The sequence below is a fragment of the Microtus oregoni genome, unplaced genomic scaffold (assembly GCF_018167655.1).
Source record: "Microtus oregoni isolate MIOR12 unplaced genomic scaffold, Mior012 000012F_ref0000307, whole genome shotgun sequence".
Classification (NCBI taxonomy): domain Eukaryota; kingdom Metazoa; phylum Chordata; class Mammalia; order Rodentia; family Cricetidae; genus Microtus; species Microtus oregoni.
In genome coordinates, this window is record NW_024543071.1 from 22,117,983 (window position 1) to 22,190,071 (window position 72,089).

Consider the following 72,089-nt stretch of genomic DNA (forward strand, 5'->3'; position numbering starts at 1 on the left):
CAAGCAATATGGGTAGGATTAAAGGCGTGGCTTTGCCGGCTGGATCCAGCCCATTCCTTAGCTTTCCAGCCTCATGGCTGAGGTACTGGCTGTAGCCTGCAAGCGAGCTTCAGCAGCCTGTGTTTGCAAACCGCAGGGACCGCCTGCGTAAAAGAGTCAGTTTGTCCTGGCAGGACAGCCCAGATACCCGACATTTTTAAACGGCGCAGCTTTTTTCCTGCTATGGCTGAAAACTGAAAAGCATGCGTTCAGCTTTTCTTCAACACTGTTTAAGTGTTTCGTGGCAGGACCTCTTAATGAGCTGCAGGCTTTGCAGCTAAAGCTGAGTCAGGAAGCCTCTCTTAGATGAAAGCGCATGCTTGCCTCTAACAAGCAGAGCAGACCCGAGAACACAGCGAGTCTAGTTGCCATCAAACAAATCGTAGCACTTTACTCCAAATGCTCTATTCAAAAGCTCTGTCTCCCGCAGGAGCCAGACAGAGATCGCAATGGTGGCACAGCCCCAGGAAGTCGCGCTTTAAAATGACACAGCGTTTTTTTTCTGCTACTGTTGCCGAATCAGGAAATCTCTCTACAGCACACCACCAACAAACAGCAAAAATCTGTGTTAAACTCTCGCTCCCTTATTTTTAAGTCTTCTCAGGTTTTTTAAGTGGGTTTAGTTGTTCACACGTCTGGGCGCCAAATGTAGTAATATGGGGCGGCAGGGCTGCGTCCCCCACACCCGGCCGCCCACATGGCTAGCTTATGCTCCGAAATAACAACACACAAACTGTATTCTTTTAATCACTGCTTGGCCCATTCTCTTCTAGGCTAATTCTCACATATTAATTTAGCCCATTCCTAATCATCTGTGTGTAGCACCCCAAGGTGCGCTTACCGGGGAGATTCTAGCCTAGTCCATCCTGGGTCCGAGCTTCATCACGTGTGTCTGCCAGGGAGCAGGGCATGGCGTCTCTGCTGAGGCGTCTGCTCCTGAGAGGAAAGCTGTCGAGACTCTAAGCTCACTTCCTCTTCCTCCCAGCGTCCTGTTCTGTTTACTCCTCCCACCTATCCTCTAACCAATAAAATGGGCCAGGGCAGTGCCTTTATTAGCCAATGACCTTCCTCCATCACAAAGGGCATCTGCTAAGAGATGTGGGGTTGAAAGAGAGATTGATGAAATAAGCCAGTCTATATACTTTAGGGATGCCTTAACTTTAAAAGTCAAAAAAATGTATTTGTTAAATGGAAATCAAAAATGCTTTGGAGGGGAGGTTTTGCTTTTTGTTCCCACAAGAAGTGAGAGACTGTGGATTCCTTCAGGAATAATATGGATCTGACTTGATCAAGGGAGACTTCCTTCAGGTCCCTGATGAAACTTTGAGATAATTCCCGAGAAGACCAGCGATGACCTTGTTGATAGATATCACCTGTCAAGTTTCTGGAGGTCTCTCTTGTCAGGTTTCAAAGGCAGAAATAAAGGAACAGATGCCAATTAATGCTCATTGCCCTGTGGGCCTTAGCGGACATAGTCTATGGGTGTGGCTATCTGGCGTGAGGTCATCTCTTTTTATTTTCTTTCTTTCTGTTCTTTTGGTGTCTGTAAAAGATTTATTGAAGATACTACAAGAGGCAGTAGGCTGGGATACAGCGAGAGCACTAACCAGCTGTCATCTCTGATTAGGGATGCAGTCATCTCTAATTCAGGAATGAAGTTACACCCAAGGTAAATTCTAGACTAGGATGATGTCATCTCCAGTAGGGAACTCCTGCAGCAAGGTGAGATCATCTGGCATATGAACCTAGTGTATCCTGAGTGAACAAGCATGCTAAGATGTGGCTCTTAGCATCTGCCACGTGAGGCTGAAGTACTTCTTAAAAGGCTTGGACTTCACAATTGTAAAGCAGTGAAAGTACTTAGACCAGTGGCAATAAGACCAACAATGGCTATAATGGTGTGTATAGCTGCCCTTGCAGATTGTGTGTGTGTATGTTCGTGTGTATACAGTGTGCTAAACAACTTTCCATCACTGCACACAAACAACAAAAATAAAACCGCCTGAGAAAAATCAACTTAAGAGAAAGAAAAGTGGTTTAGAATGCTTGTGGCTCTTGCAAAGTACCAGAATTCTGCTCCCCAAATTACATCAAGTGGCTTAAAACTGCTTATAATTCCAGCTGAAGAGGGTTTGACATGCTCTTTAGGCCTCTGAGGCACACACAAGCATGCACGTGTGTGTGATAAATACATGCAGATATACACACATACACATAAATATGAGGAAACACGGCCACGAATAAAACTGTGAGATTTCTGAGACATTATGAGAAAATTTTGAGGAAACAAGTCTTGTAATTCCTGTTCCTCCATAACATGGTTGATCTTGGAATGTGCTTTCATGCCCCTCCCACGTGTAATAATAGGAGTGGGTTTTACTTTAGATTACCCATCACGTTACCCATTATTGCTCATAATGATGTTTCCACACACAGGTTGTCCTCCTGGTTGTATGCAACTTGAACTAATATGGGCTTGCAGTTGTTACTGCATTTTGCTCTTATGGCCTCGCTTGGCCCTCAATAATACCCTCAGAAAAAAAAAAAAGAATACCCTCAGAATATAATTGTCTGATGCTCTGAATAAAGATAGCTATTGCAAGAGACTTAAGTTCACTTCATTTCTATGCTCCACTCTCCCAGTTTCATGCCACCAACAAGAACATACACACACACACACACACACACACACACACACACACACACTAAATCTTTTGAAATAAAGAAAGAAGAAAATGTGGAGATTTTTAATTGGTGTAAATTAGGTCAGGTGGTAGTGTCATACACCTTTGATCCCAGCACTTGGGAGGCAAAGGCAGACAGACCTCGGACTTTGAGGCCATCCTGGTCTACTGAGCAAGTTCCAGGACACCCAGGGCTACACAGAGCAACACTGTCTCTGTGGGTGGGCAAGGATAAAAGTCAGTCACAAGGCAAGACTTTTAAGATTATTCGGGGCAAGATAAAGTTGTGGATCTATTGCTGGGCAGAAACTGATATCATTATGTTTTCCAGTTAAACTGGCCATCAGGGATCAGTGTATATATGAAAATTTTATTAAATTCCTTTTTCCCCAACAGTCCAGTGTTACATATTTTGAGTTACCCTTGATTTTGATTACTAGTATGTATGTGTCTTGGCAAGACAGAATACTGTAGAGACAAATGATTTTTATTTTTATTTTAGATATCTAGAAGGCAAGAGATGCCAGGCATGATGGTGCATGCCTTTAACCCCAGCACTTAGGAGGTAGAGTGAAATGAGATCTCTCAAGACTTCCAGTCAACACAGAGTTCCAGGCCAGTCAGGGCTGCACAATGAGAACATATCTCAAAAAAAGAGTCAGACAGCAAGAGATTCTTTAGCCTAAAGGGACAATCTTAGGTAGTGACAATGTGGTAATAAATGTGAACATGGGGAGATTTACCGGTTAAGGCATCCAGTGTTAATAGTAGGCAGCGATGTCACACTAACCTACATTGTTTTCACAGTGGTGACAACACCAGTTATAGTCTCTTATCATTGCTATTCAGACAATTAGTGCCAAGGGATTTTCTTAGCAACCTTGAATTATAGGCAGTGATCTCTGCTGGCACAGTGGCATCTTACAAGAGATTGAAGACAAGGGAGGACTTTTATTCAGCAGGTAGACTAAGCTGGAGAGCCAAAGCTTGCCGCATCTAATTATAAAAATGCCTTGGTAGTCATGGAAACATAAGGAGTTATTTCATGCCCCCAGAACATTACGGGCAGATAAATGTAGAGTTCTAAGTCTATGAGAGGAGACAAGTAAGAATCCAGCTATTTTTGTTATAATGGCGCATGAGAAAATAGAAACATTTTTTTAATGTTAAGAAATAGAAATGATGTGAAAAGTAGGAACATGCACACATATACACAAAATAAATGTAATAATTGTAATAAAAATATTTTTAATTAGAGAAATGTAAAAAGAATAAAAATAAAAACATGCAGTTCCCTTGGCATAGTGCTTGCGTAACACATACAAAACCCCAGTTTTAATCCCAAAGGAAACCACACCACCACAAAGAAACAAGCATGGTAATATATTCATATAATCCCAGCACTTAGGAAGTGCAGACAGGAGTACCAGAAGTATTGGCCTCAGTTACATGAGGGCTTGAGGCTACCTCAGTCTCGGGGCTACCAAACTACCCTAGCACCTCCTCCCCACAGCACTACTTACACAAGTCTCCTGCTACCTGAACTTTGCAACCTTTGGGCCTCATTCTCCCACTCACTGTCCCTAGGCTCACTTTCACTCTGGCCCTGTGCCAGGTTAAATTCATCCCATCCCTATTCTCAGGGCCCCAAGGCACCTCACTTTTAAATAATAGGTTATCTCCTCAAGATGGCATCAGTCAATACCCTCTAAGCATACAGAGTGAGATAATTAGATTCCTTTACCAAGTTTACAACTGGAATTGCAATCTGTCTTTGGCACAGGAAGGTACTTAGCACACTGCCAAAGGAGAAATGTAAACACCAACCCAGTAACAAACCTTCTGACCTACCATGGTGTCCAGCTTGCAAGGTACACTAGTGCAATGGTGGCATGAAGCTTGTGAGAGTAAACAACCAATCTGATTCGACTTAAGGCCCACTCCAAAAGATGTAACCCATTGCTGACACCAAGTACCTGAAGCTAGACAGTCCTGAGACCAAGGTAAAATCAAATACTAGGGTTCGGAAGGGAGGGAGGGAGGGAGGGAGGGAGGGAGGGAGGGAGGGAGGGAGGGAGGGAAGAAGTTAGGTGCCACTGCCAGGCACCTAACAATGTAATTCCTTTTTTTAAAAAAATTATCTTATGTATACAAGTACTCTATCTGCATATACACTTTTATGACAGAAGACGGCATCAGAACCCGCCATGTGGTTGCTGAGAATTAAACTTAGAACCTCTGGAAGAGTAGCCAGTGCTCTTAACCTCTGACCCATCTCTCCAGCACCCAAACAGCATAGTTCTACAGAAAACTGATTTAATTTAGAACTTTAAAATTTTTTTAAAGATGTGCTCTTATTTTAAGTGCATTGCTGTTTTGCCTACATGGATTTCTTTGTGAAGGCGCAACTACAGTTACAGTTGTGAGCTGCCATGTGGGTGCAGAGAATTGAACCTGTGTTCTCTAGAAGAACGGCCAGTGCTCTTAACTGCTCAACTATCTCTCCCACCCATAACTTAGGAAATAAGTTTACAAATTAAACAAGTATAGATTTATAGATATTTATTAAAGAAAATAATTTATAAAGCAACAATCAAAAAATGTATACTCCTTCCAAGTATAAATGAAGACATTCACAAACCAATTAATCCCATATTGGGCCACAAAGTATCTTCTAAAAACTGAAGATCATACACTTGTGTGATGGTGCAAACTTGCAATGCCTGCACTTGAAGGGTGGAGGCAGAAAGATCAGTAGGTCAAGGTCGTCCTTCGATACAAAATGGATCTGAAGCCAGACCAGGCTACAGGAGACCTGTCTCAGAAAAGCAAAAGAAACAAGCAAGCAAAAAAAAAAAAAAAACACCAAACATCATACAAATCATGTTTTCTGAAAATAATGCAATGTAGGCAAAAAGCAACAAGAGCTAACTTTATTTTTTTTTTATTTTATTTTTTTCCGAGACAGGGTTTCTCTGTGGTTTTAGAGCCTGTCCTGGAACTAGCTCTTGTAGACCAGGCTGGTCTCGAACTCACAGAGATCCGCCTGCCTCTGCCTCCCGAGTGCTGGGATTAAAGGCGTGCGCCACCACCGCCCGGCAAGAGTTAACTTTTAAAAGTAATATGCCAGTCGAGCAGTGGTGCATGCCTTTAATCCCAGCACTGGGAACTTGGGAGCCAGTTTGAGGCCAGCCTAGTATACAGAGTGAGTGCCAGGAGAAACCCTGTCTCAAAAAAAAAAAAAAAAAAAAAAAACACCTACAACATAAATATCTAAAATATCCTTGAGTTAACAAGGAAATCATAAAGATTTAGGAAACAGATAAATAACAGTGAAAATATAACCAAGAAAGTTATGAAATATATCTAAAGGAATAGAGAAATAACGTTTTTAAAATACTAAGATATTTCAATTACATAATACAGCTTAAACAAAAAAATGAATATATAAAACAATGAAATATGATTAAATAAACCTTGAAACTGATTCTTGCATATATTATACATGTAAAACTATAGCAAAACTGACAAAAATAAAAACTAAGAAGAAGCAAAATTTAAACAAGATGGTACTTTATAATAATCAGAATGGCCCAAATCAGAAAGGTTGTGAAACACTAACAAAGTGAAAATTCACAAAGAAATTATGAAAAGCAATACAGCAGTAGGTAAAATATGGACATACACTGAAGAACTAAGTGTATAGCAATATGGGCAGGTCTTAAAAGTGAAAAAATAAGTTATTGGAGGTAGCACACCCTACACATTAGCAGTTTTCAGACATTTGACCTCATAACCATTCTGAAATTAATGAAAGCCCCAAATAATGCCTGCCCTTTACATGTATAGACATTATGCCTACATGTTAAGTTTGTCTATGATGTGCATGCCTGATGTCTGCAGAGGCCAAGGGGGCATCAGATCACTTGTAATTGTGGGCTGTCAACTGGGTGCTGAGAATCTAGTCCCAGTCAATTTTTTTTTTTTTTTAATGATTGCATTAAACAAGATTTAATACTTTAGAAACCAGAGCTGAAAACTTTATCTACAATATTCACTAGTCATAAAATCATGCCATACGTGTATATTCTGTAAAACTGTACTGTTTATTGGTAATGAGAAAAAGATCATATCACAGTGCTCCAAGATCTTCATGAAGGACAATCTCAAACTCAGAGATCCACCTGCTTCTGCCTCTGGTCCATTTTATTTTTTCAAATTTATTTATATCAATGTTTTGCTTGCTTGTATATGTCTCTACATCAAATGCAAGCCCAAAGAGATCAGTAGAGAGCATCAGATCCCCTGGAACTGGAGTTAGGGATATTTGTGAGCCACCTACTTCTCCAGTCCTGTTTCTATTTTCTCAATGTAATAGGGAGTAGGGTGAGGTAGGGTGAGAGGAAGGAGGTACTAAATAAAACCTGTTAAGAATAGAAGTAAAGCTATAAAATATTCACATTTTTAAGATGCTACAGGTGCTGGCAAGACAGCTCAGTGGGATAAAAGCCTTGAGTACCAAGTTTGATTTCCAGATTCTACATAAAAGGTGGAGAAAGTTGACTCCTGAAAGTTGTTCATTGACCTCTGAACCAAAGAAAACATTTTTTTTTTTTGAAGAAATAACAGTACAAAGGTTTTTACAACTTTTAGGCAACTCACCAAGTTGTGATTAATTCCATGCAGGACAACTCTACCTACTTTTATGACTGTTGAAAATCACTACTATTAAGACAAAAACACCTGCAGGTCTTATTTAACCTAAAGGTCTCTTATTTGATCAAATGCTTTTTCAAAAAGTTTTTCTTCTTTTATTTCCATTATTCTAAAGTCCTTTCATTTGAATATAGATACATATAACGTTTTCCCAAAGGACAATCAATAAATATATGATCTGGGGCTTGAAAAGCAACTCTTCAGTTGGATGGTTATTGCTCTTCCAGAAAACCTGTTTATTTCTCAGTACAAATGCCAGAAGGTTCAAAGATCTAATAACAACCACACACACACACACACAAATTTTAAAAAAGAAAGTAAATACACAGCTTGTTGAACATGTCCTCCTAGGCAGGGTATACACAAGATTTCTTGTTCACTGTCTTATAAACTTCCACCCAGAGCCTAGATTGTTTTCTTTGAGGCTGGTATGACCCTTACTTTGGCTACGTTTCTTACACACTGAGGTCTTTTCTTCACTCTAGTTGTATCTGCACTCTATTTCTATAAATTCTCTTGGTTTTTCCTTTTGATTCCTATTCTTGCTTTGAACAATGTTATCTTTCCCAAAATCTGGATTTTTATCAAGACCTTAGAATGCCTTTGAGCTTTGCTGAAATTGTTTTATGACGGTCCTTATAAAAGAATTAAGTCAGTTCAGCCAATACCATTGAATCCCAGTATCAGTTAAGCCTTGTTATTATTTTAACTAAATTACTAGTTTCCTGGCAAAATAATGTGATAAGATCATATTATAATAAACTTTTATTTGGTAAGTCATCTTACGGACTCAAAATCAACAATTTACTTCAGCAACAGAAAGTACAATTTCAATCAATCTCCCCCATCAAAACCCTGCTCCATAACTGAAGTCCAAATACCATGAATTACATAACTAAAGGGGTTGGGGGAGACACTAAACTTCCACAGGAAGACTGTATAAACTTGTCAACAGTTAAGTATATATTAGACAATATTCAAAGACCATACTCAAAAGTACAACCCAGTCCCAAAAACTACCTAAAAAATCTAAATTTAATAAGAAATTTGTACTTAATAAATCTCAGAAAATTAGCACTTCAAGTATGTAACAATACTAGTTACATTATATAAACTTATAAAATCCAAAGCCAGTAGGCAAGTTACCAGGATGGATGCAAAAGTTTTTAAAAACCATTTAGCGCTGCTTTAAAACAAACATTCTGCACTGGAATCTTCAGAATTTTCTAGTATCTTGAATATCCCTGTTTTCTCTTTAATGGGTCTTGAGGCCTTCATTTGATCTAAGAGAGAAATATTAGGATGCATACATTTTTAAAGACTTAATAAAATTTTTTAAAAATCATTTAAGAACTTTCTAATATGATGCTGAAACACAAGTCCTCTCTCCAAAATATAAAAAATCCATAGAAATGTGGGATATTCTTGCTTTTACCCATAGAACTCCCTGTAACACTGTCTTTATGACAGCTTCAAACAGCACAGAGGAAATAATATGAAGCCTCATTTTGCTGGTCCAAATCTATATATACAAGGTTATATAAACAAAACTTATTTGGTTATTTTCTCAATTTTTTAAATTTTATTTTTACTTTTCTTTCAGTGGTGTTTTGCCTGCATGTGTGTCTGTATAAGGGTGTCAAATCTTGGAGTTACAGATAGGTGTTAGCTGCCATGTGGGTGCTGGGAACTGAACTTGCTTCCTCTAAGCGCTCTGCCATCTCTCCAGCTCCATTGCTAATAATGGAGCTGGAGACAATCATGCTTAGTTTGAAAGCTGACAAAGAGGGCTAGAGAAATGCTTAGCTCTTGCAGAGTTTTAACACATACATGTCATTTCACAATCATCCATAACTCCAATTCCAAGATATGACACCCTTTTCTGACCTCTACAGGAACCAGGGATGTACCTGCCATAGACATACAAGCAGGCAAAACACTCATAAAAATAAAATTAAAAAAACAAAACTTTTTTTTAAATCAGAGAAGGAAAATACCATGAAAAACTACTTCCATCTTAGAACCAGAACAAATTTGTATCATGTTTCACAGAATTGTTTAGCATTAATATAACAAAAATATTTTTCAAAGTGAGCTCTATATGTGTGCTACACACACACAAACATCCCTCAATGTATATATATCTCTGTGTGTACAAACCTAAGAACAAAGTCAGGAGGATGCCAGGTGTCCTCTCTATCATTCTTCCCTTTATTCCCGAGACAAGGTCTATCATTGAATCTGGAACTAGTGGGAATCCAACAAGCCTGAACAATTCTCCATCCTTGCCCCTGACCTCTCATAATGAAGGTTACAGGCGCATGTATGCTGTGGGAAATGCTCTTGTATACTGTAAACTGTAAAGATTTGTCGCTCATATTGGTTTAATAAAATGCTGATTGGCCAGTAGCCAGGCGGGAAGTATGAGCAAGGCAAGCAGACTAGGAGAATTCTGGGAAGAGGAAAGGCTCGGACAGTCACCAGCCAGATGCAAAGGAAGCAAAATGAGAATCCTGCACTGAGGGGAGGTACAAGCCACATGGCTAAACACAGTCAAGAACTATGGGTTAATTTAAGTTTTAAAAGCTAGTCAATAATTCACAAGAATTGTTTTTTAAAAAAAAAAAAAAGAAAAACTATGGTGGTATATTATTTGTGTTTTAGTAAATAAAGCTTGTCTGAAGATCAGAATGCAAAGTAGCCACACTAGTCAGGCATACAGACCACACAGTGGTGGCACACCCCTTTAATCCCAGCAGCCACACTAGTTAGTCACAGAGGCTGGGTGGTGGTGGTGGACACCCTTAATCCCAGCACTAGAGAGGTATATAAAATGGAGGTGGCAGAGCTCACGGTCAGTCACAGTCTCAGTCTGAGTATTCATGTAGGCAGAATCACCCATTTCAATCTGTGGCTGAGATAAGAGCCACTTTGCTTTTCTGATCTTTAGCTTGAACTCCAGTATCTGTCTCTGGGCTTTTATTACTCAAGCTACAAAAGCCTTTCAGGCTAGAGAGATGGCTCAGTGATTAAGTATGTTCTTCCAGGACCCTGGCTCAATTCCCAACACTCACATGGTGGCTCACAACTGCCTGTAAATCCAGTTCCAGGGAATCCAAAACCCTTTTCTGCCCTTTGTGGATACCAAGCATGCAAGTAGTGCACAGAAACACATAGGAAAAATATATATACAAGTAAAATAAAGTATTTAAAGATCTTTATTGTGAGAGGGGACAGATCAGTTTAATATGTAGAAGTACTCATGGTTATAATTTCAAGACAGATGTTTGATTTTTAAGTCTTTAACAAAAGAGAAACAGCAAGGAACAGGACTTACTAAATGTTAATGTGGGAAATCTGAACAGAGACACAGAGAGAATACACAGAGTTGAAGGAGACTGAACATGTGTTGCTTTTATTGGTTAATGAATAAACTGCTTTGGACCTATAGGAGGGCAGAATAGAGGTAGGTAGGGGAAAACTAAACTGAATGCTGGGAGAAAGAAGGTGGGGTCAAGAGATGTCATGTAGCTGCCACTGGGAGCAGGCAAGCCTGAACCTTGCTGGTAAGTCACAGCCACATGGCAATACACAGATTAATAGAAATGGGTTAAATTAAGATGTAAGAGCTAATAGAACAAGAAGCTAGAGCTAATAGGCCCAGCAGTGATTTAATTAATACAATTTCTGTGTGGTTACTTTGGGAGTCTGGGCAGCTAGGAACAAACAAGTGGCCTCCCTACAACAGAAGAGGTCATGTAGTTGCCCAAGGAGTAAAATGCTGTACTGGTAAACCACAGCCTCATGGCAATACACAGATTAATAGAAAAGGGTTAATTTAAGATGTAAGAGCTAGCTAGGAATACGCCTGAGCCATTGGCCAAACAGTATTGTAAATAATGTAGTTTCTGTGTGATTTTTTTGGGTCTGGGAAGCTGGGAAATGAAAGCACAGTCTCTGTCTATAAAATGTTGTGAACAATTATGGCTGAACGTACTACACAAAGGCTTCATTACACTATTTTCTGTATGTTTTAAAGTTTTCATTACGAAAAAGACCAATACTCACCTATGAGATCACTTCGATCTAATAACAATTCTAGGTCTTCATCACTAATGACCTTCTCTCTTGATCCTTTTACTTCCCTATAAAAACAAGATCCAAATATTATCAGACTATACTCAGAACTATGCATTACATTTTTCTAAATTAAGAAATGCTGGAGGAGCTGGAGAAATGGGTCAGAGGTTAAGAGAACTGACTGATCTTCCAGAGGTCCTAAGTTCAATTCCCAACAACCACATGGTAGCTCACATCATACATGCAAGTAGAACACTTATCTACATGATATATAAATAAATCTTTAAAAGGGTAGGGGTGGAACAAGAAATGTTACAGATTAGACAGGTAACTCAGAGGTTAAGAGTACTGAATGATCTTCCAGAGGACCTGTGTACCATTCACAGCACCCACCATGTAGCTAATAACTGTCAACATTTAACTCTAGTTCCAGGGGATCCAATGCCCTCTTCTTGCTTCTGTGTATACACATACTGTAGATATACATTCAAGAAAAACATCTGTACAGATTAAATAAAAAGTTAAAAAATTTTGGCCCAACACAATGACTTAGTGGGTGAAGGTGCTTGCCACCAAACCTGATGACCTAAGCTTAACCCCCAAGACCCAAATTGCGAAAGAAGAGAACCAAGTTGTGCTTTGACCTCCACACAGGCCCACTGGCAAAAGAATTCTCTTTCTCTCCTTCCCTATATACCTAGCTATATATATTATAAAATTTAGAGAAAACTTACCTTTCATAATCTCTAGATTTTAATAATTCCATTAATTCCTTAGGATCTAAGAAATTCTTAGATTGACTTAACCCAGACTGACCACCTTTGAAATGATCTGGAAAGGGAAATAAAATCAAAACAAACAAATCAACAAATTCATACTATAAATTTCTTTGAAAGCTACAATCTATTACAAACCAGGAACGAGGCTTACAATTTGAAAGAAAATTTAACATTTACGAATTATGTTTTGTGCCATTTCATTCACGGGCCGATAACTTTCAAGAGATTTTTTTTTTCAGACTGTCATAAAAGAAGAACAATGGGAAAACCCCTTAGTTCTTGCTGGAAGTACAAATTTTTTTGGAAATTTAGAAAAGGTTTGATATTTACAAACAGATAAACACAGCCCCTCTATAAAAACTATAACATATAAACAATGATTCAAACAGCTTATTCATAATAAACACAATCTGAGAGTATTTCAAATGTCCATCAACAAGTAAATGAACTACTGAGTTTAATAAAATTGCTCTAATATATAACATACAGATGAATCTCAAAATATAACAAAACAGAAAAACAGCACAGCTAAACAGTGGAAAACTATTTATTTTGTCACACTGTGCCCAAAACCAAAACAGTATGCGTCAAAGAAGCATGGGGAATGACTGAAAAGGATACAATGAACTTTCTGGAGTTGTATGTTTGTCACAATCATTAAATTGCACACTTAACATTTATGTATTTTATCATATGTATATACTGCATTTCAATAAGTCTGTATTTTTATATTCCTTAATATTTTAAAATTAGTATCTTCAAATACTACAAACAGACTTAAGAATACATAATCATAGATAAAATTTATGTAAACTAAAACTAGGTTCAACATTTAATAATTATAATTTTATCAGATTTCTTAACACAGGTTAAAAATTTTTGAAAGACAAGGCTCATTTTACTCACTCTGAAATTTTTAACTACAGCCTAAATTTTCTACCAAGTCAAATTAATTTTATCTCAAATCTAACCTGCTTTTCCATCAAAACCAGGTATGAAGGCCAACAAGTTTGATGATCTGAATTAAATGCCTGAAACCCATGTAAAGGTAGGACAGAAACAATTCTAAAATTATCCTCTGACCACTATACTTGTGAGTGCATACACCCATATATATACAACTATACATAAACACAAAATAATAAAGACTATGAAGTTAAAAAATAGCAATGAGCCAGTATGTGCAGGCAGAAAACTATTATAAAAAATTGAAATCCTAAGCTCAATTTTTCCTTAGGTAGCCACTGTACTACTTAATAAAATTTTATGTTACATGAGTAAAAATAGAACTATCCTTGGACAGACAGTGGTGGTACACACCTTTAATCTTTCCTAGCACTTGAGAGGCAGAGGCAGGTAGATCTCTTAGTTTAAGCCTGGTACATATAAGTGAATTCCAGCACAGTCAGTCAGGGATACACAGAGAAACACTGTCTTGAAACACTCCAAAAAAAAAAAAAAAGTATCCCTAGAAACCTTGGGAAATAAGACATTAAGCTCCTCACTCATTTTCCCCTTCCAAAGAATATATGCTACATTAAATGGAATTTGATATTACTATTATGAAATACCATTGGCATCTAATATTCATTATCTTGAAAGGTCTTAAGTTTTAAAGGTTTTGGTAAACAAATGCAAAGCATTATGTTAAGTTTTATATGACAGATTTGAGGACATTATACCAATGAACTCCCAAAGGTTCATTATTCTTGACCCTTTCCCTTAATAGTTATCTAATCCCTGAGTCTCTGTCTATGAACAGCAACTCAATGTATGCTGTCAGCAGCTCCAAATCCCCTATCGCACATTTAAATCCTGTGTCATCAAGCTGTATTAATTTTCTTTAGAAAGTAACAAAAATGGAAATTCTTAACACAAAAAAAACATCACTTACATGTAATGTTACCTGTAATAGCACTTAGAGGACAGGAGAGATGGCTCACGTTTAGAGCACTGTCTACTTTTACAGGGGACCTGGTTTCAGTTCCCAGCACCTACATAGAGGCTCACAACCATCTATACCTTCAGGTTCAGGTGAGTCAACACCCTTGTCTGGTATCCCTAAGCATTAAGCTTGCACATGGGGGACAGACATACATGCAGGCAATATACATATACACAAAAATAATAAAATTATTATAAACAAGTTTAAAATCATTTACTTTTATGGATGATAAGCTTCTCCAGTTTTCTCTTAGCAGCTGCTCTTTCCACAATTTTCTGATCAATAGTATTTGCAGTGACAAGGCGATATACAACAACTGGCTTTGTCTGACCAATCCTATGACATCTATCTTGGGCCTGAAGATCAGACTGGGGATTCTTAAAGTTGAAAAGAAAGGTACAGTTAGCAGAATCATGTTAAAATTAACTTAAACTTGTGGGGCCAGCACTATGGAAGCAGAGGCAGGTGGATCTCTGAGTTCAAGGCCAGCCTGAGTGAGTTCCAGGACAGCCAGAGATAAAGAGAATTTGTCTTAAAAAAACTTAAAAATAAAAATGTAAACTTATGAAATCTTGGTAAAACAGTCAAGTACATGATGATAAACTTTGAAGTGATTTTTAGATGCACTTTAAATTCCAGAATGACTGCATCAGTTACCACTCATACAGAACAGGTGTACAAATTTCTATGTAAATGCTCCCACAGGTTACAGAGAGATGGCTCAATGGGGAAAACCTAACCACCTCAGTTTAATCCTCAGGTATAGTGGTATAGTATTTGTGTTTAAATAAATAAAGCTTCCCTGAAATCAGAAAGCAAAGCAGCCACAAGTCAGCCTTACAGGCCAAGGAGTGGTGGTGCATTCTTTTAATCCCAGGACTTGGGAGGCAGAGCCAGAAGGAGCTCTGTGAATTCAAGGTCACCCTGGACTAAGATTGAATCTGTCTAAAAGAGAAGCAGAGCTCAGTATGTTGAACCCCAATATCTGTCTCTGGGACTTTATTATTCAGGCTACAGGATTCACATGGTGAACTAACTCCTGTATGTCATCCTCTGATAGCTACTTGTCTTTCTCTCTCTTACTTACTGACTTATATACACACACACTGAATGTGTTTCAAAAAAAATTTTTTTAAAGATTTATTTATTATGTATACAGTGTTCTGTCTGTCTGTATGCTTACTGGCAAGAAGAGGGCCCCAGATCTCATTACAGATGGCTGTGAGCCACCATGTGGTTACTGGGAATTGAACTCAGGACCTCTGGAAGAGCAGTCAGTGCTCTTAACCTCTGAGCCATCTCTCCAGCCCTCAAAATTATTTAATACTCACTCTGAAAGTATCTTATTTTTATAGGCAGAAAATTTGATGAAAAATTCCTACCTGCAAATAGGCATTTAAATACAATTGTAATATATGTAATAAAGGATAAAAACTTCAGAACAGAAATATAGTCAGCATATTGCTATACTTCTTACCCAATCACTGTCATAAATGATAACCGTATCCGCCGCTGTCAAATTAATGCCCAAACCACCAGCTCGTGTACTCACTAAGAAAAGAAAAACATCTGGATCCATGTTGAAACTGTATATCTAAAAGCAAAAGGAACATAAACATAAGCCATTAAAATAAAAAAAAAAAAAACTTTAAAACTGACTGGGGTGGAAAGCATTAATTTTAAATACCACTGTCTTTTTCAACAAAACTAGGAAACAATTATAATAACTAATAAAACCTCTGCATGTATAAACTTTACTTTTCAAGCACTTATACTATGCATGATATTTTTATTTTGTTAAAGCTATATGTCATACTCAGTAACAAAAGAAGTAAAAACAGTGAAAAAGATGGCTCAGCCAGTAAAGTACCTGCAAGATGATTTGAGTTCAGATCCCTGGCACCTATGAAAGTGTCACTAACGACAGAGCTGGTGAAAGAAACATTTAAATGGCAGAGACAGGCTTTACCAGCCTGAGAGCCTAGTTAATTAATGAGCTCTATGCTCAATTGTTGTCTTGGTGCATGCATATGTGCAAACCCACACAATCAACATATACATAAAACAACACAAACACACAAATAATGGAAACAGTATAAGAAATGAGATAGATAGTATGGAAAAAATTTTGCTCATGTCACTCAAAAACATAACATACTTTGCTTCATGTTAAGTAACTCTTATCCTAAACCATGTAAAAGTCAACGAAGAATATATAATTTAAATGCACAAGGACAGATAGATAGTCATGCACGGTGGTTCACACTTATAATTACAGCAGTCGGAAGGCTAAGGCTAAGTGCTCCAATATGAGCCACACTCTAGTTCAAAGCTGGCCAGGACCAAACACTGCAATTATGTCACACAAAACATTGCCCAGCAAAAAGGCTCCAGGGTAAAGGCTCTTGTCTCCAAACTTGACAACAAGAGGTCAATCCCTGTTACCCACATGACAGAAAACACAAAGAAATGCTTTAAAAATAGAGGTTGGAGATAGTGTAGTGAGTAAGAATGCTTATTTCTCTCCCAATGGCTGGGATTCAGGTCCCAGAGCTTATATAACCTCTTCTAGGATTCACAGGCACCAAATCTTAAAAAAAAAAAAAAAAAAAACAAACCTAGCCAGGCATTACAGGCTCATGCCTCTACTCTAAGCACTCGGGTGCCCAAGGCAGGTGACTCTGAGTTTGAGGCCAGTCTGGTCTACAGAGTTTCAGGATAGCCAGAGCTACACATAGAAACCCTATTTCAAAAAACAAACAAACAACAACAACAAAAATAAGGGAATTGCTGAATAGATGCAATGGACTGATGTATCTCTGATGATAAAAAAGCAGCAATGGTTAATGGCAGGTTCTAGATGGAATAATAGTAGTCAACTACGTCCTTCTAACTGCCACACACTTAAAATTTTCATGCTAAAAGTTGAAAAATGGGATAAAAATCAGAAAGCAATGCCTTATTATCTACAGTAGTGCTTAAGTAGGACATTATATATCTAAGACTGTGCCAGAAAATTACATGTATATGAGACTCAAAACTAAGATCTATTAGTACTAAATGAAAATGCTTATCTTTGATCCTATCACAGGGATTTTAGTCATATTAATTCAAAGATGACGACAGAAGTTACAAAGATAACTTCATGTGTATGGACTTACATTTTTTTCTCTTTCTGAATAAGACATGGACCCATCAAGTCTGCTAAATGTGAAGTTTCTAAGATGACAATAATCCATCAAGATGTCCAACATGCTTGTCATTTGTGAAAAAACCAGCACCTGAAATTTAAATACATCTTAATGTCTATACTGACTCATGAAAAACTAAATGGTTAAAATTCTTATCAGAAATACCCAACCTTGTGACCTCTTTTTTTAAGTTCTGGCAGCATTCGATCCAAAATTAAGAACTTCCCAGAATTTGTTACCAATTCTTCATCAATCTTAAAAGTAGACAAGAAAAAGGAAGAAAATTGTTACTATAATGACCAATCATTTGCCATTTTAATAGTTCACTTCTTTCTTGAGACATGGTCACCTTGACTAGCCTGACTCTCAGAAATTCACGTGCCTCTCTCTCAAGTGGTAGGTGAATTGTGATTAAAGGCATGTGCTATAATACCCAGGGACCTTAATAGTTCAATTTTAATGACAAGTGACTATTTGGTCGTTTTAAACTGAAAGTTACTTTCCAAGAAAAAAAAAAAAGACTCTAAAGGGGGAAAATAAACAGTAACTGACTAAATTATTAAAGTCTAATTGTGAACTTATCAATGAAATATAACACTTTGTATAGCCAGGTATGGTGGCACATATCCGTAATCCAAGCACTTAGGGGACAGAAGCAGGAGGATTGAAATCCAAGGTTAGGCTCAGTTATATAGAAGAAGGCTTGAGGCCAGTCTCAGTTAAAAAATAAAAACTGGACAGAAATCCCAACAAGCCAGCCCTTCAATGTTACACACAAAGCTGTCCTGACTTTCCATAGGTGTGCTGTGGTATACACACAACACACATATGGTAATAAGTAATTTGTAAAGGAAATACTTTGTAGCTAGAGATCTCCCTTAGCAATTAAAAGAATATTTACTACTCTTCCAGTTCCCAGCACTTTCTAGGCTGTTCATAACCACCTATAATTCCAGTCTCAGAGGTTCCGATCCCTTCTGGCCTCCTCAAGCACATGTGCACAAAGCCACCCACAAACACACAGGCATACACATATAACTACAATATAAACATAAGCCAGGCAAGGTGGTACATGCCTTGAATCCCAGCACAGGCAAGCAAATACAGACAGCATAAATCTCTTGTGCATTTTAGGCCAGCCTATACTAGTACAGAGCGAGTTCCCTGGCTACAAAGTTAAAACCCTATCTCAAAAAAGGCAAAAAAAAAAAAAAAAAAAAATCAATAAATTAATGAAACAAACAGCACAGTATTTAATCTATCAAAAAATGTTTTGCTTCAATATAAAAACACAGAAAATAAAAACTGAATTATTAAATGATATTTACCTTAAACTCTTGTGTGACTGGGTCTATAGGGTATTCAATCATATATGGATGATTGCAGCACTTACGAAGCAGCATCATTATATTCTGCAGCTTCAGATTAACTTCAGATTCTATAGGGATATTAACAGCCACAATACTCCTACAAAAACACAGCATATAAGTATGACAAAGGTAAAAAATACAATTTAAATACCTAAATTTGTCTTTAAAAGCTTACCTTTCTCTTTTTACATCTGGCTGTATCTGACTTATTAGTTTTTCTAATTCACTAGGAAATTCATCTGTTTCCCTGTAATTTATTAATTTTCTACTTCGCCGTTTTGGTCTTCCAGTAGGACTTAGCTCAATTGTTTCCTTCTAAAGAGAATACATAAAAAGCCACCTGTTTAAAAACTGCTGAAGCTCTAAATATGAATAAAGTATGTTTTTATGTATACCTGATAATCATACACCCCATTGCAACTTTTACTACGGTATATGTTCTATGGAAATTTCAAATACTCTCAAATCCTCTTGGTTACTGACACCTCTTTAGAAAAGGAAAAACAGTTGAGGGGAGTTCGCCTAATCAATAAGCCTTTAGAAAAGTGATTCTCAAAGATCCTGTGGTTGCAAAATGAACTCTAAGAGTGGGAGTTGGTAGGATATAGGAGGATAATTGTGGTCAATGTACATGATATACTTGAATGAAAATGTCCTTATAAAACCCATTACTGCATATAATAAATATGTCTCTCCAAGAACATTCTCTAGATGATGATTAGTCTGACTTTTTGTCATCAAACCCACGCTACTGCACATTTAGATATGCACAGTTTGAACAAGTACTTCCAATGATCACAAAACAAACGAAACACAGATGATCACTTAAAGTGTAGGAGGACTCTATATAACATAAAGTACCTTCTACTTTGAGCCTATTGACCCACAAAGTCCTGAAAATAGGTGAGGAGACAAAAAAACTGAAATCAGTCATGAAATTAAGTCACCTCATTTACAGTTACTTCAAAACAACTATTACCTCACAAGATCCAAACATGTTTGCAATTGTGCGGTTCACAATAGCTTTATAGAAGATCTCTTGTTTGTTAGAAAGTGGTGCATAAACAACTACTTCTCGCTTAGGAGGGACTTCAAGAGCAACATCAGACTTCAGTCTTCTCAGTAGAAATGGAGTTAAAATCTAAATTTAAATATAAACAAATAAGTGAGCATTAATTATTGTTGTTCCCCACACCAGAACACTGAGCCAACATAAACCCTTTCTTTCTCTTGAATATCTCCTTGAGATTTCCTCTTCCTAAAGTATCTCCTTGAGATTTCCCCATACTAGACTAGCACTTGATAACTTATAAACACATATATACTCAAAGACACCATTACAAGCTTACACAAATAGTTGACTATGGTTGCTCATGCTGTAAATCTAGCACTCCAGTGGCAGAAGCAGGAAGATTATGAGTCAGAGGCCAACCTGATCTACAGAAAAACCTTGTCTCAAGGAAGAGAAAAAAAAGTCTACACAAATATATGTACAGAAAAAATAATTACAACATATATGCCAGTAAGTTACTTGGAGCATACATTAGAAACCATTGTTGAGAAATGGGTTTTAAAACATATAATTCACAAAATACAAGAAATCCAGACATCTGAGTATCTTTGGTATGGTAATGAGATTAATCCCAGGTTTCTATAAACAAAACCAATTAGTTTAATTTAAATTAATTTTTTTCAATTTAATTTTGGCAGATATATAAATTCTTCCTGGAGAACAACTGCCTGTTTTTACAGAGCCTATGTAATATGGTGGGGAAATGGCTCAATGGTAGAACGCTTGTCTGGGACACACTACCAAAATAAAGGCAACAGGTGATATAAAATTTAGATCAAAGAGTCTGTTTATAAAAAACAAGCCCTTTAACCCAGAAATCTCTCCTATGAAAACAGGAAACAGGAAGAGATTTAAGAACAGATATTTTAAGCTAATTTATAATATAGGAAAAATATTGATATAAAAACTATATATAATTATAGAAGGGCAGGACAACCTGATATTAAAGCACAATTAAAATCCGATGTGTCTGCCCAACACTCAAGAAAAAAACAAGAAAAACTTATATAACATCCATCAAAACAAAGTCCCTGTCTATATAGTGAGGCCAGCCAGGGCTACGTAACAAGATCCTGTCTTTAAATAAAATCAGTAAGAGATAAAATATAATGTGCCAAATATTCACACAGGAAAAACTTTAATCTCTTTTAAAGCATAGTAAAAATAACTTCTGTAATGAAAAACTGTTTTAATTAACAAAATATACCTACACAAATGCATATACAGTTGACATGGGTATGGAAGAACAAACAACACAATAAACATACAGGTAAGGATGAGGACTTGGAAAGAATTTTTTTAAATATTTATTTATTTATTATGTATATAATATTCTGTCTGTGTGTATGGCTGCAGGCCAGAAGAGGGCACCAGACCTCATTACATATGGTTGTGAGCCACCATATGGTTGCCAAGAATTGAACTCAGGACCTTTGGAAGAGCAGGCAATGTTCTTAACCATTGAGCCATCTCTCTCCAGCCCCCAGAAAGGATTGTTTTTATTTTCTACTGTTTCACCTTTTTTTAATGAGCATAAATAGAAAAATTAAAAAACTGAATAAAATTGTCAGAGCACAATCAAAATGCTTCAAAAGCCTATGAGATCTTTGAAAGTTTGTCTAAAGTAAACATAGGTATGATGGATGGTAGAATGGAATAAGGCTTTCAGGAAGCATGAAACACAAGTGGATTAGACAATAACGATGAAAGGAAGTAAACCACATAAACATTATTGGCAAATATTGCATGAACCTACAAGTTTTTAATTGTCTAGCTGATAAATAAAATAGTAAACCAAAAAATGTAAATGAAGATGTATATTTAAAAGAAAAAAACAGCGAAATTTAGCTGATTATTTGAGTTTCTGCCATAAATCAATATGACAAGTCAAAGTAGGGGAAAGAAATCAAATTTAAGGTGACTCATTGTTCAAGTCTCTACTACAGGGCTTAAGACCCTAGAATTACTTATTTTTTAAGTATGAAGTGAGCAGAATAAGGAGGTTCGGCACCTGGTGAAGCATATGTAAAACGTTCTGTTCTCGCTCTTTAGCTATAATATCTTCAGCAGTTTCAGAAAGGCTAGTGATGTCAAACCAAGACTCAAAGCTAGAAAAAAAAAATGATTACAAGTTAACCTAACACATGAATTCAATTATACTTACATGATACATATATATAGTTCCATATTTTTAATTAATTCTTATTTATTTATAGTTTTTTTGCTTTTTGTTTTGTTTGTGTGTGTGTATGTATGTGTTTACTTGTTTGTTTTGAGATACACAGGGTCTCATTTAGCCCAGGCTGAACTCAAATTCACTATTTTGCCAATTTTGACCATGAACTCCTCCTGGTCTTCTTTAACTCCCCTGTCCCCAAATGTTGATATTTATTTTATTTTTGGTTTTTCGAGATAGGGTTTCTCTGTGTAACAACAGCCCTGGCTGTCCTGGACCTCACTTTGTAGACAAAGCTGGCCTCAAACTCATAGAGATCCACCTGCTTCTGCCTCCTGATTGCTGGGATTAAAAGTGTTCACCACTACACCCAGCTTCCAAATGCTGATATTATGGGCATATGCCACTATACACAGCATCAATTTCATATTGGCTTGTGTATTAAAGGCAATTTTTAAAATTAAATTAAAATCTTTATTCCATGAGAATTGTTCTGAAATCTGAAAGAAGACATTTTTTCTAAAAAAGATAATCATATACAAGTCAAATACAAATTATAGAATGAAAACTTTCTTGTTCATTTGCTTTTGTCCTGCTAAGAATAGAACCCAGGGCTTCAAATATGCTAAACAAAACTTTTTCACTGAGCTACATCTCCAGTCCAAAGCACTTATTTTATGAAAACACTTAAGAATAGTTATATAAGTGATGATGCTCTTTTTGAAAACCAAATCTGAATGGTATCTCTGTACAGGTATAAATCTAGCATATGGCTGTTGTTACACACACATGTTAAGAGTAGGTGTGATGCTAAGACTGGAACAGAGGACTTTCCATACCAACAACTTATATCCTAAGCCCTTGGGTTTTGGCTACATAGCTTAGGCCGGCTTTGAACTCTCAATCCTCCTTCCTCAGCAAAGGGATATCAGGAATGCACCACCACACGTAGTTCAAAGTTTTTAAGTTCAATATAACTATAATATTAAGCTGAAAAGGGGATTGATTAGTTCTTCCACATGTTAAGAAGGGAGGAAATAGTTTAAAGAACGCAGATATTCATATAGTAGACCACGTATTCTCAAATATAGACAACTCGATGTATGGTTTTAAAATTAAGATTTTCAATTAGCACCTTGAAACTAATTCATAGATCTCTTAAATTTATCCTTTAAAAAAATGTTTGCATAGTTACAATAAGAGCTTGGCATTATGTCAGAGTTGAACAATCAAACTTAAAATGCATTCTCAAGATAAAACACCAGATTTCTCATATTCAATTAGCTTTCTTCCCTTACTAATGCCAACATAAATATAATTCAATTATTTTGTCTGGTGTGGAAAGTCCCTTGTATGTTGTGTGTTGCTTTTATTGGTTAATGAATAAAGAAATGTGTTGGCCTGTGATAGGGCAGAGTAGAGGTAGTCAGTTTCTGTGTGATTATTTTGAGTCTAGACAGCGAGGAACAAGCAGCTTCCAACAAACAAACAGCTTCCTACAACATTTTGTCCTCAATCTTTTTGCTTTATTTCACATTGGTTTTTCTTACTAATATAATCTTTTTCTAATCTGAAAATAATTCTCTGGAAACTTTTGGAAAATATAATTTGAATTTCAAATATACCAACAAAAATATTAGGTTGAAACTGGGAATTTCAAAGTTTTCTCTGGTGCCAACTAGTCATATTTTTTAACAACTTCTAACCAGGCTTCCTTATATGAAATAAAGAACACAGCTAAACTCTTCATCTGACTGAGCTATCCTGTAAAATATCCATATGAAATGAAAGCATTTTAGAATTAAAAAGCTCATGTTTAACTATTATTTTTATTAGGAAAAACATTTTAAGGTATTGTAAAATTATTTATTTGTGGAAGGGTTGTACACATGTTACACAACACAGGAAGGGAGACATAAAGCAAACATGCAAAAGTCACTGACTGCCTGGTACAGGCTTTCAGAACTGAATTCAGGCCTTCAGATTTAGTGGCCTTCACTTGCTGAGCCATCTTCACAGTCCCTTAAGGGATTCTTTTGTTTCCACTTAATCAACCTGAATGTTTTAAATCTTTATCTTCTCTCATATATATTCAAATATATATTCATATATATACATATTGGCTAAAATATCATTTAAATTCAGCTACCAAAAAGAATCAGTTTCAGCTAAGAACACAGATTTTTAAGGTCAAAAACCAAACAAACAGAAAACAAGTAACTACCTTACTTACCTTTTCAAGTCATCAAATACATCTGGTAACAAAAAGTTTAGCAATGACCAAAGTTCTGATAAATTGTTTTGCAAGGGAGTACCAGTCAAAAGAAGTTTGTTATCAGCATTGAACCGTTTTAACTCCCTGATTAGCCGGCACTTCATATTCTTAATCCTGTGTCCTTCATCTACTATTAAGTATTTCCAATAGCAATGCTAGAAAATGAATCCAAGAAAGAAATTTTAAGAATCAATCTCATAATTTTTTCTCAAAACACTTCCAAACGTAAGACTTCTTTTAAGGGACATTTATTGAACTCCATCAAATGTCATTTTACTATCTATTGGGATTATTCTTTTCTCCTGGTGTCATAATGGTAATAATTAAATTCATAAACCCAGTGCCAATTATGTTCCTTCACTGAAAATCCCCTGATATCACTTGTTAATATTTTTATTCATTCTGAAATCAAAATCATGTTTAGCTTTCCCCTTGGTGCTTTGCCATGTGACATTAGAGTCCAGGACAGGCTCCAAAACCACAGAGAAACCCTGTCTCGAAAAACAAAACAAAACAAAAAAAAAAAAAACAAAAAAACAAAAAAAAAAAAGATTTCTAGTCATAGTTGAATAAAACTGAACCAATAAATCACAACTACTAGTTCTCAAATTGATCTATAACATATTTACAGATCAGATTTATGTATATATGTATGGCTGATTGTAATACTTTAAAACGGCCAGTTTAAAATGTCAAGAGTCTCTAATTCTAACAGACAACAACTTTCAACACAATCTTTCTATAAAGGCTCTAGCTTCTAAAGGAAATACAAAGTACATTACTTCAACCACAATGAAACAAGTGTTAATGGATGGCAAGAGCATAAATTTAAAAATCTAAGTCATGAACTACAACCATCTATCTGTACCTGTAAAGCATTCTGGTCTCTCATGGCTATTTCAAATGATGTGATCACCACGGGATGAATCTGCAGTGTCCCTTGTCTTTTGTGGATATTCTTTACCAATTTTCGACGTTCCTGCCGGGTTCCATGATACAACATAGTAGGAATCTATAAGATTATATTAATTCAGAACAAAATATGAGTTGAAAAATAAGGAACAAATGACTTTCTAGAAGATAATATTAGTTCTATTTCCCTATGACAAAATAAGTCAACTTAATAAATCATTTGGCTAACATAAGAGAAAATGGGGGGAAAAAGCACCCCTAAACCCACAAAAACAAAAAAGTTTATGAGACAGATGAGTAAGTCAATTCTGGAACATATTCTTCTCAAGTATTCTCAAGGCAAGGACATAGACAAGATAGCATGTGTATGCAGTACTTGTGCTTAAAAACAAGCACTTATAAACAAGCTAGGTGCTGGTGGTTAATCCCAGCACTTGGGAGGCAGATCTCTGTGAGTTCAAGGTCAGTCTGGTCTATAAGAGCTAGTTACTTCCAGGACAGGCTCCAAAGCTACAGTAAATCCCTGTCTCAAAAACAAACAAACAAAAAAAAAACCCAAACAAACAAAAACAATCACTTATAAACAAGTGCAAAAACAAATCTTTTGCAATCCAGAACTCACTATTTAAGGAACTGATACATACAAGAATGAATACCATTGGAGGGAGTGGGGAGATAACATGCATTTGGGTTAAAAAAAAAATGCCTGGAAGAATAAACATAAGGAAACCGGAGAAACAATTTAGCAGTTACAGTCCTTGCTGCTCTTCCAGGACATGGCTTCCATCCCCAATTCCCACATTATGGCACACAAGTCTTTAATTACAGTTCCAGGGGATTTGATGCCCTATACTGGCACAAGACACGCATGTGGTATACATTTGAAAATAATTTTAAAAATAAAAGGAATAGTAGGGCACACCTTTAATTCCCAGCGCTCAGGAGGCAGAGGCAGGTGGATCTCTGTGAGTTTGATGCCAGCCTGCTTTACAGAGCTAGTTCCAGGACAGCACAGCTAGGGCTGTTACACAGCTAGGGCTGAAACCCTGTCTTGAAAAACCATAAAGAAAAAGAAAAAAAATAACAAATAAAAAGAATAAACATGATATGCTGAGCAGTCAGGAGGCCGAGGAAGCAAGACTGCAGTAAACCATTGAACTAAACCTCTGAGAACAGCTGGGCTACAAAGGTGAAACCATGTCTCAACAAATCAAGCCGAAAAATAAACACAATAAAGAATATTCTTTTATGTAGATCTGTCTCAGATGAATAAATCTGTGAAATCCCAAATATAATCCCAGGACATTTTAAGCAAAACAAACCAAAGAAAAGGGCTGTTCAAATTGAATAAGTCAAATTAGATTCAATATTTATGGGAATCTATTAAGTTACTATGGGTGATCTATAATTCAAGCAACAAAACAGGAAAAAATATATGCAATAATATTAATGTAAGAAAATATATCTTACTTCTGGGGTAAATCTTTTGAATTCAGCCATCCAGTTTGGAAGCGTAGACAAAGGGCCACAAACAAGAAAAGGTCCAGGTACTCCCCTCTGAATCATCAATGCAATTGTAGCAATGCACTGAACAGTCTTTCCCAAACCCATTTCATCTGCTAAAATGCCATTAATTCCATTTTCCCAAAGCATCTGGACAAAAGAATACACTATATGTAAATATGAATACAAACATTTACTAAATCAACAAAGGATTCTGTTTAAAAACACAATCAAAACTATGAGGCCAATAAAATAAATTATAACAGAAGTCCTTTATCAAAGCCATAGTGTTGAAGATCTGACAAGCTCATTTTCCTGTTAAAACACTCAGAAAATGCATAGAAAGGACTGGAAAAATGACTAAGCAGTTAAGACCATTTGCTTCTCTTCCACAGGATCAGAGTTCAGATCCTACCACCCGTAACTCCAGCCACAGGAACCCAATGCAATCTTCAGGATTCTGCACTGTTCAATAGACAAGTACAAGGTACACATGCATACTCCCACATTGTATATACAATAAATTTTTAAAAAAATACACACAAATATTTCCTTTATACTAACAGAGCAACTTGAGTAGTGGTATATAATCTACTAAATTATTAGAGAAAAGCCAGGTAGTAGAGGCACACGCCTTTAATCCCAGCACAGAGACATGAGCCAAAACATGAAAACACACACACATTATCAATGATAAATAATAAATAAAATCTGAAAGGTAAAATAACTTAGCAAATAGTGCTTGCTGTACAAGTCTGCTGACCTAAGCTCAACTGTGAAACTCCACCTAAAGATGGAAGAGCACTGACTCCACAAAATCATTTTCTGATATCAACATGTGTTGTGGTGTGCACCCCAACCCCCACATAGACACAATAATAATAGAATTGTTTTTAAAAAGGAAACAATTCATTACCCTGAGCCATTCCATGCCTTCTACTTGGTACCACCTCATCACTCCTCCTGTGAAGTGTTTTGGTTGTTGAAAAGGTACAGGCTGTCCATTACATTTCCGAACTGGGTCAAAAAAGGATTTAGAATTCTCCCTAACCGTTTGAGACAATCTATCTTTAATTATACTATTTGAATCCTTATTTTTCTGAAGATCTTCTACACAGAGATTAGCAGTGGAAGAGCTTTCATCCTGTAATGAGAAATATTTAATTAAAAGTTTGATATTAAACGCTGCTAACAAGCTGGTGGCATAGATCTCAGTGGGTAAAAATCACTTACTATGCAAGCCTGGAGTCCAGAGTTCAAAACAAGCATGAGAAACCACTGATAGCACTGACTTCCCATGTGCACAGAGACACGGAGGCGCACACACACACAACATGCACGTATACATACATAGACACATAAATAAAAATAATCTTTAGGTTGGGCAGGGATAGCACATGCCTTTAATCCTAGCACTAGGGAGGCAGAGGCAGGTAGATCTGAGTCCAAACTCAGCCTGGCTAAAGAGGTCCAGGACAGTTAGTGCTACACAGAAAAACTGATTCTAAAAACTAAAGAAAACAATAAGAAGAAAAAAAAAAGCAATCTTTTAAAAAGGAATGTCAGTATATTTCTACTTGTGAAACTCAATAACAACTTAATGATGGTTTAAAAAAATGCCCTTTTTCTTTGTTTGGGAACAGCCTCCTATGTATCACAGGATGGCTTTGAACTTACTATGAATGCCCGACTGGTCTCAAACTCATAATCCTCCTGGTTCACCTGAAATTACTAGTAATATCAGGCGCAAGATGCCATTAACTCCTGTTTTAAAATGGTAAGGAGTGGGGTGGTGGCGGTGCGCATCTTTAATCCAGTACTCCAGAAGCAAGCAGATCTGAGTTTGAGGGGAGCCTGGTCTACAGAGGGAGTTCCAAAACAGCCAGGGCTGTTACAGAGACACTCTCCCTCAAAAAAAATATAGGTAGATAGGTAGGTAGGTGGGTGGGTGGGTGGGTGGGTAGGTAGATAGATAGATAGATAGATAGATAAAAAGTTAAGAAGTAAGATGGCTCAACATTTACTATCAACCCTTACAATGGAATATCTGACTTGTTCAATCCCTGGGACCCACAAATAAAGAGAAACCACATCCCCTAACTAAATGAATGTATATCAAAAATAATGCCAAAGGGGCCAGTCAGATGTCACAGAAGAAAAGGCACCTACCATCAAGCCTATGTTGTCTTCTGAGCTCCACACAAGTGCCACGACACATACACATCATGCACAGAACACACACAGTAATAAAATGTATAAATCTTACCTCATTGTCCTTATGCTTTTTAGCCGCTGACAAAATTTCCTAAAAGGTTGGAAAGAATAAAAATAGTGTAAGATTATCACTTCTATGACCCCAGCAATATGGTCCAGGTAAACTAATACTACTCTCATCATTAATCAAAAAAGCATCTCTTTATAGTGAACAGTAGTGAATGCAGAGATGCATGGCTGATGAAGACACTCAGGACCTATGTTTAGTCCCTAATATTTTGGGGGGAAAGGGCAGGGAGAAAGAGATCCAAGAAAAGAACATGGGATGAAATACTTTAAAGAAGCATGAGCTGATAGTGGTAATGCCTTTAATCTCAGAATTGTAGAGGCAGAGACAAGTAGATCTCTGCAAGTTCAAGGCCAGCTTCATCTACATAGCAAATTCTAAGCTAGTTAAGGCTAAACAGTGAGACCCTGTCTCAAAATAAAAAATGATTAACATAAAGATTCTTGCCAGGCAGTGGTGGCGCACGCCTTTAATCCCAGCACTCGGGAGGCAGAGGCAAACAAATCTCTGTGAGTTCGAGGCCAGCCTTGTTTACAAGAGCTAGTTCATCCAAAATATTCCCCTCACTGCCTCCACACATTATTGCTATAAACCAGAATGCTTTGCTCTATTTTCTCTATCAAAAAAATTCTGAAAAAAAATTCTGATATTAATTTATAAAAATCCACTTAAGCTAATAAATATATGATAAAGGCTGATATAACTGTATAATACTGTAACCCCAGCACTCAGGAGGCTGGGACAGCAGAATCCAAGTTAGAGGTCAGCCTGAGCCATATACTAAGACTCAAAAAAATTAAAATTAGGGCTAGATAGATGGCTCAGTGGTTAAGAGCATGGAAGTTCAATTCCTATCATCCACATGGTAACTCACAATCTTTCTGTAATTCTGGTTCCTGGGGATCTGATATTCTGTTCTGACTCTTAGGACACTACACATTACATACACAGGCAAAACAGCCATAAAAATAATTTTTTTTAAATTAAGTAGCTTTGTTTTCTTAAAACAGGATCTCACTACATAGCCCTGTCTGGCCTAGGAACTATGCAGACCAAGCTGGACTGCCTGGCTGTCATTGCCTCCCAGTTGCTTGAATTAAAGGCAATTGTCACCAAGTCCAGTTAAGTAAATACATTTTTAAAGAAAAACCTACAGTAGGTTTTAGTCAACATCCAATATTAAGTAACCTCCTTAGAGTATTACCTCTTTTGACATGACCTCTGCAATGTTGTACGATTCTTCTTCTCTTCCTCTTTTTTTTCTCATGACTATAAAACAAAACCATGTAATTTTTTTATAGCAAGTAAAAACAGAAGGGCAAACATACATTCTTCAAGCAGGAACAAAGTTAATTTACCTGGGTTCTCTTCGCTTGCATCAACTAAATTTTTACCCTATAAAATAAAGATTTAGAATGTTAGTATTTTTGTTCTTAATTTTGTGTTTCGCCTACATGTATGTCTGTGCACCATGTGCATGCCTGATGCTGTGGAAGCCCATAAAGGTGTTCAGACTTATTCTTTCTTCTTCAAGGTTATATGACTAGATGCTTGAGATAAAGTGTGACTACAGAATATTTTGCCTAGACAAAAGAATATTTTGATCTAGGGTGTGGTTACTTAATGTTTTGAGACATGAAGAAACGACATTTGTTTGTTCTTTGTATTATGGTAGAGACGTCTTTTGCCCACCCCCTTTAGATTTGAGTATATAAGAACTTTGATAAATTTAGGGTGGATCACAGCATTCACTGATGCCCTCCTGATTCTGTTATCTCTTGTCTATTTCTTTCTTAATCCTTACTCCTCCCTTATGTACAGACAATTAACTTTGGCAGGACCCCGAGATGGTGCCCAAGCACAGAAGAGATCAACAGATCTCCTGGAATTTGAGACAGTTAAGAACCACCATATGGGTGCTATGAAACTCAGGTCCTCTGGAAGAACAACCAGTGCCCTAATAACTGCTGAGTCATCTCTCTTTTTTTTTTAATTTATTTATTTTACATATATAGTGTTCTGGGCACCAGATCTCATTATAGATGGGTGTGAGCCATCATGTGGTTGCTGGGAATTGAACTCAGGACCTCTAGAACAGCAGTCAGTTCTCTTAACCTCTGAGCCATCTCTCCAGCCCCTGAGTCATCTCTTAAAACCTTAGAATATTATTTATATTAAGGACATTTAGTTAATACTTTCTTTTATTTTTCTTTTGAGAAATTCTTACTATGTAGATTTAACTGGCCTCAAATTTGCTATACAGACCAGATGACCAGCCTTATAATTTCATCCTTTTTGCCTGTGTGTACCAGGCATGGCATCACACATTAAAAACGTACTAAGGGCTATAAAGATGACTCAGTGGTTAATAGAATCTCCTGTTCTTACAGAGGACCACTTTGGTTCCCAGCACCCACATTAATCATGTCATAACTGCCTTAGGGGAGATAATGCCTCTTCTAAGACTCCATGATCACACAAGCATGACGGGTGATTACACAGAAAACACAGACATTGATACACATAATAAGACATAATCATAGAACAAGGACATATTAGGAAGAGGGGAGTCAATGGAAGTGAGTGGAGAGAATAATGGGATGAATACAACCAAAATACTATCAATAATTAAGTAAAAAAGAGTTAGGGAGATAGCTCAAAAGAAACTGGAGTTTGGATTTGAAAATTCATATAAATTCTGGGTGGGCATGTGCCCCCATTTAATTCCAGTGCTCATAAGGAAGGAGAAAGACAGGGGATCCCTGGAAAAAGCAGGCTAACTAGACTAGCCATACTGGTGAATTATAGGCTCAACTGAGACCCTGCTTCAATGAACATGAAATGACCAAGGAAACCTCCAAACAGACAACCTTGGGACTTCACACATGTGAACATCCATAAACATTCAGACACATCAAATAAACATAATAATGAAAAGATACTTAAAAAGAAATAATAAAATCTTTTAAAAGATTTGAAGAGCCAGGTAGTGGTGGTGTGCACCTTTAATCCTAGCACCCAGGAGGCAGAGGCAGGCAGATCTTTGAGTTTGAGATCAAAGTGAGTTCCAGGACAGGCTCCAAAGCGACACACAGAAACCCTGTCTCAAAAAACAAAAAACCACAAGAAAAAAAAAAAAAGATTTGAAGAGAGGGCCAGAACGACTGCTAAGTACTGGCTCCTACCCAGAGAATTTAGGTTCACTTCCCAAAGTCACACAGATGCTCACAAACATCTATAACTACAGTTCCTGGGAATCCAAGGAAAGTAGTGGTAGATCATTCCACATAATCAACACCCTGGGTTCAACCCTCAGCACAAGAGGAGAAAAATCCTGGCTTGTCATTATTACCTCTACAACTTTTAATGATCGCTTTTTTTTCTCCAACTTCTCTTTCTTCTTCTGTTCCTGTAAGATATTTTTTAAGAAATGTGACATAAAATATAACACAATTACATCATCATGTATTCATAATAAAAAAGACTAATAATTTTAAAAAGAACTTGTACTTCTAGGCTTTCTAAGATTTCAGGAAACAGATTTACCCTCTTCTGCCACACTAAACTAAAAGCAGACACAATATATTTGACAATAGTTTTCAAAAGGACAGTGAACTGAAGAGAAAACAAAGGCGATGAACCTTCTGACTGCTCAGCCAGTCTGCAAAACAGTGAGATACGTCTCCAAAGAATAAACAAACCAAAAATAGGTAATTCAGTGTTCAGTTATACTTCCATGTAACCTAAGGATAAATAATGTCATTTTTAAAATGTGATACTTCTCAGGAATAAAATATTTAAATGTTCAAAACATTATATAAGAAATCTGAAAAATGGAAGACTGCGTTTCCTCTATTCTTTTATTCAACAACTGCCTGTTGAACATCTACCTTAATCAGTAAAACTTACACTCTTTTTGTTTGTATAAAGCAATTAATATGCCGCTGCTGAATGTCATCACAATTCGATTCATTTTAGTTCTGATGCAACATACCTTTGTCCCAGAGAACCAGATCTTACAGGCTGAGTGCTTAGGTCCCCATACTGTCCGCCTCAACCCTGCTGCCAAATGGAATGTTTAAGTTGTTCAACTTTTATTTCTGACCATAAAATGAGGTTCCCACAACTTCCTCTTGCTAGAGCAGCTCACAGAACTCAGGGAAACATTTACTTAAATGTGTAGTCTATTACAAAAAATACTGATGAACAACCAGAACAGCACAGCAAAAACAAAGAGAGCTTCAGTGCTCTCTCCAGAACACCATTCTCTAGGGTCCTCCAACTGTCCCATAAAGGAAGCTCTCAAGTCACTTTGGAGTTTCATTATGTAGACATGAAGGATTAAAGCACTGATCACAGTCATCAACTAACTTAACCTTGCTTGAAGCTGAGTTATGTCTACACTTCTAGTCCTGCTTCCAGCTTGTTGAGTGACCAAGCCCTAATTCTAGTTAACACACCAGCATACAAAAAGATACCACTCGAAAGGATGATTCAGAGCACTGGCTGCTCTTTCAGACATTCTGAGTTCAATTCCCAGCAACTACACGGTGGCTCACAACCTCTGAAATCTGGTGCCCTCTTCTGGCCTGCAGGCAGAACGCTGTATACATAATAAATCTTAAAATACCACTCTGAAGATCCCAGGGACTCTAAAAATTATGATAGGAAACAATGATCAAACCAAATATTTATAATACTATAATATAGTGGTTCCATTGATATAACATTCTGGGAAAGCACTACTGATCAACAGTGACAGATTCATCATAAGGTTTGATGATGGCATAAGAAAAAATTTTGGAATGGAAATATACATTATTTCATTTGTGCTGGTGATAACACAGGTCTATACATTCATTGATCAAAACTCATCAAATAAGGTCTAGAGAGATGGCTCAGCCATGAAGACCACTGGCTGCTCTTCCAGGACCCAGGTTCAATTCCCAGCATCCAAATGGTAGCAGCCCACAAGCATCTGAAACTCCACCCAGGAAAGCCAATGTCTTCTTTCTTCTGCTCTTCTTGGGCACCAGGGAGGCACATGGTGCAGACATCCAAGATACATAAGCCACCATTCACATAAAATAGAATTAATTTTAAAAGCTAAACCATAAACTTGAAATCTCTACATTTTACTATACCTAATTTATATCTCAAAAAGCTATTTTCAAATGTTTCTAACCTATCATTTATAGTTAATCACATATACATACCTCCAACTGCTGTTGTTCCATTTTAGTCAACAAAAATTTTGAGTAGATATTGCTTTTTTCAAGCAAATGCTGAAGTCTGCGGTACCGAATTTCAGTGGACTCTCTATCCCAAGACATTCGAGCCTATCCAAAGAAAAATAATCTATGATACTAAATTTTCTAAAGAGACACATGGATCACTCAAGGCCATTCTTCTACATAGTAAGTTAGGCACTGGCCTGACTATACAAGACTGTCTCAAAACAAAAGGAAACAAAGCAATGAAAATAAAAATAGAACAGAATTAGAATAAAAACAATAAACAAAACCCAGAAGAACTCAAGTCACTAATAGGAGGGTGAGGGAGAATAGAGGAAGACAGAAGGGGAGGAATTAACAAATACAATGACACATATGAAAATACCTTATGAAACCCGCATCTCTTTATGCTAATTAAAACAAAACAAACAAAACTTCATTGGCCAGGGTCTACCGCATCTTTTTATAACTAAACTGCCGGTACTCATACCCAGGCATAGTGGCAAATGCCCATAATCCCAGTACTCAGGAGGTAAATAAAGGAAAACAATAGTTCAAGGATAATGACTCTTACACAGGGAGGTCCAAGCCAGTCTAAGTTACATGAGATCCTGTCTCAAAAAAAAAAAAGTCAGAAAATTAAAAAAAAAAAATAACAAAAAAAACCACAACCCTGTGCTACATATGATGCCCTCTACCACTTGATTGAGTCTACAAGGTCATCACCAAACTCAGTCCCTCAAACTTGGATTAGAATAGTAACAACAAAATAAACTTCTTTCTTTTCTTATTTGTCTGTGTGCATGCAAGATGTGTGGGCATTGCAGGCCTGGACACGGACACCCATTTTTGAAGATCAGAAGACAACTTTGTAAAGTCAGTTCTTTCTTTCTACCTTTACATACATGGGCTCTGGGTTAGAGCTCAGGTTGCCGGACTTGTTCACCAAACACTTTACCAGCTGAGCCATCTCACCAGTCCAAACCTCTCTTCAAAATTCAACTTGCTTAGCGGGGCGGTGGTGGTGCACGCCTTTAATCCCAGCACTGGGGAGGCAGAGGCAGGCAGATCTCTGTGAGTTTGAGGCCAGCCTGGTCTACAAAGGGAGTTCCAGGACAGGAACCAAAGCCACAGAGAAACCCTATCTCGAAAAAAAAAAAAAAAAAATTCAACATGCTTTTACGTCTCATTACCTCTTGACAGCATTGAGTTCCCCAGAGGTTTGCCTGTATACTTAATCTTTCATTTTAACAGCCCAGGCTGACCTCAAATCTACTAAGCTAACAGATGACCTTGAATAGATTCTCTTGCCTCTACCTCCCACGTACTGGGATTACACAGCTAGATCATTGCTTTCAAGTCACATACACTTTTGAATTACAAACCTCTACTTTTTGTATTACTTTTATCTATTGAGTATGTATGAGATGCTTTCATCTACATGTATCATTTTGGTGACACTTGTATGCTTGGTGTAGAGAAGGGCACTGGATCCCCTGGAACTGTAGTTACAGCAGATTGTGAGTCACCATGTGAGGGCTGGGAATCAAGTGTGTGTCTCTGAAAAGACTGGAGGTATGCATGGATGCCAGATATGTCAGATCCCCAGGAGCTGGAATTCTAGGCAATTGTAAGCCACCCAACATAGGTTCTGGACACAAACTCAGAACCGTTTTACAAGAGTAATGGCCCACTCCCAAGCTTTATAATTTTAGAAATCTAATTAGAAACAACTATCCACTTTATAAAATAGTTGAGGACTCAATGAGTAAAACATTGAACATAAAACCTTGAGACTGTCTTACTGTCATCCTGGCTGATCTAAAACTTAATGTTAAACCAGGCTCTACTCTAACTCACACCCGTTTCTGCATCCCCAGTCCCGAGAATAAAGACATGCATGCACCACCATGATGACTTTTTTAAGATTTATTTTTTGGAGTGTGTGTGTGTGTGTGTGTGTGTATGTATGTATGTATGTATATATATGTGTGTGTGTACAACACATGTGCCTGGTACCTGTGCTGTTATTCTGAAGAGGATGTTGGAGCACCTAGAACTGGACTTATAGATGGTTGTAAGTCATCATGTGAGTACTGTGAACCAATCCTGGATCATCTATCTGAAAGTGTAAATAGCGCTCTTAAGAGCTGAGGATGTCTCTAGCCCCCGTTTTTTTGATAAACAGTCTTGTTTTGTAGCCTAAGATAGTCTCAAACTTGCGCCAATTCTCCTGCCTTGCTCTCCCAAGTGTTGTGGTTAATTTTTAGGTGTACTACACCTGACATTTTTTTAAACATTTTTTTATGGTTTATTTAATTTTATCTTAGGTGCATTGGTGTGAAGGTGTCAGATCCCCTGGAACTGGATCGTCAGACAGTTGTGAGCTGCCATGTGGGTGCTGGGAATTGAACCTGGGTTCTCTGGAAAAGCAGTCAGTGCTCTTAACCACTGAGCCATCTCTCCAGCCCCCCAACATTTTAAGACAGGATCTCATAATAAAACCGCCCCCCCCAACTCCCTCTGTAGCTACATAGCTGAAAATGACCCATGTAGGGGATGACCTTGAACATCTGATCCTCGCGCCTCACCTCCACATTCCAAGTGCTGGGATTACAGGCATACAGCCTAGTGTGATCCTACTCTTAATAAATCTTCATTAATGGGGCCAGACAACTCAGTGGTTAAAAGCACTGGCTGCTCTTCCAGAGGACCAGGGTTCAATTCCCAGAACCCACATGGGTTTTTCACAACTGCCCATAAATAGTTTCAGAGAATCTGAATGCACATGAAATAAAGTTAAATAATTAAAAAAAAATATTCATTAAGGTTTAACAATGCTAGAGACTCTAGTTTGAGGCTAACTAGAAATATATGGTATGTTCCAATCTCTACCCAGAGGGAGTTAAGAATGCTGACTGGCAGGGGGGTAGGGAGCTGGCTTAGTTGACCAAGTGCTTACCATAAAACTATGAGGACCTCAGTTAGGACTCCCAGAACCCCATGAAAGTGAGCATAGAGATGTTAGCATTCCCAGCACTGTAAAAGATGTAGACACAGGGATCCCTGGGGCTCCCTGCCCAATCTAGCTGAATAGGTGAAATGATGTTCATTGAGATTCTGTCTCAAAAACAAGCAGCATGCAGGGCGATGGATCAGTGGTTCAGGGTTCTAAAGGCCCTTACCATTCAAGCCTGACAACCTGTGTTCAATCCCTGGAACCCACATAGAGATGGATGGAAAGAGACCTGACTCTTATATAAGGCTATCCTGACTACCACACATGTGCCATGCACATCAATTATTTTTATTTAAATGAAGAATGAAAGACACCTGACATCAACTTCCATCCATCCTCCATGTGCCACACACACACACATATAAAATAATTAATATGAACCATGTGACACATCACTTGTTTCAGGATGGATTATCTTCCAAATTCAGTAGTTTTCCATTTAAGGTATATGTCCTTTCAAGAAAGGGCACAGGTGATAAACAAGGGAACTCAGGATATGAGTTCAAATGTGACTTCAACAGCTGTTTTTTTATCAAATGGCTCAGTTTGTTCATTTGTAAAATGAATCCGGGCTGGAGACGGCTCAGCAAGTGAAATTGCAAGTACACTTGCAGAGAGGTTCCAAGTTCGGATCCGGCACCCATGTCGTGTCAGGTGGCTCACAACCTGCTAACCCTAGCTCCAAGACATCTGCAGGCAAACCATACCCTTCCACCCACCCACACATGAATAAATGTTTCAAAATAATAAAGAAAAGATGTTTTTTAAAAAAGATTATGAGCAAGACAAGGTGGCACAGGCCTATAATTCCAATACTCGGGAGGCTCAGACAAAAGCATTGAGTTCCAGTCCAGCCTGGGCTACAAAAGCAAAATCAAAAGCCCCAAAGAGAAGTCATATTTTACTGAAAGGCTGAAATAAAGGCAAGGAAAGAACTAAGGATTTAAGAATTACCCGGGGTTGTATCTCTCTTTTTCTTGCTCTCTCAAATTAAACAGCAGGGTAGGACTTCATAGTAAACATACTAAACAAAACTAAACCTTCCAAATGTTCAAAGCTGCCGGGCGGTGGTGGCACACGCCTTTAATCCCAGCACTCGGGAGGCAGAAGCAGGCGGATCTCTGTGAGTTCGAGGCCAGCCTGGTCTATAAGAGCTAGTTCCAGGACAGGCACCAAAGCTACAGAGAAGCCCTGTCTCGAAAAACCAGAAAGAAAAAAAAAAGATTCTATTTACAGAAATTACAAATACTCTAACTTGTCGTGAATATACACATCTCAATTTTAGCTAAAGAACTTTATCTGTAGAAAACTAAAACAAGTTGATCATTTAGGTAGCAAAACTAAGTTAAGTAATTAACTGCAAAGAAATCATTAGGACCGAGGCTTGGTAGCACACTCGAGTAATTCCAGTTCTGGGAAGCTAGGCAGGGGGATCCTGAGGTTTGGTGGCCAGCCTGGAAACCTGTCCCCAAAACAAACAAAACAGGGAAAAAGAAAAAAAAAAAAGAGGAGGAAATCAGTAGACCTGGATTTCAGCCCAGCCTTTGATTGATGCCAACATCGACTCCATCTGTCTCTGTCTACTACAGTATGACTCTAGGTGTTAAAGATTAATTTTGGCCATCAAGCATAGAGTGAAGGGACATATTTAAAAAGCAAATAAAGATGGCAAAGGAAAGCATTCACCAGTGACACTGAATGAATCTTAATCAAGGCAATCTGAAACGTTCACTCAAGTTACGTTCCGACCACTCCCCCCACGCCTGCGCCCGCACCAAAACCACATCTCAGAAACCTATCACCCAAAGCGCAAGCCAAGATTTCCATCTTCACACGTACGAAAAAGATAAGGGACCAGGCAGCCCTGAAGTTCACGGAAAGACCAAGCCAGCGGTGAAGGAACGCCCGGGGGAGAACCCCGGGTCACGGGGCATTACCTCTTCCAACATCTTCCGCTCCCTTTCAAGTCCCGCAGCCTCGAGCTGCTCCTCCTCCTCCAGCATGGCTGGGGTAATCAGTGCAGGTTCCGTCGGCTCAGCCATTTCTGGGGCTACGGACCCTAAGGGGACGAGGGATGGGGGGCTTTGAGAACGTGGTCGAAGTTACGACTTCTCAACTCCGAAGGTCACGACCCTACTCCCTTCCCCGGTGCATTGCAAGCAACATCGAAGCGTCTGGGTGACGGTGCCCATCTGCCCGGCCCCAGGTCCCGAAGGAGGGTGCACGGGAGACTGGCAACCCTTCCGTGTCGCCCCGCAGGCGCTCGCCTCCTTCCCCCTCAGCCCCGGCCCCCGCTGGCTCCCTCTCCGACGAGCGCCGCCGACTCACCGCTGCTGCTCGCGGGCTGCTCCGCAGGCATGGCTGGATAGCCGCCGGGCACCCGGTCGCCTCCTCCGAGCGCCTCCACAGCCGCGCGCTAACTCCTCACAGCACAACACGCCCAGAGCGCTTCCTCAAGCCCCGGCGGGAGAAAAACCGCGCGCTTCTCCTTCGCGGGAAAACTCCGGCATCTCGCGAGACTTCCGCCTCCCCGCCCACTTCGGACCTCTACTCACGAGATTTAGAGCAATTGGTCTTTGCGAGCTCTGTCTCCGCTGTAGGGACGCGTTAACCTTTTACCTGGACCAGAATCTCATGGAGAGTGGATGTTGCAGGTGCCTGCCTCGAGCTTCTCCCGTGATGGTGGAGAGTCCGCAGAGCGCAGGAGGCCAGAGAGACAATTTTATTTAGTCATGGTTCCGAATTGTTCCTCGGTGTGCGAGACCTTTCCACACACACTGACGTGATTGAATACCCCCAATCTCTGGTCCTTTCGGTACGAAAACTGAAATGCAGGTCGAGGTTAGGATGTCAAAAACTGCCAAACTCGCAGGTTCCCCTGCACAGTTGAAATTCACATTTTTTTTTTTTGTAAAATTTATTCCCAAATAACTCTGAGGGTAGTTGGTTTGTAAGAAGGGATAAGAAATCGAGATTATGGCTAATTTAGGATAAGATAAAGGCAATGAGTGATAAAGTGACAGAAAAGCAAGATTCTGAAATGGGCTGGAGGTGTAGCTCAGTTGGTATAAGGCTTGCCTAGTTCACGCAGAGCCTTGGGTTAGCCTCAGCACCGCATAAACTGGCTTGGTGAGGCATTCCTGCCATCTCGCTCAGGGCAGGCCCAGGCAGCTTGGTCACTAGCTAGTTCAAAGACACCCTGAGGGATATGAAACTTTTTTAAAAATATATCCAGAAACTAAATGGAGCACTAATAAAAATGGGCTTTGAAGTGTTTTTCTCATGGCTGTTTTTTGCTTGGGTTCCAACTCCTTTTCTGCAATCCCTTTTTTTTTTTTTTTTTTGTTTGGTTGGTTGTTGTTGTTTTTCGAGACAGGATTTCTCTGTGTAACAGCCCTAGCTGTCCTGAAACTAACTCTATAGACCAGGCTGGCCCCAAACTCAGAGGTCCGTCTGCTTCTGCCTTGCAAGTGCTGGAATTAAAGGTGTGCCCCACCACCTTCTGCCTGCCAAGTGGCATTTATAAGCCTATCCCCACACCTCTAAACAAGTACACTAAATAAAAATGTAAAATATAAAAAAATAAGAAAAAGATTTTACAATACAAAATAACCATCTTCAGAATCCTCTTTTTACAAGCCAGATTATGTATATATGTATTTGAGACAAGGTCTCATTGTGCAGCCTTAGCTGGCCTGGAACTTGCTACCTAGATTATGCTGACCCTGAACTCAATAGACCCATCTGCCTCTGCCTCCCAAGTGCCAATATATGCTACCATGCCTTGACCATAACGTCCCTCCTAATTCTTCAGGAAGAGTAGTTTGATTTGCCCACAAACAAGAGATGGAGCACGATGCAAAATCATCTGGTTCTCAAAGGACAGACATCCACGCTTGGCCCCGCACTATTAGTAAGTGTGTTGCGACATTCATTTCCTGAGTCATCTTTGCTGTTGTGCAGGCCAGATCCGAACAATGGCTAAGAAAAACAGCGTCACCCACTTCCTAGGGCCTTGGTGTAAATGCTCCAGTGCTACAGAGATGGTACAGCAACAAACTAGAGCTGCTAAATCTTTACACATAGGTTACTTAAATTCCAGAACTGGGGACAGAAAAGGTTAGTGGGAGAGTGAGTGGTTCTTTTAGATTGGGTAAATGGATGTCAGGAGAGAAAAAAAAAAATGACACAAAATGTCAAAAAGCCTAATCAGTCCAGGGAAAGAATAACTTTGACAGAAACTACAACTTTTCAAAAACACCAAGGCAGAAATAGCTCAGGCAGTGTTTTTTTGAGTACCACAAAGGCTAATGCGGTAGCTAGAGAAATGGCTCAGCAGTTAGGAGCAGCTATGGCTCCTGCAGAGCACCTGAGGGTCTTTCCCAGCATGCACGTCTATGGCTGCCTCTAGTTCCAGGGGACTAATGCCCTCTTCTGGCCTCCTTGGCTATCCATAAAGACCACCCACACACTCATAAATCATTTTTTTAAAGACGGCTAATGACAAGCAGAGTTGGTAAGAGGGAATATCACAGGAGATAGATATCCCAGCTGTGACATTGGAATTTTTCTTCTAAAATATTACAAGTTATATTTCTCTACCTTCACAAAATGTCTCAGAAACCTTTTCTTATATGAATACTTCACTATGTACCCAATCAGATTTCATTATCAAACCTAACCACTGCTCACTTTTATACTACTAGGTCTCCTTCAAACAAAGACAGGATCTCCCCAATTTCCCAGTAGTAAAATTTGCAAATCGAGCATCTGAATTCCCTTTCACTCCCTTATTTTCTCTTCAGGCTAGAACTCCTTGACGCCTACTCTAGGACTCTTGGATTAACATTCCATTCTCTGGGGCTCCTAGGTGCTCCCTGAATTCTTTCATTAGCATTCAAATACTTAAATCTCTCTTGGAGGTGGAGGGAGGCTGTAGTTGCTGGAGGAGGAAGAGTTAACTTTTTGGCAACATCAGTGCCCTACTCCTTTATAGCCTACTGTAGAATTATTTACACTTAGCACACAGCTATAATTCCAGCACTCAGGAATCCGAGATAAGTGGATCTGAGTTCAAAGCCAACACGGTCTACATGGTAAGTTCCAAGATAGCCAGAGTTACATAGTGAGACTGTCTCTAAATATCAAAACGACAACAAAAGAAATGTTTTACACTTACTTGGGTTTAGTGGCACACACCAGTATCCTAGCACTCAGAGGAGTCTGACGTAAGAGGATTGTTAGAATTTGAGATTAGACAGGGCCACCGACTGTTTTTCAGATCAGCCAAGCTACTTAGTGGTTTGCTCCTGTGATTTCAATTTCTTGGAGCCAAAGGCAGGAAGATTGCTGTCTTAAAACCAGTCTGGTTAACATTAAGGATTCCTAGGCCAGCAAAGGCTAAGTATATGTTACTGGTGTCAGAGTCTGGTTTGGATGTTTCCAGGCTTTTGGCTTCTTAGTCAAAGAACTGAAATAAATGCGGCAGTGCAGCAAGGACTTTACTCAAAACAATGGAAGAGAACAGAATGAAATAGTCACCAAGACTGACAGTGGGCCCAATGACGGAGGGTACGCAAGGGAGGAGGAGTTTGGTTGCTAAGGAGTGTATTTTGGGTGGTTTCTTTGCTTTGATTAACATGCTTAGATAATATAGATCCTTGCTTACTATCCTATTCCTAGTGCATCAGATTTTAATTATAGGCACACCCAATTGTGTACAGACATAAGATGGAGGCTAGGAGATGCTTTGAAAACAAAGGTTGCCTTATTGCCCTCCCACCCAAAATCATTCTAGGCCAACAGGCTCTCCTCGCGTCCTACCCACATGACTGTGGCCCAGGAATAGATTGAAGATGCCTGAAATGACATGTTCCACCATGAAAGTGATCACATAACCATTCTGTAGTCATAGAAGAAAGGAGTCATAAATCAAGATAAGCACCAAACATATTAGTGAGGACATCATGTAGGGAGGTTACAGCAAAATGTTGTAGCAGTAATGGCGACAACCCAGGGTATGGGGTAAACATTTACCACACCAGAACTGACGTAAATTTTGATAGAGATAATGTGAATAGAAACACAGCTGGCAAAATGAGAGTGAGGAAGAGGAAGAGACAGACGACAGAAGAGAGATTGAGATGTTGAGACCGAGATATGAATTGCATCACACCTCTTGGAGGGAGGGAGTGGCTTCCTTTGTAGTAATTTGGAGAAGTTATCTGGTTGGGCTTGGAGGTGAATGCTTAATCCCAGTACTAGAGATAAATGGCAGGTGTATCTTAAATTCGAGGTCAACCTGGTCTCTATAGCAAATTCCAGAGCAGCCTGGGATACAAATACTGTGTGTGTTTGAATAGATTTTAGTGAACATCGTACTATCTGGAGCTAGTAAACCTTAAAATTCTCTTTGTTCTGAGATTGGTGACTTGGCACAGTGCCATCAGGGCTGATCTGTAATTGTTTAAATAAGGCACCACAGTTATGGGGTCAAGCAACAGTCTCTCCGCTACAAAGTGGGAATTTTGTTTCTCAGGTTTTTATTTGGCTTTTTTTTTTCTTCTTATCATAGAGAAATCTTTCCTGTAGATTTTCTTTAGTTTATTAGGTTTTAAAAGACTTCTTTTTAAAAACATTTTTAAAGATAAGAGTTTCACTTTTGTAGTTCAGGCTGGTTACAAACTTGAGATCCTCCTTTTCTCTACCTCCCACTACTGAGAGTCCAGGCATGGGCCACCATACTTGGCTGTTTTTTGTTTTTCTGAGACAGGTTTCTCTGTGAATTGCTCTGGCTCTCCTGGAACTCGCTCTGTAGATCGGGCTGACCTGGAACTCAAAGAGATTCACCTGCCTTTGCCTCTTGAGTGCTGGATTATAGGCATGCACCACCATACTTGGCTACGTTTATATATTATGCATAGTGTTCTGCCTGCATGTGTGCTTGCACTCCAGAAGAGGGCACCAGATCTCATTCTAAATGGTTGTGAGCCACCACGTGGTTGCTGGGAAGGGAACTGAACTCAAGACCTCTGGAAGAGCAATTAGTGTTCTTATCTGCTGAGCTATGGCTCCAGCCCCAAACTTATTTTTTTACCTTGAGGTAAAAGCTGTGTTTTGTGTCAGTTTAGTGATCCACTGTGAGATCCCAAAGACAACCGACTTTCACTGGCGGTATGGTTGTACTCGTACCAGACGAGTACAGGCACTTTGTGTCTAGTCCTCTGTGCTCCCTTCTTTATAGCTGCTGGTGAACTCTTCCTGCTGCCTAAACTTCCCTTTTGCTGTGGCTGGTGGTCTGGGCTGGTTGTGGAGGTCCACTTACTTGCTTCAGACAGGAATTGAAGTGTTTGTTTGACAGAGTCTCTGCTACCATTTAGTCCTTTCTCCTTCCATTCTTTCATTCTTGTCTCCTGACTCTGCAATTTTAGTTTGGAAATTTTGGGAGGACCTAAAACCAAAGTGAGTTGCCACATGCCCCTAAGTTCAACACCTGGAAGGGTAGAGTTGGGAGAATCACAAGATTCAAGATTCTCAACTAGTTAGGGAGTTCAAGGTTAGCCTCAGCTACATTGCCAGGTTCTGTGGATCACATCTTCTGATCTGGAAGAACTACCTTCCCATTGTCCTAGTGAAGCACAGAAAGTTATCTTAAGTGGTGCTGCTCTCTTGTAATCAGAGCCCCGGCAGTGCAGTGGCATTCAACTGTATTTTAGTACATAAAGACTGCCTGAAAGCTGGGCGATGGTGGCGCACGCCTTTAATCCCAGCACTCGGGAGGCAGAGGCAGGCGGATCTCTGTGAGTTCGAGACCAGCCTGGTCTACAGAGCTAGTTCCAGGACAGGCTCCAAAGCCACAGAGAAACCCTGTCTCGAAAAAACCAAAAAAAAAAAAAAAAAAAGACTGCCTGAAGATCTGAGAGTAAAACAGTCCCACTGCTCAGCCTTACAGACCAGGATATGGTAACACACACCTTTAATCCCAGTAGCCACAATGACAGGCATCTTTAATTCCAGCCCTAGAGAGGAATAATATAAGGGGGGGGGGGGGTTCTTATGTGAGAGCTCTCAGACACACAGTCTCCTGAGATTCCGGGAAGCAGGATCGCCTTTTCAGACCGAAGTCAAGGTAAGAGCCAGTGACTGGTTGCTTTGCTTTTCAGATCTTCAGGTTGAACCCCAATTTCTGACCCTGAGTTTTTATTAATTGTGCTTCACCAGCATGATCCAATAATACAAATTGTTAACCAAAGTATCACATGACTGACCCCTAGCTCAATTCCTGATAAAGTTCTTGCTCCCTACCGAAATGAAAGCTCATGAGCCGGGCTGCTATAGTACCCATTGCTCTCAGCATTCCTGTCTTCCAAACACTCACAAGAACAGCCCACCAAACCCTGCCTCCAGCATTCAACAGTTTCTCCAGCCCAAAATTCCAAAGGCTTTTATATTCCATCTCCAAAAAGAAGGCATAAATTTCACATGCCAGGCCCATCAAGTGACACCACACTCTCAGTACCAAGTTGTGTTCTAGTTCATTCGTTGTTGGGAAAAATAACCTGGACCAAAAGCAACTTACAGGAGAAGAGGATTTATCTGAGTTACAATTCTAGGTCACAGGTTATTATTTTGGGGAAGTCAGGGAAGGAAGTAAAGCATCTACTCACATAGCCACAGTCCAGAGCAAAGACAGAGAAAAAATATATCATCCATCTATGGATATCTGTCTGTCTATCTACCCACCCACCCATCCATCCATCCATCCATCCATCCATCCATCCTCATAGGCTTGCTTGCTCTCATCCTGCTTTCTTCGGCCTTAAATAGTATAAGTTCCTGCCTAGGAAATGATGTGACTCACAATGAGGCTAGGTCTTCCTATATTTTTTTTTTTGTTTGTTTGTTTTTGTTTTTTTTTTTTTCGAGACAGAGTTTCTCTGTGGTTTTGGAGCCTGTCCTGGAACTAGCTCTTGTAGACCAGGCTGGTCTCGAACTCACAGAGATCAGCCTGCCTCTGCCTCCCGAGTGCTGGGATTAAAGGCGTGTGCCACCACCGCCCGGCCTAGGTCTTCCTATATTAATTAACAACAATCCTACAGACATGCCCACAGCCAATCTAACCTAGGCAATTCCTTAATTGAAATTCTTTCCAGGTGATTCTAGGTTCTGTTGACAGTTTAAACTAACCTAATTTCTCACAAGTCTGGGCTCTTGTCTCTACCTGTCACTAGTAAATCTGAAGAAATGACAATTATGTTGGAAATAGGAATGAAAATGAGCTGTATTGTTATCTGAAGATGGACTGATTACCCCCACCAGCCATCATATTTGAATACTCGGTCCACTGTTGAACTGTTTGTGGAGGATTAGGAGGTGTGACCTTGTTAAAGAAGGGGTATCACTGGAGGTGGTCTTTGAGGTTTTAAAAGCCTATGCCACTCCTAGTTAGCTAACTCACTCTTGATGTGTTATTTCCCTCTGTATGCTGTGATTGCCATTAATGAATAAAGAAACTTCCTTGACCAGTTGATAGGGCAGAACTTAGGTAGGTGGGGAAAACTAAATGGCATGCTGGGAGAAAGGAGGCAGAGTCAGGGAGAAGCCATGGAGCCCTGCTGGAGCACGACAGGACTTTAGCCTGTAAGCCACAGTCACGTGGCGATACACAAATAATAGAAATTAAAATGTAAGAGTTAGTCAATAAGAAGCTGGAGCTAATGGGCCAAACAGAGTTTAAAATAATATAGTTCCTGTGTGATTATTTTGGTTCTGGGTGGCCAGGACGAACAAACAGTCTAATATAACACACTCTTTACCTGTCTCTCTCATCTGTCTGTCTGTCTGCCTATCTGTCTCCTTTACCCACCCTTCTCTTCCATTCCTACAGACCAAGATGCAAACTCTAATCTACCTTTCCAGCATTGTGCTGACTTCCATGTGGGTGCTGAAAACCAAATCTCTCCTCTGCAAGAATAGAAGCACACTCAACTGCTCACCCACCTCTCCTGCCTGATTTTTATGAGAGATGAGATATCGGGATCTAGTTTCCTTCTTCCACATATGGAAGTCCAATTTCCCCAGCACCATTTATTCCAAGAGGCTGCCTGTTTTTCCAGTGTTTGGTGTCTGCTATTGTTTCTAAGTTTTTTTAAAAAAGATTTAATTATTATATTACAGTGTTCTGCCTGTATGTATATTTGCACCTGAAGAAGGCACAAGATCTCATTATAGATGGCTATAAGCTACCATTTGGTTGCTGGGAATTGAACTCAGGATCTCTAAGAGAGCAGCCAGTGCTCTTAACTTCTGAGCCATCTCTGCAGCCTCTGTAAGAGACATGGTCTCATGTATTGCAGACTGGCTTTGACAAACTTAAACTTCTGATCCTATCCCCATCTCTGAAATGTTGGGTTGGAGCTGTACACTAGCACACATGGTTTATGTGGTGCTAGGGACCAAACCTAGGAGTTTCTGCATGTTAAATAAGCAATCTCAACCAAGTAAACCATATTGTCAGCCCCCAAAATACACTTAAAAGAACATATATGTATAGGTGTTTTGCCTGCCTGTATGTAAGTGTATCACATGCATGCAGGGTCCATAGAGGTTAGAAGAGAGTGTCGAATCCTCTAGAATCCAGCACACTGGAGTTACAGACAGTTGTGAGCCACCATATGGCTCACAGCATGTGGATGCTGATAATCAAACACAAGTCCTCTGGAAGAACTCCCAGTGCTTTTAACCTCCCCTAACACATTTCTGCCAGCTAAATGTAGAACACCTTTCATCCTTTTGAGTTGCCCAGAGTGGTATGCATAGTGAGTTCTTGGCCAGACCTGCTAGGGATACATAGAGAGACCTTGTCTCAAATAAAGAAATAACCTAACAAATGCCTGATGTGTGGAGTGATGTGAGTAATCACACATTACCTGTTTATGTGGCCCAAAGGGAAAGAATATACAGCCCACTGTGTCAGTTTCTCTGAAAGGCTCGAAGTACTGACAATCTCAGAAATTGCTTAGAGAAGAAACCTGACCCCCAGAAAAAAAGTTATTCTGTTTTTTTTTCTAGATATTGACTAAGCCTAATAGCACTAAAATAATGAAGACTCATTCGGTCATAATTCTGCTTACAAGTTTTATTTTCATAGTAATTGTTACTAGTGGTTTTTAGTGACTTTCTTGTATTTACATTTTATATACACATTTATACTTGGAAGGTAAAGAAACTGTACAATAAAAAAGGTAAGAAAAAGAAATACAGAACATAAGACCACCTCAGGAAACTAATACCTGAAAGTAAAATTAAACCCAGGTCAAGTAATATAAATTCAGAGATTACTGCCAGAGGTTATGTGCCCTTTATGAGGGACACCAATATCAAGGCATAGTCACAGAGTTAAAAGCTCATCCTAAAACCTATTAAGACTCTAGAAACTCCTTCAGTATTTTATTAACACTACCAGCTTCACTGAGCCAGCCCCTTCGATAGGAGTTAACTCTTCAGGGTTCCCGAGGCTAGAATGATCAACCCATAGGGTAAAAATATATGGACACCCTCTGGTCCTATATTCCTTAGGCAATTTACTATACCATAAGGAAGAATCTCTGGCTTTTTAGTCTAGAGACTATATATATGTATTGTTCACCACTAACAGAAATGTGTGCTTCTATGTTGTTTCAAACCAAACTGCAACATCAAAACAGTATAAATCTAATCAGTAACCAAACAGTATTTTGTACAGATGTGACCCATAATAATTCAAATGATTTCGGTTAGGTTCAAAAATTAAGTATAATAAATTTAATGCCAGTTTATCAATGATTAATAATTTATATGAGATGCCATCAAAAAGACTAAGAAAAAAGGTAAAATTACTTTTACTATTATTCCCATCAATTAGAAAATTATGCATAGAGTTTCACAAGTCTTAGACTTAGCTATATAAGATTTCAAATTTCAAACTGAAATTAATAAAATTTGTTTCTATAGATAGAAGATGAATTTTAACTAAAAAATTCAAGTCTTGTAAGTAGTGTGTTATCTAGAACTCTTAGAATTCATTGCTTTTTTATTCTTACTCTCAAAGTCAAGTCTTCAGTCCACTAAAGTGCAAAAAGATCTTTCATTCTACCAGTTAGTTTTTTAATGTTAAGTTACTACCTAACAATTTGTCAGACAAGAAACAAAAAGGCTAAAATTCTTCTGTAATAGAAACTCCTTAGAGAAAGAATTTCTCTTCAAAAACAAAGGGACACAACACTGTGGGAAACACCATAAACAAAACAAGAAACAATGTCCCACCAACATTTCCAGTTCTAGAGGGTCAGAACTGCCCTAGGCTATGATACGGTAAGCAGGAGTTACAGTGACTTCAATAACATACAACATAGATGCTTACTATTGGTCTACAATAGCTTCAAACACCCAGAACTGGAGATAATACATTTATCCTATCTTTTTTGGAGTTTAAAGTAGGATTTAACAATCCTATTCTGACCCCTGAAGTGCGTTTGTGGTAATTGTTAAAGAAGAAAAGATATAAAAAAATTGAAGTTTCTGTTGAAGCTATTTTAAAAAAATTATTGCATTTAAAGTATTCACTCCATATTATGGAGTATGTAAAGGCCATATAAGCCTTTTCCTCTGAAAAATGGCTCTCTCAGGTACTTTTTTGTTAATACTGTCAATAAATTACGTATTTCATTTCCTTCAGCCATGGAACTTCAACTCAGCGGTTTTCCAGCTCTTGATTCTTCTCTCCATGCTATCAGCACGAAACAGGAAACTTCCCCCAAAATTAGCTTTTGCATTTCAGCGTGTCCCTGACTCCAATGTCAGCTCTTCAGAGCAGGACTGCTGTTCTTATCACCTTCTTTAATGTCCTTCGTTACAGATGCAAAGACCTGCAAATTGTACGAAACAAAGAGATTTAAATAAGCATGGGCTATAAACACAGAAAGCTCTGTTGAAATATTGTCATTCTCAAGTCCTCACACCATCCCTGTTTAAAATTTCTATTGACAGGGTCTCACATAGCCCAGGCTGGCTCTGACCTGTTACATGCAGAGAATGCCTCTAACTGCTGATCCTGCTGCTGCCAACTCAACAGCTGAAATTTCAGGCATATGCTACCCTCTCAGATTTTCTGGGAGTTTTTTGTTTGTTTCTTTGGCTTTTCTTGTTTTTGTTTCTATAGTTTATTAATTCATTGGTTGTGTATGTGAGTATGTGTGCATGTCTTGGTCAGCAGACACCTTGCATGAGTTGGCTGTCTTCTGCCACATGGGTCCTGAAGATTGCTATGATTGCCAGCAGGAGCTTTTTCTTGTTGAGTCATCTCCCCACCTCTCCTTTACTTTACTTTTAAAGCCCAGTTTTACTGAATATAATTAGATTCCAGTTTTCTTTTTTTTTTTTCTTTTTGGTTTTTCGAGACAGGGTTTCTCTGTGGTTTTGGAGCCTGTCCTGGAACTAGCTCTTGTAGACCAGGCTGGTCTCGAACTCACAGAGATCCGCCTGCCTCTGCCTCCCGAGTGCTGGGATTAAAGGCGTGCGCCACCACCGCCCGGCTAGATTCCAGTTTTCATCAACTGAAAATTACTCTGATATTACTGGGCCAATATTTTTATATTTTATTTCAAGGGCAATTAAACTAAGATTTTTTTATTTCTTTATTTTTTTTTAGTTTTTCAAGACAGGGTTTCTCTGTAGCTTTGGAGCCTGTCCTGGAACTAGCTCTGTAGAGCAGGCTGGCCTCAATCTCAGAGAGGCTCTGCCTCCTGAGTGTCAGGATTAAAGGCGTGCACCATCACCGCCCCACTTTAAACTAAGATCTTAAAAGACAGATGTGTTATTCGTGGACTAAATGACAATCCTTACTTTATGTCATTTACCAGTATATGTGTTTCTCCTAACAAGACTAAGCATCTGAAAGCCAGGATCTCTGGATGTGGTTGCACATGATGTATTCCAGAACAGAAGGATCACAGGTTCAAGGCTGTGTCAGTTTGAATAAGAATGGCCCCCACAGGCACGTATATTTGAATGGTCATCCAAGAATGGGAATACTTGGGACAGATTGGAAGGTATGGCCTTGTTGGAGTAGGTGTGTCACTAGGGGTGGGCTGTGGGGTTTCAAAGGCTCAAGCCAGGCCCATTATCTCTTTCTTCCTAATGCCTACAGATCCAAATGTAGAATTCTCAGCTACCATGTCTACCTGCATGCTGCCATGCTTTCCACTATGAGGATAATGGTCTAAACTTCTAAAACTGTAAGTAAACCCAAATTAAATGCCTTTTATTTTTATGAAAGTTGTCATGGTCTCTTTACAGCAATAGAACACTGACTAAGACAAAGGTCATCTTCAGCTGTACAGTAAGATCAAGTCTAGCTTGGGTTAAATGAGACCTTGACTCAAACAACAAAAAGCTACTATCATATATTACGTTCTTTCTGTTGCAAGCTTTTAATACACAGCAGATGAAGCTTTTTGGTGGTGCTTCATTTTTTACATTCATCTATCTATCTATCTATCTATCTATCTATCTATCTACCTATCTATCTATCTATCTATCTATCGCATATGTGAGTGTATTAGCATGCATGTGCCATAGTGCACGTGTGGAGTCATCTACATGTGGGACCCAGGAATTAAGCTCAGGTATTTAGCATCAGCATGCATTTGCCACAGTGCATGGATGGAGTCATCAACATGTAGGACCAAAGGGTATGTGTGAGTGAATTAGCATGCATGTGCCATAGTGCATGTGTGGAATCTTCCATCATGTGGGACCCAGGTATTAAACTCAGATAGTCATATTGGCAGCAGGAACCTTTACCCTTGAATCATCTTGCCAGTCTCAAAGCAGGTACTTAATACAATTGTCTGTTTGAAATATCAAAGTAACTCCATGACTGCATTGGTGAGTGATTACTGTAGGTGGCAATTCACTAAAATACTACAGGATTTATACAAAATAAAGCTGTAAATTTAGAAAAGAGAAAGCCATTTTAAATCCTTCCATCTCAAAGCCAAGAATTATTTTTTAGTTTAAGACTAACATTTGTGATACAGATAACTGCTTTACAAAAGTCAATAAATAATTTTAAGTATTAAAAGTTTAAAAAGGGGTGAGGGAGAAGGTGGAGGGAGCAAGTGAAGGGGAGGAAGTGGGAAACAGATTTGGCATGTAAAATGAGAAAAGATAGTTTTTTAAAAATAAATTTAAAAAAAAAGTTAGAAAAAAATACCTGAGTCCATTTTTTGGTACTATTCTGCATCTGAATGGCTGCAATACAGCTGAAAAGCTTTTCTGATGTGATATCTTCTGGCAATTTGGTAAGAAATTGTGCTATATGAATAAAGTCCATCTGTAGGAGTATATCTTCATATAGCCGGAGGATCCCCAATCCAGTCCTAAATAAAAATTCCTCTCCATCTCTGCAAAACACATCCCAGACACGACAAGCCAGATCAAGTGGCAGTGACTTGCTGTACAGCGTGAAGATCCTAGAGTCAGGGAGGAGACAGTTACTCACACTCATCAAGCATCACTACGGAAAAAGAAGTGCATAAGGATAGAAGGACAAACAGTGTAATGTCTGTTTTCAAAACTTGATTAGTGATAAAATCAATAAGTAATGACGTTAAGTAAATTTACAACCTTACATGAAGATGAAGTCTGGAATAAAACGGGGTAGAAGAGAATTAATGATAAGAGCCATGGAACTCTGAAACCAGAATGCTTGAGTTTGAATCTCTAATTTCCTACTTTGTTATACGACACTAAACATAACGTTTAGTATTGCTTTGCTATGCTCAGATTCCTCATCATAGAAGACTAAAGATATTAATATTACCTATTTTAGGGCTGTCTTGAAATTAAAGTAGTAAAGTCACTTTCTCATTTTGTTATTGGTTTTTATGTATTTATTGGAGGTTGGGGCAGGCAAGTTCTCACTATATAGCCAGGCTCCTGCTTATAACTCATGCTCCTCCTACCTCTGCCTCTCCCAGGGCTAGAACTTCAGGCATGCACTACTATACCCAGGGTTTAATCAAGGGTTTAAAACAGTGTCAGATATATAAAAAAATGTTCAAAACTTGAGGTGCAGCTTAATCCTAGAGAAGCTTGCAAGCATGTGTAAGGCTGTGTTTAATCCTCAGCACTATACATGTCAACCAAACCAACAACAAGGGAGGGAGGGGAAAAGGGGAGTATGGAGGGAGAACACCAACTAAAGCAATAGTGAGGAAGGTGGGTGGAGAAAGAAAGAGAAAGAGGGAGGGAGAGGGCAGCGAGAGAGAGAGGAAGCAAACCAGAATATACCAGGGAAGAGAACTGAAAAAGGCCCAATGACTAGGAAGACATCCCATTTGGTAAAGGTCACTATCTGCTTATTCATTTTTCTACACCAAAGTTTACAGCTAGTCTAGGGTCAGTGGCAGAGCACCTCCCTAGCATGCAAGCTACCCTGGGCATCATTCCCAGGATAAACTGAATATGGTAGCACAAGCTTGAAACTCTAACCTTGGGAGGTAGAGTAGGAAGACTAGAATTTCAAGGTCATCCTCAACTACAAAGGAAGTTTGAAGCCAGCCTGGACTACAATCCCTGTCTCAAAAATAAATAAAGTTCCATAACTACTCCTTACTGTTGACAACTTCATAATCTTCACTTTTAAAAGTTTTTTTTTTTTAATTTAATGCGTATGCCTGTGTGTATGTCTGCTCATGCAGTGCCTGAGGAGGCCAGAGAAGGGCATCCAATTCCCTTGGATTGGAGTTACAGACACCTTGAGGTTGCTGGAAATTGAACCTGGATCTTCTGGGACAACAGCCAGTGTTCTTAAGCACTAAGCCATCTCTCCCATCCTAAATTCTCCACTTCTTATCAAAATTCACAGTGATACTAAAGTCAACTGCCTATTGCTTACCACACAAACCCCCAAAATTAGAAAGAATATCCTGGAAATAAGAAAATAAATATTAGCATCTAAACAAGGAATTATTCCTCTTTCAGAACTTTGGATAAAGCTTTGAAAAACATCTTATTAAAGAAATATTACCATATACCTTTTCTGTGTTAAGAATAAAGAAATGACAACTATTTTTTCCCTGAGTTATCAGTATATGCTAGGCATTATATAAAATAATCCATCATTACAATTCACTACATTTCAAGATATTACTACACTCTTTTTTAAAAAAATATTTACTTCATGTGTGCATGTGTGTGCAAGCACATGTTTGCCATGGTACATATGATGTCAGAGAACAACTATTGGGAGTTGGCTCTTGTCTTGCACCTTGTTGAGGCAGGGTCTCTATTGCTTCTGCTGCTGTGCTCATTACTCTAAGCTAGCTTCGCAGGGATTCTCCTGTCTCCGCCTCCCATATCACCACTGGAATGCTGAGATCTGTGCCACTGCATCTGGCTTTTTATATAGGTTACAGGGGTCAAAATCACATCAGATTGTGTGGCAAGTGCTTTCCCATGCTCAGCCATCTTCCCAGTCCCCTAGTCTTCTCTCTTTCCTCTATTTTGCAAAAGACTTTAATACACACACACACACACACATATATATATATATAATTTTTATCTTAAAATATTTTATATGTCTGCATATATTATATATGTGTATATATTGTATAATTGTGTGTGTGTGTGTGACCTAACTGCAGTGGAGAAGGGCAGCAGAAGGTGTTAGATCCTTCTATAGTTACAGGCTGTGGAGCTGCTGCTCAGGCATTTCCCCAGTAGGGAAATGAACTCAGGTTCTCTGCAAGAGTAGCATGCACTTTTTTTTTCTTTAAAGAACTGCATCACCACAGCACACAAATCACTCTTAACCACTGAGCGATTTCTATGGTTCTCTCCAGTCTATGTTTTTTGTTTGTTTTGTTTTTCAAGACAGGATTTCTCCTTGTATACCTGGAACTCAACTTTGTAAATCAGGCTGGCCTTGAAAGAGATCCTCCTGTGTCTGCCTCTGGAGTGCAGGGATTCAAGGCATGTACCACATCTGGCTCCAGTCTGTTTTTAAATATGTCCCTATAAAATGTGGGACTTTTTCTATTTGTAAGGGAAAGGTTCTTTTACACGCATAATCTCATCTATCAGATTTACTATATTTCCTAAAAAACAGAGAAAGTTATAGTTTATTTCCTTTTTACTGTTATTTATGTCTGTTAGTGACTTACCAATCTATCAAGTATATATCTGGTGTAAGGCTATATGACTTGAAATGAAGAAATAGTTTGGACAGGTTTTCCTCAAAGAATACTTCAAATGTTGCAAAATACTTCAACATCTATAAACAGGGAATAAAATCAATAAAATTACAAAATAATCTACTACAAAAAGAAAAATCATTAATATTAATAAAAATTTTATTAGCAACTCCTCTGAGTTGCTTCAAGTTTTCCTAAAACTGCCACTCAATGAAAACTTCATCCTTCCGTGTTTCTTATTCTAAGCTGACACTCAGAGTACAGAAACATAAGAGGCAAACACAGTCTATCCTAAATGTTCATACCATGCTGTGGTCCACCCGGAAAAAGGCCAACTGGCATGGCTTATTTAGGAGATTTGCAAAGGCAATGAAGGCATCTGCTTCTTCCAGGTTGAGAATGAGCACAGCTGCGATGAAGGACATCCCCTGGACCTTTCAAGGGGAAAGGAAGATAAAAATGAATTTAAATAATTCTAGAGTTTAGTCACCCTCTTCAAAATTTACAAACATTAAGAATTTACTGATTTCTCCCCGTCCCATAAAAGCAAGTACTAACAAACTGTAATAGTTGTGAAATTTCCTAATCTTAATTGATTGTTCATGTGATAGGGTTTAATAAGTCAGAAAAAATTTAAATCAGCCTTTATTTGCTCTATTTCTTCTTAGTCTAAATTCTTTCAAAATTACACATTAATGAAAATTAAGGGATTGTTTTCACATCATAGCATACAAAGAACTAAGAATAAAAGAGGTCTATGAATAAATTGCTAAAATTCTAAGAAAGAAGTTGTGGGACTTGAAACAGCCTGAACTTGCGGGAACCACAAGAAAAAAATGAAGGAGAAAAAAAAATCCCTTAATAAAAAAAGCTTAAACAAAGAAATGACAGCCCATACAGAATACAACATTTATAATGGAATGAATAGAAGACACTTAGAAAAAGATTCATTTACATTATGAAAGGCCTTAATAAAATAGCTAGTGAGTTATCTATATAGCAATTACACCAGGACTGGAGAGATGGCTGCTCTTCCAGTAGTCCTGAATTCAATTCCCAGCAACCACATGGGGGCTCACAACCATCTGTAATGAAGTCTGGTACCCTCTTCTGGTGTTCAGGCACACATGCAGACAGAACAGTATACATAATAAATACTTATTTTTAAAAAAGCAATTATACGTCTCTTTAATTAAAAACATAGTCAAGAATTCTATAATAGACATACACACAGAGTCCCCTGAGAGTAAATGCAATGATGGATGTGTCTTGTTCCCAACCAAATATTTTGAAAGGTCTGTCTATAATCACCATTCTAGCTTCTTTTTATGGGGGGGGGGGGAGTCAAGATGGTTTCTCTCTGTTGGACTGACTGTCCTCAAACTCACAGAGATCTGCCTGTATCTGCCTCTTTTTTTTTTTTTTTTTTTTTGGTTTTTCGAGACAGGGTTTCTCTGTAGCTTTGGTGCCTGTCCTGGAACTAGCTCTTGTAGACCAGGCTGGCCTCGAACTCACAGAGATCCACCTGCCTCTGCCTCCCGAGTGCTGGGATTAAAGGCGTGTGCCACCACCGCCCAGCAAACTTGTATTTTTTTTCAAATATTTATTTATTTATTTGTTATATATACAATATTCTGTCTGTGTGTATGTCTGCAGGCCAGAAGAGGGCACTATACCTCATTACAGATGGTTGTGAGCCAACATGTGGTTGCCGGGAATTGAACTTTAGGACCTTTGGTTCTTTTTTTTTTTTTTTTTTTGGTTTTTCGAGACAGGGTTTCTCTGTGGTTTTGGAGCCTGTCCTGGAACTAGTTCTGTAGACCAGGCTGGTCTCGAACTCCCAGAGATCCGCCTGCCTCTGCCTCCCGAGTGCTGGAATTAAAGGCGTGCGCCGCCACCACCACCCGGCAAGGTTTTATTTTATTTTATTTTTTTTTTTGGTAACTCAGGACCTTTGGAAGAGCAGGCAATGCTCTTAACCTCTGAGCCATCTCTCCAGCCCCTGTATCTGCCTCCTGAGTACTGGATCTAAACAAAGGTGTGCACCACTACTGCTCGGCCATCTCCAGCTTCTTGCATTCCCTTGTAACATACTTCAGATAAATTTCCACTCACTAATATTACTACATTGTAACATACTTCAGATGGATTCCCACTCACTAATATTACTACATTGCACTGATTCATTCTTTCTTTTCTTGGGGGTGAAAGCAATCTCATAGCAATCCCCCTGTCTCAGGATACTAAGAGGATTACAGGGATGAGACATCACACTGTTTTCAATAATTTTTTTTATCTATTCCGATTTCTCTGGAAATATACAAATTAATATAAAACAGAACAAAGTTGGACCAGGCAATGGAATCTCTACAGTTCTTTAAATGAAAGGAGAGAAGATGAAAGTTCAATAACTTCTAGTTAAACACTGGACACTCAAATTTTCTTTGTTTCTTCCCCAAATCCAACATGACAGTAAAGGGAAATGTAAATATTACCTTGGGAGGACAGAGAGAATGGAAAAGGTTACCAACGGTGTAAATGATGGAAACATCATCCTAGCAGTTCTAACTAAAACAAGTGGGAATGCTGAAACAAAGGTCTGCAGGAGGAAAAGCCAACAGTCGTCGAGCCAGAGAATCCTGTCTGGCTCAAGAACTGAAGCTGGGAGACATTCTCAAGTTGAAGAGTAGGGCGAAAACGCAGAGTTGGTCCAGTCTACTAAGTGAGAAGTTTTCCTACCCTTATCCTGTATCGACAGGTAACTTGTCTTCCCCTAATATAGCAGAATATGCAAAGAATTTATTCAATAGAGGAACAGCCACAGAGAAACGATGGTTAGGGAGACAAGCCAAAGCAATCACTGATAGCAGAGGTGTTAACAGGCAGCCAGTTTTATTCTCGATAGTTGGTAAGAGATGGAAAACTTCCTCTTCAGGTAAATCAATAAGCTCAAAAGATAAAGCTACAGATAATGTGTCTATAAATATCTAATACAACATAGGAAGTCTTGATAGGTACAGATAAAATGTTTATATGCAAAAATCAGACTGAAACAAATACTTACATAACCAACATCAGGTCTGTAACATGTATATGCCCCTAAGATACTATGTAAAACATCATGATATGGACCACCCTTAGGAAAGAGGAATAAAATTTGAAATTGTAAGTATCTCTAGGTTAATGCTCATGAAATATTAAAAACTGCAAAACTAAAATTAAAAAACTGCAGCATTCTCTAACCAGTTTTAGAATATTTAATCATTATAAAAATATTCTACATGCATTTATCAAGATGTTTTCAGAATTAATAAAAGTTTGATCTTAAATAATAAGTCAAATATACTCACTTGAATACAACTTATAATTTACAAACAATTTTAAATACTTCTAAGGTATAATATGATAAACACAGATTATTTTTCTATTTTTTCTATTTTATCTATACACACATGAAGATAGAAGCCAGGGCCTTGCACATGCATGCACATGTTCTTATACTGAGCTCATTTCACTCTGTATAATTTCAGGAAAAATAAAAGTGGCCAGGCATGAAGCACACAACTTTAATGCCAACAAAGCAGGTGTCACTATGAGTTTGAGGTCAATGTGATCTACATAGTGAGTTCCAAGACAACTGAGATTACATAGTAAGACACTGTCTTTAAAAAACAAAAAGTCAACCAGATATACTGAGTTGTGTCAGTAATTTTAATAGCAATAGTAATTTCTTTTCTTTACTCCTCCCCCTATTTGGTTTTTTTTTGTTTGTTTGTTTGTTTGTTTTTGTTTTTTTTCCCTGTGGCTTTGGAGCCTGTCCTTGTACTAGTTCTTGTAGACCAGGCTGGCCTTGAACTCACAAAGATCCACCTGCCTCTGCCTCCTGAGTGCTGGGATTAAAGGCGTGCGCCACCACCGCCCGGCTCCCCTTTGGTTTTTTGAGACAAGGTTTCTCTGTGTATCTTTGGTAGTCCTGAAACTCACGCTGCAGACTAGGCTGGCCTCAAACTCCCAAGTGCTGAATTAAAGGCGTGCGCCATCACACTCAGCTCCAATAGTCCTTTTTAAAATCTATATATATAGGTTTTCTGCCTGCATGTATATCTGTGGACAATGTGTGTGCATGATGTCCATGGAGACAGAAGAGAGTGTCAGATACCCAGGAATTAGAATTACAAAGAACTGTGATCTGCCACAAAGATGCCAGGAATAAAATCTGAGTCTTCTAGAAGAGCAAACAATCTTGACTGTGGGGTCTTCTCTCCAGTTTCAGTGTTTTTTTTTTTTCATTTATTTACTTATTGTGCATATGTGTAGGTACATACATGTCAGGAATTGGTTCTCTCCTTCCAACTATGTGGGTTCCTAAGATCAAACTCAAGTTGTCAGGTTTGGCAGCAAGCACCTTTACCTGCAGATCCATCTCACTGGTACCAAAAGTAAAAATGTTATCAACTCATAGCCTGTATTATATGTAAACTATTTCCTTGGATTTTAATATTAAGAATTAAAGATAGCCAGTTATTCCTGTAAAAAATAAATATAAAAGTAAACTATTTCTTCCTAGTTCAGTGGTAATTCTAAACAACTTGGAACCAACGTATTGTATTTTAACAGTTTGTCAGGTAAATCCATTAATTCAAACATAAAAATTAACTATAACAAAAATGTAAGTTCTACCACATAATAAATATGTGCTATGATAACTACAATGTGTTGTATTCTATAGAAAACAGGTGCTATAATTTTTGTTAGTTTTACATTTTTATATAAAGACTAACATTATTTTTAGTTTTTAAAAATTTATTTTTTATGCATATGAGTGTTTTATCTGTATATGCCTGGTGCCACGGATGTCAGAAGAGGGAGTCAGATGCCCTAAACTGGAGTTAGAGATGGTTGTAGGCTAGAAACTGAACCCAGGTCCTTCTCTTAACCATGGAGCCATTTCTCCATTCCTGCTAAAAAGAATGCTTCTTTTGTTTTATTAAAGCAAGATGTCACTATGTAGCTGCAGGCTGACATTCACTTGCCTCTGCCTTCTGAGTGCTAGGATTAAACCCATCTACCACCATTCCTGACTTCTTCTCAAATCTTAAAAATATTTATTTCTGCCGGGCGGTGGTGGCGCACGCCTTTAATCCCAGCACTCGGGAGGCAGAGGCAGGCGGATCTCTGTGAGTTCGAGACCAGCCTGGTCTACAGAGCTAGTTCCAGGACAGGTTCCAAAGCCACAGAGAAACCCTGTCTTGAAAAACCCAAAAAAAAAAAAAATATTTGTTTCTCCAAAAAAAATAATACCTGGGGACTGAAAAGATGGCTCAATGGTTAAGAGCACTGGCTGCTCTTCCAGAGGACCCAAGTTCAATTCCTAGCACCCACATGGTTCACAACTGTCTGTAACTCCAGTTCCAGGGGATCCAACATCCACACACAGACATACATGCATGCAAAACATCAATGCATGTAAAATAAAAATAAATAAATATTATAGAAATAATAATATGTGGGCTGGCATGGTAACTCATGTCTTCAATCCCAGCATTTGGAGGGCAAAGGCAGGTGAATCCTGTGACTTCTATACCAGCCTGCTCTATATGGGATACATAGTGAGACTCTGTATCAAAAAACTAAAATAAAAAATAGTGCTTATGGATTTACAGAATTTGTCCCACTGAGTATTGAAAGAATAAAATAAAACAGCTGTTAAAAACTGACTAGAAAACCTCACCTTCTGAAAGATGTAGAGAGATGGAAATGTACGGGATATGTCCAACTTAATTAATTCCAGGCTAGCCTCTCGGTCAGCAACAGATATACCTGTATTACCAAACAAATACATTTAAGCAGAGGCCAACTGCATTGCCTATATGTTAACATAGTAGAAAAGCTGAATAATCAAGAATGTGCAAGAACACTGAATAGTCTTTGTTAGAACTTAGGACTTAGCCTCTTCCCCCACCCCCAGCATTGTTTTTGTCTTCTTTGTTTGGTTTTGAGACAGGTCTCATTATATTGTTCCAGCTGTCCTGGAACTCACTATGGTCACCCAGCTGGCCTCAAATTCATAGCCATCCTCCTGTCTCTGCTTCTCAAGTGCTGGCATGCATCTTGCCTAACTAGTTTTCGACTTTTGTATTTTGTGTGGGGAATTTGAGACAGGCTCTCACATAGCCTAGGCTAGCTTCAAACTTCAATTCCCCATGTAGACTTGAATTCCTAATTCTCTTGCCTGTACCCTCCTGAATGCTAGTATTACGGCATGTGCCACTATACCTAGTTTGTGTGGTACTGGGGGTTAAACACAGGCCCTCGTGTATGCTAGGCAGGCACTGTCTCTGAGCTACACCTTTAGTCCTGTTTCCCTTCTGAGGGTCTCACTCTGTAACCCAGGCTAACCTCAAACTCATATCAGTACTTCTGCCTCAGCCTTATAAGTGCTGGAATTATAGACCACCAACCACAGACAAGAAAACATGGTATCTACTTCTCTTTCTCCCTCCGGCTGCACCTTGGTTGGTTCTCTCCTATCATAAGGGAGCTATGAATCACACTCATCCTTAGATTCGGCAGTACATGCCTTTTCCACTAAGCTGTCTTGCCAGCCCTGGCATAATTCTTTATTACATTCAATTAACTCATTGTGAAGTACAATTTGTTTTGTAAAGGTTCTCATGTTCAGGCTACACAGCTGAAAATGACCCTGAACCCAATCCTCCTGCCTCCACCCCCTAAAGTGTAGCGATAAAGGTGTGTTACCCTTACTCTCAGACACATGCCATTTTACTTCATATATGTTTTTTTCTGTTTTGTTTGTGGTTCTGAGCAATTGTTCTTCAACCACCGAGTTTCAGTTTTAGGTATTTTTTTGTTTGCTTGACTTTCTTTTGGTTTGTTTGTTTGTTTGTTTCTCTGTGTAACAGCCCTAGCTGTCCTGGAACTCACTTTGTCGACTAGGCTGGCCTCAAACTCACAGAGATCTGCCTGCCTCTCCCTTCTGAATGCTCAGATTAAATGTATGCACCACCGCCACCTGTCCCTATTGTTGCTGATGTTGACATTTCCGATCTTAATTTGTATAATTTTGGCACTTCATAAAAACTGAGCCAGGGATGGGGATATACGGATACACACCTGTAATCCCAGTCCTCTAGAAACAGAGGCAGCAAGTTCAAGGCTAGACTGGGCTATAAATAAATATATCTCAAATAATAATAATAAATAAATGAAAAGAATAATGCAACAGCTGAGATTCTGCTAATTCAAAATTTCACATATCTTCACTCCCTTTGCATTTGCAGTTCCTCACAAACAGCTATAATAGCTGACTGATCTCAACATGATTCCTCATGGCCCTCAAAATCAAGTCTTCTCTCTGACCACTTACTAATATTTCCCTTTCCTAATAGACAACCACTATGAGATAAATACCATTTCTTTATTGAAAGATACATTTTGGAGTTTTACTTACAGGCAAGAAAGAGTTTGCTTTCCTTTTTTATTTATTTATATTTTTCAGGCAGGGTTTCTCTGTATAACAGCCCTGGCTATCCTGAAACTTGTTTTGTAGACTAGGCTGGCCTCGAACTTACAGAGACCTACCTCTCTGCCTCTGCTGGGATTAAAGGAGTGTACCACTACCACTATGTCCAGTGAGTTTGCTTTCTTCACAGTAGATATAACACAAAAAAAGGACGAAAGGAAGTAAGGAGAAAGGAAGGGAGGGGGGTAGTGAGGGAGGGAGGTAGTGAGGGAGGGACAGAGGGAGGGAGGGAGGGAGGGAGGGAGGGAAGGAAGGAAGGAAGGAAGGAAGGAAGGAAGGAAGGAAAAGGAGGTTGGGAATATAGCTTAGTTGGAAGAATTCGTGCTCAGCATGTATGAAGGCCTGGATTCAATCCCCAGCATCAACTTATGTCCACAACATATATCCATAGGACATAGTGGCTCACACAGATAATCTTAGAACTTTGGAGATAGAGACTGGACATCAGAAGTTCAGTGTAATCATCAGCTACACAGTGACTTCAAGGCCAGACTGAACTGAATGAGAACCTATCTAAAAAAAAAAAAGAATTAGGAAAATGATTCTCCATTATCAGACTACAAAGATAAATAAATTTGCCTAAATTTAATAAACTGATACAAGGAAAAAATTCTTCAAAATGGTTAAGAAAACTAACTGGCAAGGCAGAGAGAAGTAAGGGTGGGAGTTATGGTTTAATTAAATGAACAAAGAGTAAGGCAAATCCCAGTAAGAACTATATGTGATTTACTAAGGACTAAGTTCAGTGGATGAAGAAAGATGATTTCAGAGAGTGAAAAACTTGAGTCTTTATTAACAACTTGGTCTGAAAACACTTGATTCGTCACTGGATCAAACAGACCTGACTTATAGCTCAGCCTCTTGCTTCTAACTCACTAACGACTCTGAGCCTGTTTCCCTTTCCACAGCTCGGAATTCTATCATCCACTGAAATGAGGTGCTGTACTTAAATCGGGTTCATGATATAAAATCCCAGTGCTATATTCAGGACCTGGGTTTTGAAATTCCCATTTGGAAACCCTCATACCTTCAACGTCACTATCAGAACTGGTTTCACTGAAGCTCTTCCACCGTTCTCTTGCTCTTGAAAGAAAGATTTCATACAGTTCTGGGGAGAAAAACAAAAATCCGTAAATAATACAAAAGAAATAAATTCACATTTTTATTTTCACTATAAGCAGGTATCAAAAATGTGATAAAGAGTGGGGGTAGCACAACCCTTTAATCCCAGCAGAAACAGGTGGATCTCTGTGAGTTCAAGGCCAGCCTGGTCTACAAAGTGAATTCCAGCACAGGCTCCAAAGCTACACAGAGAAACCCTGTTTCAAAATACAAAAACAAGCCCGGCGGTGGTGGCGCACGCCTTTAATCCCAGCACTCGGGAGGCAGAGGCAGGCGGATCTTTGTGAGTTCGAGACCAGCCTGGTCTACAAGATCTAGTTCCAGGACAGGCTCCAAAACCACAGAGAAACCCTGTCTCGAAAAACCACAAAAAAAAAAAAATGTGGTAAACTGAAGCAAACTCCCTTTATCAGAATTCTTTATGATGTGACACAGGAGTAAGGTCATCCTGGGGTCTCCTGCCAACTCCAGGAATGGGGGGGTGCTGCTCAACAGCCAAACTGGCCAGGAGCAGCTAAAACTTGAGGAGTCAGACCCAGACTGCATTCCTACTCTGCCAATTATTACCTCTGGGATTTCAAGAAACTTACTTAACTACTCTGGAACTTGATCTTTTCATCTGTAAATTGGAGAAAATAATACCCATTCATGGGGTTACCAATAATTAAACAAGTCATTTTCTATAGGTTTTGGTATCTTTTCTCTTTTTTGTTGTTGTTGTTTATTTTTGTTTGTTTTGTTTTGTTTTCTGAGACAAAGTTTCACTCCGTAGCTCTGGTTGTCCTGGAGCTCACTCTACAAACCAGACTGGCCTCAAACTCAGAGATCCATCTGCCTCTGTCTCCCAAGTGCTGCGATTAAAGATGCGCGCCACCAGCCTGGCATCTTCTGGAATCTTTTCTATTTTTGAGACAGGTTCTCGAGAGGTAGCCTTCGCTATCCTAGAACTTGCTTTGTAGATAAGGCTGGCCTCATACTCAGCAGTCTACCTGTTTCTGCCTCCCATGTGCAGAAATTAAAGGTATGGACTAAAAATTCTATTTAGTTTTAAATGTAAAACACAAAAATGGTTTCTAAAGAACACAAACTGTACAGAACAGCATGGAATAAAAATAAATTTCCTTCTTTAAGATGTAACTCCAGTTAGCAAGGCTCTTATAAACTACTCCAAATGTGAAGATGTGCACATCTGATTTTTATATATCCTCAGTTTTAAAAACTCAGGGACTGGAGAGATGGCACAGCAGTAAGAGCGCTTACCACTCGTGTATAGGTTCCGATTTCAGCTCCCCATACACAGGTCAGGCAATAACATGTACCTACAGCTCCAGGGGTCCTACACCTCTGGCCTCCATGGGTACCTGTACTCACATGCATATTCCCATAGGCAGCATATACACATAATTCAAAATATAAAGATAAATCTTAAAAAACAAAGTGATGCCAGATATGTATTGCTCTCATTTTACCTTGTTCCATTAGAAGTTATATATGAGTAGGAACAATTGTTGTTGAATGGGTTTTTTGTTGTTGTTGTTGTTGTTTGTTTGTTGCACTGCTGGGGACTGAACCTAAGTCCAGGACTCTACCACTGACTTAAATCCCCAGACCTTGTTGTTCAAGACCAGCCTGGTCTACGAGAGCTAGTTCCAGGACAGACTCCAAAACTACAGAGAAACCCTGTCTCAAAAAACCAAAACAAAAAACAAAACAAAAAAACCTAGACCTTTTTGTTTATTTCTTTTTAACACAATATTCCAATGTATGACAACTATAACAAGTATTCTTACATTATCAAGACTCGGATTTTAAAAGTAACTGACTACATATATTTCAAACATACTTTATAATTGGATTTCCCTTTCTATTTACTAATCATTATTACATATTACTTGAAAATAAAATTTTTTTTAAATATTTGTTTATTTATTAGGTATACATTATTCTGTTTGCTTGTACAGAAGAGGGCACCAGACCTCATTACAGATGGTTGTGAGCCACCATGTGGTTGCTGGGAATTGAACTCAGGACCTTTGGAAGAGCAGGCAATGCTCTTAACCACTGAGCCATCTCTCCAGCCCCGAAAATAAAATTTAAGAGAAGTAAAAAGTTAAAAATACTTATGCCCAAATCCATGAATGATTTGGTAGAAGAGGTAACTGCGGTTTAAAATTTTATGCATACAATTACTTGAGGCTGTCAATTACCAACTACATCGATTTTTTAAAAGTTTCAAACCATTTACATGTCAGTCTCCTTCTTTCCCAGTTTTAAGCTGTCCTGGAAGAAGAAAGGGCTCCAGCTGACAAATCATTCACATTAGGAAATCACAAAATTGATCTAGTAAGAAAAATGTGGGAACTAATTTTAAAAAATCTAAAAGGTAACTTTCCCAAGAAGATTTATAATATCCCCAGTGAAGAGACCTTTGTCTCAGTTTCACATGAATCCAAAAGGGAAAGGGGAAGCAGGATTAAAGCCAGGACAAGGATGGTGTGAATGGAGAACACTCTCATTTCAGGGTCTGCTCTCATCATGGGAAAATGATGATACACACTGGAACCAGATGTGAACCTGTTGTGCTTTCCTGTTGCTTTAAGGGACAAGCCACGCCCACTTTCATTACCTCTGACCTGCCCTCCGCCATCTTGGGCCCTTCCTTTTCTGCTTCCTTGACATATGTGCTTTTTATTATAAGGAAGACCTGGGAATGTTATGGTTTTGGTCCCTTTAAGAGACAAGCCACACCCATTCCCCTCCCCATCCGCTGAGGCAGGCTGATCTTCAGCTTCGGGCCTGAGCTCGCTCTCTTTTCCATCTTCCTCTCGGAGAGACAGCTTCGCTTCTGCCTCTCTCCCCACTTCTCTGCTTCCCCCCCCTTCTCTGTCTCTTTCCCCTCTTCTCTCTCTCTCTCTCTCCCTCTCTCCCTCTCTCTCTCTGTCCCCCCCTTCAACCTTCCTCCTCCATAACTCCCTGAATAAACATTCAACCTCACCCTGCATGTCGTGTCTATCCATGTTTCTGTCTTCTGTCCGCCCGCCATGTGTCTCCCTGCCTGGAACCAGCCATTGCTCGGGGACCAGCAGCCGTCTCTGCCTGGGGCCCACTGCCTGCTGCCACATGGCCCACCACCACTGCTCTGAGACCAGCAGCCGTCTCTGCCTGGGACTGGCTGCTCCTAGGGCCCCGCTGTCTACCGCCACATGGCCTGCCGCCACCGCTCAGGCTGCCGCTCTGGGACCGGCAGCCATTTCTGCCTGGGACTGGCTGCTCCCAGAGCCCGCTGCCTGCCACCACATGGCCCGCTGCCACCATTTGGGACCTACAGCATTTCTGCTGCCTACTGCCGCGGGGATCTTGGAGCATTTTTAAAAAAGAATAACAGAACCTACCTAGCTTTACAGCCCATACTCTTAGCTGATATTCTCTATTGTTTTAAATTTCATGACTAAAACAAATACAAATAAGGGGTCAATGATTAATAAATAATACACCTGTGCCACCTAGGTCCTCTGCAAGGAAGACAACTGTTCTTAACTAAGCCTTCTCTCCAGCGCCAACTTTTCTCCTCCTCCTCCTCCTCCTCCTCCTTCTTCTTCTTCTTCTTCTTTTTTTCCGAGACAGGGTTTCTCTGTGTATTCCTGGCTGTCTTGGAACTCACTCTATAGATCAGGATGGCCACAAACTCACAGAGATCCCCTTGCCTCTGCTTGCTGAGTGCTGGACCACCACAGCCTGGTAAGTTTTGTTTTTAAAAATAAAATGAACATGCTGTGTGGCTCTCTTAACAAGAGCCTACACCTATGTTCTGGGTGTCTTAATTTTTACCCTAGCACCTTTCTCTAACCCTTGGGCCTAATCTACATTAAGATATCTTAATAAACTCCATTTCTATTTTTTTTTAATGTTAACTACATGATTTTTTTTTTTTTTTGAGACAGGGTCTCACTGTGTGACCCTGACTAGCCTGGAACTTATTGTGTAGACTAGCCTTGCCTCAAACTCAACTTTTGCCTTTGGTGAAAAATCAACTTTTTGTTTTTTCAAGACAGTTTCTGTGTAGCTCTGGAGCCTGTCCTGGAACTTGTTCTGTAGAGCAGGCTGGCCTCAAACTCACAAAGATCCACCTGCCATTCTCCCGAGTGCTGGATTAAAGGTGTGAGCCACCACCACCAGGTGAAAAATCAACTTTTAAAAATCATGTAACTGTAATATATACAGTTGATATCACTGTAATGATTAAAAATGGGCATTTGGCTAGGCAATGGTGACACACTCCTTTAATCCCAGCACTAGGGAGGCAGGCAGAGGCGGATCTTTGTGAATTCAAGGTCAGCCTGGCTTGTAGATGTAGTTCCTGGATGGCCAAGGCTACACAGTGAAACCCTGTCTCAAAAAACAAACAAACAAAACCCACAGGCATTTGGATTTTTATGATTTTATCCAATTTCGTTTAATGTCAGCTACAGCAATGAACATCCTTGTCAAAAAACTTTTGAGCCCAATTCTATGTATTGCCTTCTAGTAGATTCTTAGAGCTGAAATAAATAGATCAATGATTTCTTTTTTAACTAAAATGTACTTATTATTATAGGGGCAACATGTGTCCTGGGCAAGCGTGGAGGCCAGAGACGGACAGCTGTGTGGAGTGGGTTCTCCTTCCACTTCCCAGGGGTCAAAATCAGGTCATCAGGTTTGCACTGCACCCTCTGACTTAAGCAATCTCATGACCCACACAGGTTTCATTTTTTTAAAGATATTTTGGAAATACTTCTAAATTATTTTCAGTTATACCCTGTAAATATTTCACTTCACTTTAACTTCTTAGACTGTGAGACTAAAAACAGTCTAAGTGGTTTGATATTGCTTTAGCATGTTTGTTGATGTGGCCAGGACAGTGAGAATATATACAGAGAATATGTACAGTATATAGTACAGCCACAGTGTGCTGACAGTAAGATCAGGACTAGTTTGGACAGCATTTAAAGTTTATATTATTGCTTATTTTTCAATAAATATTAAATATATACTTAAAAAATAACAATGTTGCCACTATATTCTCTTTTACTCCCTTTTTCCTTTCTTCCTTTCTTTTGTTTTTTTTTTTCTTTTTTTCTTTTCTTTTTGAGAAAATGTTCCATGTAGCCCAATCTGGTCTTGAACTCACTAAGTAGTATATGAGTTTGTGGTCCTATTGTCTCCACTTTCTGAGTGCTGATTACAGGTATACCTGGTTTATGCAGTGCTGAGGACCAAACCATATTCATAGTAGGTAAGCACTTTACAGAGTTATACCCCCAGCCATACAATATATTACTTCTACTATTAAGAGATTGAAGTCTCCAAAGAGAGAGATGGAAGTCTCTTATGGTATTATAGTTAACTGTCTACCTATATAGGATTAACACTATCATGCAGGCTGATATTTTGTTAGAAAAAATTTTTTCAGTCAATCTCAGGTAGCCCTTCAACTATGTAAACAGAATGATCTTAAGCTTCTGATCCTCCTGTTTCTATCTTGTGTGCTGAGATTACACTGATAGAATTACAGGCATGTGTCATGCCCACTTCTTAAAAAAATTATTTTGTTTGGTATTATCCTAATTCTATTTAAACTTTTTCTTTAATTATCAAAATGACTCTAGGATTTTAATACTTGTCGAGGTTTTAAGAGACAAGGCAATTTCTTGAAAGTCTCTTTTTTTCTAAACTTTATCATCATCATCATTATTATCAGGTTCTATAGACACTGTAGCCTACTCTGGCCTACAACCCACTGTGGAGCCCCAGCAGCCTCAAAACTGTAGCAAAACTGTCACAGCCTCCTAAGCGCTAAAGGATGGAGCTATCAAGCTTTACAAATAAAATCTAAACAATAGAACGCAACAAAAACTTAGTGAAACCCATGATTTTGTTAACTTAAAACATTAGGAAAAAAAATACTCAAACTCTAAATAAAAGGACTGGTTTGGATACACATCCAGCAGGGAAAAAAAAAAAATTAAGTTCCCTCAGTACATTGTTTACTGTCTGAACACAGATGGAATCAGTCCGTTCAGGTGCTAAACTAGCATCTCCTGTGTGTGCTTACTCTTCAGCACACAGACTCTCAGAAGCTTTACATCAACTATATGTGTAGTATTTTATGCCAAGAACACTACTGTGATAGCTGTAAAGTAGAGGAAAAAGCCCGCAAATCTTACGTATATGATGATATATAAAAACTCATTAACTATTACAAAGTTTGGGAGGGCATGAGGCATGCTCTGAAAGTGATATATATGGTAGTGTCTTTTAAATGACAACTCGAACCAACATGATTTATAAAACTCTGAAGATGATAATTTGTGTGTGTGGGAATAACTGAATATAGAATACAAACCAGGAGTGATATTTAGTTCATTTCCTACAGCTAGACTCCAAACTTTCCCACGAACACTAGGGGGCAATCCCTGCCACCACAATTCTCGAACTCTTCTTGTACTACGCCTAGAATTAAAGGAGGAGAAAAAAGGAAAAAGTTACTTTTTATACCAAAAATCCTAGTTGCATACTGGTTTACCTACGGCCAAGTCAGCAGATGACTTTTAAGAACTTAAAGAGGTAAGGATGTAATGCATTCTTTCCTTTGAGTTCATGCCTGAGGACTGTGAAAGCCTCATAGATGGACTGCGGGGAATTAAAGGGAATGGCCCCAGACAGATGTTACTTATTTAAGTGATAATCAGAAAATCAGAACCATATGGAAAATTATTAAAAATAAAAAGGGCATAAAATGAACTACCAGTTCAGTACCAAAACTAAAATCACAAAGAACCTACTATGGGTGAGGCCTGGATGAGCCCCTAGTTTTTAAGGAGCAGTGGTTCACTTGGATTCAAATCCAGTTGAGCCACTCATTGTATAACCTTGAGCAAAACACGTAGCTAGATGACCTTGAGTAAGATAAATGTGAGTAAAAATATAACTGCCTTATAGAAGTACTTAGACTCAAATGTAACTACTTAACATAGACAATAGAATAGTTTCTTTATCTGCAGGGAATATATTCTAAACTCCAAAACCACAAATAGTATCAAACTCTAGAGATTTTTCTTATACAAATGTAACTATGTTAAAGTTGAATTTGTAATTTAGACGCAATAAGAGATGAACAATAGCAAACAATAAAAGGATATACTATAATAAATATTATATAAAATAGGGTACTTCTACGTAAAGGAAGTCCTTTACAGCTTCTCTTTGACAAATGTGATCACCAGGATCCCTACTGTTACATAAGTAAAAGAACAGAAGTAAAAGTAACAGAAGCTCTGCAATCTATGACAGCAGCTCAGGTAACTGAAATGTCACTGAGTGAGTAATGGACAGTTCTTGTATACCACACGGAGATGTTGAACAAAGGATGATTTATGGCCAGGACAAAGTAGTGCAGAATAGATTCACTGAGGTTCTCAGAAAAACATACAATTTAAACTTCTGAGTTTTAATTTCTTTTTTTTAAATGTATTTATTTATTTTTATTATGTATACAATTGTCTGTGTGTATGTCTGCAGGCCAGAAGAGGGCACCAGACCTCATTACAGATGGTTGTGAGCCATCATGTGGTTGCCAGGAATTGAACTCAGGACCTTTGGAAGAGCAGGCAATGCTCTTAACCACTGAACCATCTCTCCAGCCCCCTGAGTTTTAATTTCTAGAATTTTCTATTTATATTCAGTTAGTTAATTTTCTACTTTTAGACCACAGGTAAACAAATTTTTCCAAATAAGAGTATAGATAAGTGGGACTACTGTGTCTGTCACATTTCCAATATTTAACAAATTGTCAATGTACATCCTACATGCATTATAGAAGTCCAGAGGGAAGATAAAACATATGTAGAAATATTGTCAAAAAGGAAAAGATCAA

The 72,089-nt window shown here is 38.8% G+C and overlaps 2 protein-coding genes across 5 annotated transcripts in view; both read right to left on the minus strand.

Annotated features, from left to right (window-relative positions):
* Nucleotides 1-8,186: 8,186 nt before the first annotated feature.
* Hells (helicase, lymphoid specific) lies at nt 8,187-39,735 on the minus strand. Its single transcript, XM_041661418.1, has 22 exons — nt 39,605-39,735; nt 39,214-39,335; nt 34,240-34,362; nt 32,376-32,432; nt 30,382-30,418; nt 30,228-30,292; nt 29,009-29,047; nt 27,659-27,886; nt 26,710-26,892; nt 25,196-25,339; nt 24,286-24,482; nt 21,888-21,984; nt 19,784-19,945; nt 18,980-19,119; nt 18,763-18,901; nt 17,605-17,688; nt 17,405-17,524; nt 15,721-15,837; nt 14,461-14,620; nt 12,254-12,350; nt 11,508-11,584; nt 8,187-8,722 (listed from the first exon to the last, which is right to left on the minus strand). The coding sequence occupies exons 1-22, from the start codon at nt 39,633-39,635 to the stop codon at nt 8,628-8,630; spliced, it is 2,514 nt and encodes an 837-aa protein (XP_041517352.1). The 5' UTR covers nt 39,636-39,735; the 3' UTR covers nt 8,187-8,627.
* An 8,657-nt stretch (nt 39,736-48,392) lies between these two features.
* The window catches only part of Tbc1d12 (TBC1 domain family member 12), a 79,372-nt gene continuing 55,675 nt past the window's right edge, over nt 48,393-72,089 (minus strand). For 2 of the 4 annotated variants that reach the window (XM_041661828.1, XM_041661831.1), the window contains 8 exons: nt 70,560-70,666; nt 64,083-64,163; nt 61,244-61,332; nt 58,577-58,648; nt 55,818-55,946; nt 55,483-55,592; nt 52,530-52,788; nt 48,393-50,181 (listed from right to left, as the gene is read on the minus strand). In XM_041661828.1, coding sequence (XP_041517762.1) covers nt 50,113-50,181; nt 52,530-52,788; nt 55,483-55,592; nt 55,818-55,946; nt 58,577-58,648; nt 61,244-61,332; nt 64,083-64,163; nt 70,560-70,666 — 916 coding nt within the window. In that variant the 3' untranslated portion in view covers nt 48,393-50,112. Of the gene's footprint in view, nt 50,182-52,165; nt 52,262-52,529; nt 52,789-55,482; nt 55,593-55,817; nt 55,947-58,576; nt 58,649-61,243; nt 61,333-64,082; nt 64,164-70,559; nt 70,667-72,089 lie in introns of those variants that run through there. The other 2 variants (XM_041661829.1, XM_041661830.1) reach the window with 2 other exon arrangements.

What these genes read in the sequence shown, in the direction of transcription:
- Hells (XM_041661418.1), bottom strand. Translation starts at nt 39,635, where the DNA reads ATGCCTGCGGAGCAGCCCGCGAGCAGCAGCG. An exon ending in CAGAGGTCATGTCAAAAGAG is followed by an intron (nt 29,048 to 30,227) that starts GTAATACTCTAA and finishes CCAACCTTTTAG; the next exon opens with GAAATTTTGTCAGCGGCTAA. An exon ending in GAAGCTTATCATCCATAAAA is followed by an intron (nt 12,351 to 14,460) that starts GTAAATGATTTT and finishes TTCCCTTTCCAG; the next exon opens with ATCATTTCAAAGGTGGTCAG.